Source organism: Medicago truncatula, chromosome 1 (assembly GCF_003473485.1).
Source record: "Medicago truncatula cultivar Jemalong A17 chromosome 1, MtrunA17r5.0-ANR, whole genome shotgun sequence".
Lineage (NCBI taxonomy): Eukaryota > Viridiplantae > Streptophyta > Magnoliopsida > Fabales > Fabaceae > Medicago > Medicago truncatula.
Genome location: NC_053042.1, coordinates 27978458 through 28050546, shown reverse-complemented (window position 1 = coordinate 28050546; position 72089 = coordinate 27978458). Strand labels below are relative to the sequence as shown.

The 72089-nt window shown below is 32.3% G+C and overlaps 4 protein-coding genes and 1 non-coding gene across 10 annotated transcripts; 2 read left to right on the top strand and 3 right to left on the bottom strand.

Annotated features, from left to right (window-relative positions):
* Positions 1–6541: 6541 nt before the first annotated feature.
* On the bottom strand, positions 6542–7105 carry LOC25483626 (uncharacterized). The gene has a single exon (XM_013612324.2). The coding sequence runs from the start codon at positions 7103–7105 to the stop codon at positions 6542–6544; it is 564 nt and encodes a 187-aa protein (XP_013467778.1).
* A 6032-nt stretch (positions 7106–13137) lies between these two features.
* Positions 13138–13209, top strand: TRNAC-GCA (transfer RNA cysteine (anticodon GCA)). The gene has a single exon. It is a non-coding gene; the product is annotated as a tRNA-Cys (tRNA).
* A 1426-nt stretch (positions 13210–14635) lies between these two features.
* LOC25483624 (sucrose-phosphatase 1) lies at positions 14636–19085 on the bottom strand. 2 transcript variants are annotated; one of them, XM_039826970.1, is made up of 9 exons: positions 19018–19085; positions 18379–18456; positions 17871–18170; positions 17601–17702; positions 17264–17458; positions 16847–17140; positions 15834–16020; positions 15709–15752; positions 14636–14909 (listed from the first exon to the last, which is right to left on the bottom strand). In XM_039826970.1, the coding sequence occupies exons 2-9, from the start codon at positions 18436–18438 to the stop codon at positions 14832–14834; spliced, it is 1260 nt and encodes a 419-aa protein (XP_039682904.1). In that variant the 5' UTR covers positions 18439–18456; positions 19018–19085; the 3' UTR covers positions 14636–14831. The 2 variants fall into 2 exon arrangements, with proteins under 2 accessions (XP_039682904.1, XP_013467777.1); XM_013612323.3 differs by having other exon boundaries at positions 18920–19076.
* An 8892-nt stretch (positions 19086–27977) lies between these two features.
* Positions 27978–33889, top strand: LOC25483622 (prolycopene isomerase, chloroplastic). 3 transcript variants are annotated; one of them, XM_013612321.3, is made up of 13 exons: positions 27978–28508; positions 29425–29631; positions 29734–29833; positions 30566–30648; positions 30847–30903; positions 31423–31575; positions 31662–31740; positions 31861–32009; positions 32100–32234; positions 32407–32520; positions 32740–32850; positions 32936–33044; positions 33426–33889. In XM_013612321.3, the coding sequence occupies exons 1-13, from the start codon at positions 28089–28091 to the stop codon at positions 33497–33499; spliced, it is 1791 nt and encodes a 596-aa protein (XP_013467775.1). In that variant the 5' UTR covers positions 27978–28088; the 3' UTR covers positions 33500–33889. The 3 variants fall into 3 exon arrangements, with proteins under 3 accessions (XP_013467775.1, XP_039682901.1, XP_024633039.1); XM_039826967.1 differs by lacking the exon at positions 27978–28508 and adding an exon at positions 29116–29259; XM_024777271.2 differs by lacking the exon at positions 27978–28508 and having other exon boundaries at positions 29467–29647.
* A 221-nt stretch (positions 33890–34110) lies between these two features.
* LOC25483618 (ABC transporter G family member 22) lies at positions 34111–63740 on the bottom strand. Of its 3 annotated transcripts, none has more exons than XM_039826957.1 (11): positions 63592–63740; positions 62891–63268; positions 56750–56823; positions 56011–56246; positions 55662–55817; positions 55366–55549; positions 54737–55045; positions 53771–54058; positions 53244–53528; positions 52869–52976; positions 34111–34818 (listed from the first exon to the last, which is right to left on the bottom strand). In XM_039826957.1, the coding sequence occupies exons 2-11, from the start codon at positions 63264–63266 to the stop codon at positions 34606–34608; spliced, it is 2229 nt and encodes a 742-aa protein (XP_039682891.1). In that variant the 5' UTR covers positions 63267–63268; positions 63592–63740; the 3' UTR covers positions 34111–34605. The 3 variants fall into 3 exon arrangements, with proteins under 3 accessions (XP_039682891.1, XP_013467768.1, XP_013467767.1); XM_013612314.3 differs by lacking the exon at positions 34111–34818 and adding an exon at positions 52147–52790 and having other exon boundaries at positions 63592–63739; XM_013612313.3 differs by lacking the exons at positions 34111–34818; positions 62891–63268; positions 63592–63740 and adding exons at positions 52147–52790; positions 56474–56605.
* Between the last annotated feature and the right edge of the window lie 8349 nt (positions 63741–72089).

Here is a 72089-nt window from a genome sequence, read left to right as displayed (position 1 = left end):
CTATAGTTTGAAACAATCTCCCCGAGCTTGATTTGGAAGGTTTAGTAATGTGCTCTAAGAGTATGACATGACTAGGTGTGAACCTGATTACTCTATCTTCTCCTTGAATTCTTCACCGACCACTTGCATCTATTTGCTCGTCTATGTCGACAACATCATCACTGGTAATGATAAGACTGGCATCCAACAGTTAAAACAACGTCTATCATTTCACTTTTAAACTAAAGATTTAGGACCACTAAAATATTTCTTGGGGATTGAAGTTGCTCAGTCCAAAGATATGTGTGGCTATTGCTCAGCGAAGATATGCTCTTAATATACTTGAGGAAATTTGCTTGCTTGATTGTCGACCTAGTGTCACTCCTATGGATCCCAATGTCAAGTTACTATCAGATCAGGGGAGCCATTGGAAGACCTTAGCAAATATCGGAGTCTAGTCGGCAAACTTAATTACCTCATACTAACCAGACATTAAGTTTGATGTTAGCGTGGTTAGCCAATTTCAAAATGCTTCATGTGATGACCATTGGAACATTGTGATCCGCATTCTTAAGTATATAAAGAATGCGTCTGATAAAGGATTACTATATAAAAACAAGGGTAACACTGAAGATGTGGGCTATTCTGATGCTGATTGGGCAGGTTCACTTGCAAATAGAAGATCCACCTCAGGGCGTTGTGTCCTCATTGGGGGAAATTTGATCTCATGGCGGAGCAAGAAACAGAACATAGTTGCAAGGCCTATGCAGAAGTCAAATATTGTGCTATGGCAATAGCAAATTGTGAACTCACATGGCTAAGACATTACTCCAACAACTCAAATTAGGAGATGTCAAGGCAATGAAACTAATATGTGACAACCAAATAGCACTACATATCGCTTCCAACCCAATTTTCCATGAAAGAACTAAGCACGTCAAGTGACCAATTGGCTGAAATATTTACTAAATACCTTAGAAGATCACAAGTTGAATCTGTTTGTAAACAGTTTGGTGCATATGACATGTATGCATGCTCCAGCTTGAGGAGGAGTGTTGGAATTGAGAATCTGTAAGTTAATATTCATAGGATTATAGAACTTCCTAAATTGATTTTGTGAGATCCATGTGAATTTTAACCGATGAGAATATGTTAAAAAATGTGTATTAAAATGTGTGTTGTTAGCATTTCTTTCAATATAATTATTGTAACACCGTCATAAATACAATAATATGATTTCATTATAGACGCACATAATTCACACAAGTAACATACAAATTCAATCCAATCAGTTGTTACTGTAAACTTTAGTATTGGCAAAGCATGAAAAATGGCATATAACTCGACTAACAATGAATAAGTGAGAAATCCCCTCAAAAAAAAAAAAAATGAATAAGTGAGAAATAACATGATCATCCTTTGATAGTATGATAGGCTTCCATTGATTAGACTGGACATTTTCATGAATTATCATAAAAAAATACAAAGAGGTAGAGAGATATTAGATCTCCTTTATGAAATCAAAATCTTGTAAAGTAGTAGTTTGGAGGACTGGTGAATTATACTTTACACAGCCTGTTGCATATTAGTGTCTTTTTCTTTAACTGGTGCTAGTTATACCCAAAAAAAAAACAAGTTACACCCAAATTTATTTAAAATTTTATAATAATACCAAAATTGCCCTTTTCATGTAAATTTTTAAAAACCCCATCTTTTATGATCATTCTGAACCCTTACACCATTTCATCCACAAATCACCATAGATGTGCAACCAATATCTGAATCAACATTTTTGTTATTGATTTGTACTATATTCATAAAGGTTAGTGAATTTCATGAATTTCATTTTCGATGAGTTTCTATTTGTTTATTGTTTATTTTGGTATGAGATATGTTCAATTTAGGTTAGTGTAAATTAAGTTTACTTATGTTCAATTTAGGTTAATGTAAATTAAGTTTACTTACGTTCAATCTAGGTTAATGTAAATTAAGTTTACTTATGTTCAATCTAGGTTAATGTAATTTTAGTTTACATGTATATAAGAGGTTAGTGTGAATTCAGTTTACTTACGTTCAATCTAGGTTAATGTAAATTAAGTTTACGTATGTTCAATCTAGGTTAATGTAAATTCAGTTTACTTACGTTCAATCTAGTTAGTGTAAATTCAGTTTACATGTATATATGAGGTTAGTGTAAATTCAGTTTACTTACGTTCAATCTAGGTTAATGTAAATTAAGTTTACTTATGTTCAATCTAGGTTAATGTAAATTCAGTTTACTTACGTTCAATCTAATTAATGTAAATTAAGTTTACTTATGTTCAATTTAGATTAATGTAAATTAAGTTTACTTATGTTCAATTTAGGGGTATATTAGTCATTCTAGGGTGTAACTTGTTTTTTTTTGGTGTGACTAGCACCGGTCTTTTTCTTTTAACAAAATAAAAATAACAAAGTTAAGTGTCACCTGATATTATTAATACAATATTATTCATTTTAAATCTATATCTAAATTAATATTATATACACCACCGTCAAGTAAATTATATTGTACCATGTATTCAGACCCGGACTTTGGCATGTGCAAGGTGAGCTACGGTGCCGGGCCTCACAATCTTATGAGCCTCAATTTTTTCTTTTTTAATATAGCACTCAAAAGTGTTAGATATATATAATAAAATATAAAAAATCAATAAATAGAATGCATTTGAGTCCTTAGTCTTGAGGTTCAATCTCGAACATTTGTGTAAATTTGAACCAAAAATGCATTTTCAGTGTTATCTATGAATGTAGAAAACTACTATATATCTTAAATTTTTTGTCATCTATTTCCATTAACAACACAAATTAAATCCGTTAAATAATTAGTGTTTTTTCTATTGTTTCAAGTTTAATCATGCATGTACTAATTTGCTACTTTGTCAAAACAGAGTACTAATTTGCTACTATTTTTTTTTCGATATTAGTATTAGTTTGTCACTATTTAGATAGCAAATATACTTTATTTAAGCAACAACAACCAATATACTTCAGACCTATTTTGCACTAAACAAAGTGATGATTCTTTTTAAGTTTTTGGCGTTTCTTTTTATTATGAAATATGAACCCAATTTTTAATATTAAAACAATCAGTGGTTAGTGAAGTTCAACATAAGTTAGTTAATCTTTCTCATACAAACCTACTTTTACTTAATAAGAACGGCTATTTTTTATATGTATTATTTACAACTTAAATAGATTATTACTATTGCTTTTTTTTTTTTTTTACGGAAGATGATTACTATTGCTTAAAAAATCTTGTTTTTTCATGGAGGCCTATTTTTAATATTGGAACATGGCCTTCAATTTGACCGGGACGGCCCTGCATGTATTTATAATTAATGGTTAAAGTCACTCGTTAATTCAAATAATTTGTAAAATCAATACATTCTTTTAGTTAATTAATTACTTACAACTTTCTTAATATGCCTAAAAGAGAAATAGTAGATATTTTATCCCTAAAAAAAATGGGAAATGCTAACCGATGCCCCCGGGGCACTGGTTAAGGATATGAAAAAGGAAATTATATAATAGTTAATGCATTGAAATTGTGTAATTAATCTATAATAAAGTCAAAAGCAGTTTCCTTTTATGGTAATAATTTCATTTTATGGTATGCTTAACCAGTGCCCCGGGGGCACCGGTTAGCCGGACCCAAAAAAAATAGTTGATATTTTAATTAAATGGGTCCCACCATCATTAATTACTTTATTCTTTTAGTTAATTAATTACTTACAACTTTCTTAATATGCCTAAAAGAGAAATAGTAGATATTTTATCCCTAAAAAAAATAGTTGATATTTTAATTAAATGGGTCCCACCATCATTAATTGCTTTATACTTTTTTTAAAGATTTTGTTGTCTTGACTCACCTGCAACAATTTAAAACAACATTCAATATAAGACTGAAAAGTAATACTAATACCAAATGCAGGGTTATGAAGTAAAATGACTGAAAAAATCTGCAGCAGACATTCACCATCTTGTAAAATTAATTATTACTTTGACAATGAATTAGTAGTTTCTGTTAACTGCCAAGAAAACAACCTTACGTCTGTTCTGATCTTCCCTTTTCACTTCTCTGGTGCTGAATTCAGAATTCCAAAATTCACTGTAATCTTGTTAGTGGTCCATCATTATTAATGTTCATGATTCACAAATCTTGTGGACCACTGTACTAGAATATTACTGCCATTATGAAACTGGATCCATCACAACATTAACTCCTTGTTTGGAATTTCATTTTAAATTGTGTTACAATTATAAAACTATATATATGGATCATAGTAATGATCAGTGAAAAAATGATAACACTTTGCCACAATAGATGTGATTTTAAAGACAATATCTCACGATAAACCATTATTTACACTTGAATAGAAGACAAGCGGGCAACAAGCTGCACCGCTAGACCTTTTTGGTTGGCAAAACCAATCCTCGTGAACACAACATTCATGGACCTAGGAGATATGACATTGCTATGCATGACTTTTTGAACTCTATGTAGAAGGTAAACAGCCTCTGATGCTAGGAAACCGAAACTGTCAAAAACAAATGGTATAAAAATATGTTGATTGTCGGTACACACTTTCTACATGCACCTATGTCTATGATTTCATTTTGCAGTAGTTTACATATATTTCCTTCTCATAAAAATTGAGCTAGTCAAAAAGGTAGATACCATGTAAATAGAAAAGAATCATACACAAAGAGCAACCACAATTATATTAGAGCCACATGAATTTAATTAATGTGGACTGAAAAAATTGAATTGTTTGAGAGGAAGAGAAAGGAATGAAGAATAAAAGCAGGACCACTAGAAATAAATAAATAAAAAATAAATAGAGGACCACTAGAGAAAGACAAATTATTGGTACTAAGGCATAACAGGTATGCATCCATGTCTAGGACAAGTTGAAAGGTCCAATTCTCACCCAAACTGTTGAGATCTCTGACTCAACTGAACCATTCTGCTATGTTTTAATACTAATAACTAACTAACTAAAAAGTAGCTTGGATTAGTAAGAGACTTGTCACTATACTTCTGTACAATGTCTCAGTTCAACCATAAAAAAATCATTCAAAGTATGTGTAGAGGAATTAGAAAGTCATTGTCAGAAAATGAGTCTTAAAGTGTAAATGAATCACTAAATTGTGATCTTTCAACCCAATTGGTGTCCATCTCTGTTGCACAGACTCTTTTGATTGAAGGCATATCCAACACGTATTGTGTCCAACACCAACACGACACTTGTGATTACATTAAATCATGTCATTTTTCTCAAAATTTTATCGGTGTTGACGTGTCAATGTCGTATTCGATATTCGTAGGTGTCCATAACCACATGCATGTTTGACTACAATGCAAGTTACACACTTAAAATATACATCTAAAGTTTCTGATAGCTCATATGCACCACATGCATATTCCGAAAATATTGCATTAGAAAGATTACACAGTGAAAAGATTATTATTTTTGTCTTGTGTGAAACTCAAAATTTTCAATTCTTTATCCTTCAGGCAATAATATTTAAATTGAAATTTGTTAGAGAACTGCTTTAGAAAATTGAAGCCATAGAGCTTAAGACTAAATATGAGAAGAATACTTTTATCAATAACAAAAGGAAGACAGTGACAGAAGAAACAGTATGCATCCTATGAAATACTGACACAAAAATGGACACGATCACTAACACCGATAATAATTTGAGAAAATAACATCATTCAGTGTAATTATAGGTGTCGAGATCATGTCGGTGTCGGACACCGACGAATGTCCAACACCGGGACACATCCAATTTATCTCTAATTCATTTTCAACCTCTTCACTTCATTCTCTACTTCAAGTGTGGTGAAGGAGGTGAAAAGCATTAACCCCTATATTGGTTTAGAGTCATTTAATCCATTTATCCAAAGGTAGTAAAATGGAAATGTTACTGATTCACATCTCTTTCCTTTCGTACACCCTTTATCATAAATAGTTAATTTTTTACAAAGTAAAATCAAATCTACAACATATAAAAATTTCATTTCACATTTGCAGTTCCCGTGTTTTCTTCTATCTCATTTGGGAAAAATGATACAAACATGGAAACCTAAGAATAAACAAAAAACTAAAGGCACTTGACATTGGACTAAAAGTAAATTGTAATTGCAATCGCGCGATTGCAATTACATAATAAATCTTCATATTGCAGGAAAATACGTGTAAATGTGACTGATGCGGCTTCAATTACAATCATATTGTAGTAAACAAGACCTCTAAATGTTTAAATTTCGATAGCAATTGCAATTACAATTACAGATTGTAATTTAACTTGCGTGGTATTACATAGAATATGCAAAAACTACACCATGATTCTGGCATATCTGCCGTGATAACAAAATGCATTTCAAATTGTAAGAAATAAGAATAAATCAATCTCTTAAAATGGAAAATTGCATTAATCATATAAAATAAACGATATACAAGTTCCAAATTAACTCATCTTTCACTACAACCATTGATTTCATTTGATTTGATTACAAGGTTGGTACAATAATAACCTGAAAATTTGGAGTAGCAGTTTGAGAAGAAGATAAAGACAAAGAATCTTTATTCCTCTGAGAAGAGCTTCTCCAAAACCCAGTTTCATAAAACGTATTCCACATCTCCTTCTCCAATTCCACAACATCTTTATCTTCTTCTTCTTCTTGCACCCCCAAACTATCACTTTTCACACCCCTATATGTTTCATCATCATCACTACACGTTGGATGAACACGGGCCCCAACAATATCATCACAGCAACCACAGGTACAACGACGCTTCGCCGGAAACATAGTTTCCGCTGACGCTTGAATCCTTCTCCGATGATGCTGCTTCCTCTTCCTCAACGCTCGGATACAAAGAGTAGCCGGAACTTTATAAATCGCTAGATAAACGATATTCGCCACCGCACATGGAGCACAACAACAAACCGCCGCTGTTCCACCAACCGCTTCACCGAGGCGCGTACCGGCTTTTAAAGAACTCTTGTTCTGTTGTAGTAGCGGTTGTCGTCGGTTTGACGATTGGACTTGTCTAAGAACAACCTTACTCGACATATTGGATACTAATCTCTCGAGTCAGACAGAGACTAATTTCTCGAGTCAGATAAATTGTTTGTTGTGCTAAGAAAAAGAAGAAAGAAACGGAAGATAAAGTCTGCTCTTTATGTTACGTTATGTTAAAGAGTAGCCTTATCTTCCGGTGGTGCCATAAAGCACCTTTGTAACGGAAAATGAATAGGAAATGGAAATGGAAAGTTTGTTATAACGGAAAGAGAGAAATAATAATAAGGAAATAAATGAGTTTATATTATTTTTATGATGCTAATATTTAGCAGGTGATCCGAAAATAGAGGCAGAAGTGATGTTTTTGGATTAAGGGAATTCTTGGTGTTGTGTGAAATGAAATCAATGTTGTTTCCTATAAATGTGGGAAATGAAGGAGAGAAAATGTTTTTTAAAGTAAGTTGAGATGAGACATTTTTTATTTTTGGGTTTATTTGATGTATCTAGAATTAGATGAAGAAAAATAGGATGATGACAAAATGGATTACGCAATGGCAGCTAATAAAAAGCATATGATTTTGGGTTTCTAGAGAGAACACGGGTGTAATAGTCAAATTGAGGGAGACACACACAGAAAATGTAGAGAAAGGGGAATTGGCAGGGAACGTACAATTGGACTCGTGTGCTATGTATTTGCCACATTTTTTGACTCACCTTGTGATATTGTTGTTTATTATTTGTTTGTTTAATTAAAGCCAAGTGCTTGTGTGGATGTGATTAGGATTTTTTTTTTTTTTTGTTAGGAGTTGATTAATTTGATTAGGACTCAATTAATAATAGTGAAGTTTTTGCTTATAAAAATATAAAAGTGAAGTTCTTTTTAGGAAAAATAATAATTAGGATGTATAAATTACAGGTGAAGTCGAATCGTATGTATCGAAAATATAAGTTAGTCTTCTGATTACTAATTAGTTAGTGTCGATAAATAGTATTGAGGTAGTAAGATTGTAACTAACTTTCAAACAAGCTTTTATTATTGCTTAGTAAAATTGGGCAGCCATAAATAACTTGATCAAACAAGTTTTTATAACTTGATCAAGCATTCTCATAAACCAACTTTCAAACAAAGTTGAACTACTCAAGTATAAAACCAAAAACAAACTCTAATAAACACCAACATTGTTGACAACATAATATGCAACTTGATAAAAAAAAAAAAAAAACATTTCACCAACGAGCCGGGACAAAACCAGAGGACAAAGAATCATAAAAGATATGTTCCTCCATGTGGTTGGACTCACATTTCGTTACCAAGATGTGAGTCTTTCCACTTATCCAAGATGTTCCATTTTGTAATCATTGGCTCTTATATCATTGTTGGATTATGGGAAGAACTTGAGAAATCATCCCATTAGGTCAAGATCAACCACACAAAGAGAATTTGACATCACGTCTTAATTTAAAATTTTAAAACTTTGGGTGTATGAATCATCTCATTTATATGATCTTCAACCTTCACTTTTGAAAAACGTGAGACTTTTAGTTCATATTTGACATAGAACAATTTTGATATAATATGTTGTGATTTCTAATTCCTTGACCATATTCACCAAAAATTTAGTATAGAGTGACGAATTGAAAGTTGATAGAAGAACAACCAATATAGAAGATTAAAGAAACGATAGCAAAAGACAATGAACACAATTAATCTTTTTTCACTTAGTTCGGTCAATGTTGCCTACTTATGCACCTATAGAATAACTACATTTCCATTTTATTTCTATGATGAATTAGGGTCTCAATGTAACAAGAAATGTACATGGTGTGTTTGATCTGCTAAAAGGTAAGTACTAGACAAAACAATATAAGACATGACTAATACAATACAAAATAGAACAACACATGACAAACTTTTAAGGTATTTGACAACTTTTTGTCTTGTTCAATGTTTTTTCGACAAAATGTTATTTTAGTATTTTTGATAATTTGTATTTGAGACATAATAATGATGTGGTTTAGTGAGGTACAAAAATTTATATTTTTATTGGCATATGACTCAATCAGAATATTCAATCACTAATATTTACACATATATGCAAGCACCGCCAAGACATTCATTCATGTAAACAATGGACAATTAATCTCCTAAATGATGAGGCACTTCATTCAAATAGTATATATTTTCACATAAACAGATTTTAATATTCTAATCATTATTTTACAACAATCATTAGGATTTTTCAGAATTATCCGCAGAATTGCGCAACTTATGGCCAAACCGAAACAGTATATGAAGTCAACAAAATTAGTTTTCTCAATAATATTAATTAAATCAATCAATCAGTATAAAATAAATAACTTTTGAAATATCTAAAATATACAACAATCCTCCACATATTTCAAAAGTTTTAAATTAAAAAATATATATATAGCTTGAGTCACCTTTGAGTGTAATGCATCGGAATGGTGTAGCAAGCTATGGAACCCGTCCTAGACTGATGAGACTTAACACACAGTGAATTGGTTTAGCAAGCTATGGAACCCAATACACTTGATGTATGCTAGAGGTTTAACAATCACATTACACCCCCACAATTCTCGTGTAATCGCTGTGTTGCGCATTTAGGCCGTGTGCGTGTCTCGTTTTCATGAGTGCTCTAGAGACCCGCCACGGTCTCATGCAAGCGGCCCCACTTGACACTCATATAGGTGATTTCATCTAATGTATGCTACAACCATACACCACCCATAAAGGCTAATGGCAATCATTAAAAGCCTTTAAAGCTTACCCCTCAATTTTATATTATTTAGCACTTCTCATATTCATTATGATACACCATAGAAATGGGACAAAATCATTTAAGTGCTAACATAACTAACAGTAATTTGTTTTTACCCGTTAAACCTTCTTCATGGGATCTCCAATCACAAAGGTTGGGTTTCCATTACTTGTCGTTTTCTAGTGGCGTAGTCTCATTTCCCTAAATTTTCTCCCAAGAGGATTTTATATACGGATCCGCTAAATTCATAAATATTGACTAAGACGTCTCTAAGTCAATTAACCTCATATTTCATCAAGTCTATAAAAATAAACTTGGATTACATGATAAATTTATATAAGTCTGCTTAGTTGTTTACTAAGCGACAACTTAGTCATCAATAAGATAAATCTACTTGTAAATTTATTCTCATTGAATTCATATCTAATTAAAATCATTGTATTATTTGAATACAATGGTTTATCCACTTTTAAACAATATACATGTATTGTCATATCAACTTCCCCAATATAATTTATGAAGTTTACTTAGATAAATTCCAAACGACAACATCTCCACTGGGAAAAATTAAATCCAAATTTAGAGTTATTATATGAGTCTGCTTAAAATCTTTCAAGCAACAAACCTCCACATTGAATTAATATAATACGATGTGAAGATTTATTGTACATATTAAATTGAATGATTTTTAAGTGACAACACTGTCACAATGGAGAAAGCAAATTACTTGTAACTATGTATTTTCTTATAACCAAATTTTAATAGGCATCATTTTATTATTCCAATAAAATGGATAATTTATAATATACCTTATAATATTTGATAGTATCTCTCTGATATCTCTTATTCTACTATACAATTTATTTTTCTTTCATGAATTTCTAAACAACATCTCCTCAAACAATTTTGAAGAGCATAAGCATAATACACAATAGAAAAGAGACAACATTATTAACATGGATAAGCATAAATCTATTGATAATTTGATTATCCAAGTGACAATGTCCCACAATTTATGAGCTGGAATTTTGAGATTTTAGTAGCAAATATAGGAGAAAAGTCGTTTCCGTGTATGAGCATATGAACCGAGGCTGGTAAATGAGATGCGAATTTTTATTTCATATTATATAGTTTTAGAAAATTATGTTTGGTCATCGTCACATAGACTAATTCTACTTGTAATAGTTATATTGGAGGAAGTGAATTATAATCCTTTCCTTCGTAGTCTTCTCTATCTTGGACACCCCAAATTTTGTTTATTACCAAAAAAATTAACTAATGAAAAAAATAAGTAAGCAATGTAATAGAGCATTAATAATTAAGCAATACTTGAAATTAAACATCAATCGACAGTTCCACACTTCTAAAATGATTAACTTTTGCACATTGAATTACAAAAGGAAAGTGTACATATAAATACCAAAACATGAGGCCATGACTATTGTGAAGATGAGGTAAAGAAACGTTGTTCAAGATGTGAAGAATAAGAGAGGAGAAAGCATAAGATCAAGGAAGATGATGCATGTACAGAACATAGATAGGAACAACAACCCGTACACAACTCGAATACCCATTCAATTATATGGATGATTTTCGATTTCTTTGTTATAGTAGACAAAAGAAAATATGGAGACGAAATTGAGGACTTAGGCATTTAAATATGATGTGTTTGGATAAGATAGATTTCATAAGAGTGGGTGTCCCATGAAATATTCTAATGCATGTGTCAACTTGGTGCAATGTACACGCATCATGTGAGAAAATGTGTATGATATATAGTATTTATCCATTCTTTAAATTATGACAAATCATATTATTATTATTTTGAAAGAATGACAAATCATATTATGTTTTAGTGTTTTTAAAAAAAAAAAAAAGTATGTTTTTGTATGTTTAGTTCGATGGAAAGAAAATAGTTTAGAAGATTGTTTTTAAGAAGGTAAAATGGAAGTAATAAACCAAAGAATTAAGACTTTTAAATATAAGGTGTGTTAGAAAGAAAGTGTTAAATCAAAAGTTTACGTGAATAAGTCAAAAGATAAAAAGGAACGAAAACAATGGAAAAACTGAACAGTCATATTATAGTTCTCAAATGTCCTTGTGAGCTTAACTTAGTTGGTTGGACAATACATAATATATGTAAGATCTGGGGTTCAAACCTCGTCCACTACCAAAAAAATAGCTCTCAAGTACATAATTGAGTTAAGTCATTAAGAATCAAGAATAATAATTAAAAGAGAAAGTATGATATTTCACTTTTAGTCATTAAAACGTTGTTAACCCATTTAGGTTGGTCTAATGGTATTAGTTTGGGATCTCTGTTGAGTTGTTGTTGCAAACGTTTATAAGAAAGTAAGAATTAATACATGAGAAAATAATAATTTTCGGTAGACATTCAAAATTTAATTGTTAATTTTTTTTTTTTATAAAAGATCAATATTTAATTGTTGCAAACGTTTATAAGAAAGTAAGAATTAATACATGAGAAAATAATAATTTTCAGTAGACATTCAAAATTTAATTGTTAATTTTTTTTTTTATAATAGATCAATAGTTCAAAATAAATAAAAAATGATTAATAAGATTCCTGATCGATCACCTAGAATATTAATTCATTTTAAACTTTCAATTTAACTTAAAAATAACTTAACCGACAAAAGTAAGTTAAAAATTTAAGTGTAATAATAATTAGTTATAAGATCAAAATGAAAATTACATAATCAAATATCTAATTTAGTCTTTTTTTTTTTTTTTTTTGTTAATAGCTGCAAACTATTTCACTTTATCATATATGTTTTTGTTTATGTAATTTTTTTTTTTAAGGAAGTTTTTGTTTATGTAATTGTTAATTGATTACTGTTAATGTCTCCACTCATAAATTATCACAGTTGAGATTGTTTTTTATTTTGGGTTAATAGTGTTTTCACCCCTGTAATATATGTCATTTCCGGTTTTCGCCTCTATAAAATTTTCGGTTTGATTTGCACCCTCGTAAAATTTTTATTTTCCGAAAAACACCCTTAATAGGCCATTCAAAAACCAGAATTTCTTGAAAAAAAATTCTGAAAATGGCCTATTAGGGGTGTTTTCCGGAAATTTTAATTTTTACGAGGGTGCAAATCAAACCGAAAATTTTATAGAGGCGAAAACCAAAAATGACATATATTACAGGGGTGAAAAACACTATTAATCCTTTTATTTTTGACAAAATCACAGTTGAGGTTTAATAAAAGTGTAGGTTTTGTGCGTTTAATTTCATATATACGTTAATATATATTAATCAATTGGGATTAACATCAACATGGGTCCATAGCTCAGTGGTAGAGCATTTGACTGCAGATCAAGAGGTCACCGGTTCGAACCCGGTTGGGCCCTCATTATATTTTTTTTATTTTTCGTTATTCTTAGTCATTACTTCCTTTTTGTTAAGTGACATCGTATTTCTTCCTTTTATTACTTTTTATTATTTAGATAAAACCTCACAACACGAGTCTCCATTGAAAGATGAATGCCATTTGTAAAAAAAGACTACAAATAGTCCCTTAAAATTACCAACTTAGGATACAGTATGTTTATTTTACCAAGGGAGCATTATTTTTAATATTCACTAGAGGGGATAGTCTCCGTGAGCATAGCTCAGTTTGTAGGAACATGCATTATTATATGTAGGGACCGGGGTTCGAACCCCAGACACCCCACTTATTCACCTTAAAAAAAAGGTAAATTCTAGCCACTAAGTTACTTGACAAAAAAAAAAAAAAACAGCATTGCTATATAAAGCGAAAAACTCATCACGAGAGCATCGCGACTTAAAAATCAACCAATGAAAACTTGAAATTTTCAACAATTCAAGGTAAGTCAATTGAAAAAGGAGGAAGTCAACAAAAGGGGCTGGGTGGAATACACATTCGCGATGTATTCGTGAGATATCTTTTCGCTTGAAATAGCAATTTTCATATTAAAATGGTAAATAGGAACCTTTTTTTTTTTTTTTTAGAGAAAATAGGAACGTTATGAACACTCTTTTTAATACTCACTAACTTATATTTGAGAGTTGTTATTAGAAGGAGTGTTGCAAATAAAATGTTTCTAACTTTCTTCTTAGTAAATGAATGAACTTAAAATATGACATTTTATGCGATCAATCGTAAACTTATATTAACTTAGAAATATAAGCCAAATATGAAAATAACTTATGATTACTCTCCAAGTCATTTTTCACTTACTTCTTTTTCTGTTTCTATTTTTTTATCTGTTAACGAAGTAGTTAGTAAAGACTGAAAATCAATTTTAAACTTACCTTTCTTAAAAAAAAAAATTAACTTAATTCTTAATGTATGATTGTATGCGAATTTCGCAGTTATGCTTTTTAAAATAAAAATAATCATTTTCATAATTTATGCAAAAAATTAACCTCTTTTCTTTTTAAGAGTAGAAATATAACTTATTTCATAAACGTTTATTGAATCAATACTTTATGAACTGTTCCTCCCAACAGCTTAATCTAATGTACTAAGCTCTGGTATACATACATAATTTCATAATCTAGAGTACTAAGTGAAGACACAAAAGAAAGTAGAAGTAGATTACATTAGATAAACATTCTACTACGATCCACTTAAGCTCTGATATTGACAAAATTATGAAAAACACAACATTTTCAACATTTATGTTTTTTTTCTTCATTCTATTACTTATGCAGATGATGATTGCTTCACAACATAAATGTGAAGAAAAGGGGATTAAGACCAATCATGACAAACAATATCGCAAGAGAACCATCTATCATCAAGCAGAGATGTTAAAAATTGATTATCAAGAAAGCTATGCAACCAGAAATTTAACAGTAAATTTCAGATACATGTATCATGGGACACCTTGACATTATGGAAGATCTTCAAAATATTTAAAATGTAGAGATTGGTTTGTCATGAATTACATAACATTTATTGCAAAAGGGATCACAAGATAAAACTTGGATAAGCCCTAGGAACTGTCTATATTATCCACTCATTTTGGCCAGATTGTTCCAACCACGATTGGTGCACATGCATCCAGGTGAACCAATCGGAATCCTGAAACCCAAATTTCATTCTTATTAGAAAAAATTAAAGACCGCGTAAGAATATAGTGAAAATGCAAATTAGTAACGGTCAAAATAGTCCCTCATTTTTACCAAACGGAAAATACATTCACGAAATTGTAAAATGTCATAAAAAATAGTCCCTTTTGTCGTTAAAGGTAATGATGTAACACATTAACTGCATATGTATGTCACATTGTACATTGATCTGACGCCAATGCTAGCTTACTAGAGACTAATATATCTATGAAATGTAGGCCATTTTAGGGATAAATTTGTCAGTAATTGCAATTGTGCAAGAACTAATTATTGGCAAATTAAAAGACTTAAATTTCATAGGCAAACAAGTCTCTAGTATGGTGGCAATGATGTGGGACTAACATGGGGGTGTCAAATATTCAATTAATGTGCCACATCATAGTCTCTAGTGATAAACATATATTGAATGACTATTTTGATGTATATATCTTAATTAAGAGCTTCTTTTCCCACCCCCGGTGGTTCTGAAAAACAATTCTCGTCCGAGTCTACCAGTCCAGACGGAAAAGCACCAGTTCTTTTTTCAGATATACCCATCCAATGTTAGAAAAGCCGTGTTTTTTCTCGTTTGGATTGGTAAATCCAGAGGGGTGTGGTTTTTAAGAAAACAATGGAGGATAAGCGCAACTCTTTTTTAATTTTAGTGATGTTTTTGCCAATTCGCAAAAATCAGACTATTTTGACCTACACTAACAATTTTGAGAACCAATTTGCTTATTCACTCCATAAAAATACTTATGCATTACACATACCTTTCTTAGTATGGTAGTGACAACACAACCATGCCGCTCTTCATCTGCAAGTTGGCAAGTTCGAGAGATATAAAAGAGGGGGAATGAAATGAACATAAATAATAAAAACTAGAGCAAACTCATACCGTGTAACTCCCATTTATCAAACTTCACCAGCCATATATCTGAACTTATCTGTGTAGCCAACACATTGTCCAACCATATCCTAAACTGTTTCCCCTGTTTCTTACCATACTCCTTTCTCAAAATATTTATATACTCGTTAAGATTATGGTCAGCACCAGAAGGGTGGATATACACACCAGATGGATCCTGCATATTAAAACAAAATAGTTTAGACAATTCTCAACAAGTAAACTCTTGCATAAAGACTCGTGGAAAAATGATCATGTGATCAAGAAAAGAGATTATGGCAGGAAGGTCATAAAATTTAGCTTTTAAGCAAATTTTATTTAATAAAATTTAGTGCAGTTCACCATGGAAATGTCTATTCCGAATTGTTATAATGGTTGAACAGTTCAGCAAGAATGTCAAATATATAACAAAATGTAGAATATCTAATTAGACATGTATACCAATGATAAAACTTCCTCATAAAAAATAACTAATGATAAAACTTAATATCAGTTGATGAAAGATATTCTGGAAAATAGAAGTGAATGCCAATTGCCAAAACAAGATAATATTCATCAACAACTTGTACAAACCAAACCAGAAAATATTACCAAAGCAAAGTGAGCTATGTATCTAAAGTTAAATCAAGGCATGTAAAAACTGCACAAATGCGGTGCTTTGAGAGATATAGATGAAAAAAATGTTATTAATATCAGATCTTGCTTTTCGATTTCCTGTTTGTAAACTCAGAACTTGCTAAAGCTTAATCAAGGCATGTAAAAACTGCACAAATGCGGTCCTTCGGGAGAAAAAAAAGTTACTAATATCAGATTTTTCTTTTCAATTTCCTGTTTGTATACTCAGAATTTGTTAGTCCATGAAACTCGAAAATGAAAAAAAATGCACCAAAAAGGAATGCTTTAGTAAAAAGAATTTTGGACTACATTTCAAATACGCAGGAGTTTGTTAATGCATAAAGAACATACAATAGGCAATCTGTAAAAGTAAGGGATATCAATCATACAGTGGATGCCTTTATAGCAGCAATAAACAGCTCCGAGTTCTCAACTTCTGCACGTCTCCACTTTTCTATTAACAGACTAAAGTTCACTATTTCTTGAACTGCAGACACATTTTCAACACTCTGTTCTTGTCCAATGTCTGAAACATCTCTTGGGGACAGGTTTGGGCCCAAGTTAAAATGACCTATGGCTTGTATAATCCCAGATGCACAACGCTCTGAGGCATGCAGAATCTTAGGGTTATCTTTTGCATTTTCGGCATGCCACTGCAGTAATTCCTCTTGTGCATTGCTTACCTACCCAATGAACAGAAACAGATGCAGCATGCAAAGACATCCTAATTTTAGACTAATAATCTAATGAAAATATGTTAAAAAAAATATTGAAAATATGGTTGGTAAATATGATAAACTACCAACCATGACACCATAAACTCCTGGGATGCTGAATAGCTCGGCATCATTTCCGGAGTCACCACAAACTAGAGTATTACCAGGTAGCTTTCCCTCGGTCTCAAACTTTTTAAGCAAATAGGCAAGAGCTTGACCTTTGCCAGCACCTTGTGGTAATATATCCAAATCAACTCCTCCACTGTATATTATTTTCACATCCAACTGGCCAAAAATTACGCAATGTTATGGAACAAAATACAATATTTCACATGCATAGTAAGACATCGGAAAATCCAACATATATACACATGATTTGCACGAAATCGTTTCTGAGTAAAATGGATATTAATGCATTATAGCTTACCCCACGCTGTTCCAAAATCTTAGAAAGAGCCTCTGTCACTTGCTTAGCATTGTCTTTCTCTACATAAAAGCTAACTTTGTGTGCCCGTTGTTCTGTTTCTGCCTGCAGTACCGATCATTCAAAATATGAATCAAACCACTTGATTGAAGCCATTGCTGCTCAAAATAATAATGTAACAATCAAATAAGTAGATGTGCTAGCGAGTTCCTGAACCATGGTTCACAGAAAACAATAACCAATCAAATCACGGTGAATACCTACTCAAAATACCTGAGGCTTAAGTTCAGGAAACTTGCTTGCTTCCTCAATGACAATGTCCTTGTCCCATTTCTGGTTCAAAACTTGAACCCACCCATCATCGGGAACCATCGATTTTCCATAAGTAATCTCAGTTCCCACAGACATGATGGTTATATCTGGAGTTATCATAGGCTTCTCTTTCCTCAGTTGTTTGTAGAGTAAAGGCGACCTGCCAGTTGAGAACACCAGCAAAGAATCGTGGCGATATGAGGCTTCCCAAAGGGCATTGAACCTCAAAAGCGAACTATTCTCTGCATCATGATGATCAACCTGCAATCAGAAACTTATCAATCACTCAAATCACAGGTTCACTAACAACCGCTGCAACAGTGAACTTCATATTGAATGTGTGTGTGATATCCGACACATGTCAGTGTGTGTCTGGTGTTCGTGTCTGTGTCAGTGCTTCATGGCTAACAACAAGAAGAAAAACATCATATTAATGGATCATTAAAAGATGATAAACCACAAAACTTACCATTGTGTGATCGAGATCGGAAACAATCATGAGCCGCGCAGAAGATTTCAATCTATCCATGATGTACAATCCTTAATCCTGTGATTAGAAATTCAAAAAATATTAAAAAAAATGAAATGTTAATCTACCATTATAAATAATAGTATACCCCTCTCTTCCTAAACAGAAATTAAACAACAAATAAATCATCATTATGATCTTTAAAATATTACTCTCTCTCCAATTTAGTACCAATTATACTTTAAATACTACTTATATTACATTTATGTATTTTAGTGACTAAATTGGCGAGATTAAATTGAGGATTTATTCATAAACAAATTCATAAAAAATAAAAAAAACTGTATTGTTGAAATTGTATTGTATGCATGAGTTGAATTTAATACAGATTGTAATGAAGATGGTTAAAATTAGTTATGAAATGATAATCATAGATTCACCTAAACAATTCGACACAGTAGTAGGAATGATTCAATAATTAAGAAAGCATAAAAATCACATTAAAATAGTTAATCGAGAAGAAAGGGAAATGAAAAATTACCAGTAGTGAAGTGGAATGGGAGAAGAAGAAGGGTGGTGAGTGGTGAGGATGATATAATAATAACGAAAAAGATGCCAATCGAATCGGAATAACAATACCTTAATTCGATCCTATTGCCGCTTCTTCTACTAATGTGTGTCTCTCCTGATTCAACCTTGGTTAGTACTCTATCTATAGGGACTAAAAGTTGAATAAAAATTTTGGAGGGACTAAAACGAAAAGTTTGTATATTTATAGGGACCAAAAACATATTTAACCCAATTTATTTTAAAACTTATATTTTAAAATTTAATCAAAATAATTTATGATTTTAATCGATATCAAAATAATCTTAATCAAAATAATGTCATGTCATTTATACTATATATAAAGAAAATTACCTCTGTCCTCGTGAGCTTAGCTCTGTTGGTATGGACAATGCATAAAAATTTGCAAGGTTCGGAGTTCAAACCCTGGCCACCACCAAAAAAAAAAAAACCTCTTTCAGAACTTTTGGGTTGGACTTTTCTTTCCAAGAATACCCTTAATTTTAAATACAAATAACACATGTAACAAATATATAAGAATAAATTTAATTTAAATATTAAAACAAATGTAACAAACGTGAGCAAAAAATATTGTTAAAGATTGGACTTTAAATCATCTAAAAAAAAGGTTAGTAACAAACGTGAACAAATAATATTGTTAAAGATTGAACTTTAAATCGTCTAAAAAAATATTAGTAACAAACGTAAGGAAACAATAATGTTAAATATTTGATTTTAAATCTTCTAACGTTATGAATGTCATTGATCGTAAATAGAGTCAAGTATTTTTTGTTGATGGTCCAGGCGGAACAGGTAAAACATTCCTTTATCGAGCATTAACGGCAACTTTGAGAAATAGAGGAAAAACTATCTTAGCAACCGCGTCATTTGGTATAGCTGCAACATTATTATTGGGTGATAGAATTGCACGCACATTCCTGATTTAATTTACCTTTTGATGTACAATCAAATTCCATCTGTAATATATAAAAGTAAAAAGATCTTGCAAAGCTTATTAGAGTAACAACTGCCATAATTTGGGATGAAGCCCCAATGACAAACATATATTATTTAGAAGCATTAGATTGAACACTAAAAGATATTTTAGACTATGATGCTCCATTTGGTGGAAAAGTTATGATCATGGGTGGAGATTTTCGTCAAGTACTTCTAGTTATTCAAAAAGGTAGGCACAAATGATATTTGCATGTATTATTAGGTCTTATTTGTGGGCTAATACCAAGGTCCTACATATGGTATAAAATATGCGATCAATGAATGATCATGAATTTGCACAATTTATTATGCGAATTGGTGACAGTGTTGAACCTACTAAACCCAATGATATGGTAAGGATGCCTCCTCAAATTGCATTACCATGGGAAGCCGAAAAGTCAATACAAACTCTTATTGATCATATTTTTCCACAATTATATTTGCATGGATGGGATGCACCGTATACGATCGAAAGAGCCATAATTACATCTACAAATGATGATGTTCAAAATTTGAATGACATAATTATCAATATTCCAGGAGACGAACATATTTTGTTGTCATTTGACGAGGTTGAAGAGGATACTCATAACTTATATCAACATGAATTCTTAAACTTAGTTGCTCAAGGAAGTATCCCGCCACATGTTTTAAAGGTAAAAAAAGGTGTATCTTTGATTCTGTTGCGAAACATAGACCCCATATATGTCTTGTGAAATGGGACACGATTGTTATGTCGTGTTTTATTTAAGAATATGTTGGATGTGAAAATCCTAACATGAAGCAATGAAGCAATGCTGAAAAAAGAGCATTATATTGCCTAGAATTAAATTAGAAACAAATGTGAGTCCAGGACTTCCCTTTGTGCTCAATGGAAAACAGTTTTCCGTTAGACTAAATTTTGCAATTGCCATAAATAAGTCACAAGGGCAGACCATTCCAATGTCGGAATCTGTCTTCCATGACATGTTTTCAGCCATGGTCAATTATATGTAGCTTTATCAATAGGAGTTTCTAAAAATTCAACAAAAGTTCTCATTAAAAAAGGAAAAATAGAAGGAGAAGATGAGATTTTACCAAAAATATAGTTTTTAAAGATATTCTTTTATCGCAATCATAGCAATTTTTCTTTCTATTAGAATAAACAATAAATGATCATTATTTTATATGCAGACAAACTAAAATATGTTGAGTTCATAGATAATTTTGTTATATGCCTTGACAATATTTTGTTTATAAATCAATATATCAATAATTTTCATTAATATTTTAAAATTTAAAATTTTTAATCAAAATTATACAAACAAACATTATAAAATAATCATATGTGTCTGCGTAGTAGAAAAAGCGGAGAGACCGTACTTGTCTTTCTGCTAGTATTTATAAGAAAATATACTTCGAAACAAAATTTTGACACAAACACAAACTTGTGTCGGCTAATTATAAGCAAACATACAGATTCTGCGTATTTTATACTAAGTACTTAATTTTATCCCTGATTCAAAAGTTATAAATTTATCATAAAACTTATGCACTTTATATTGAATACATAATTTTGTAATAAATAATTCTTGATTTTAATAAAAAAAATCACCATTTTTAGTTTAACATAGTATTACCCAACTCGTATTTTTATTATGTTAGCACAAACACTAAAAGGTATCAGTTCTAATCAAATCAACGTTTAAAAAGGCTATGAGTTGACATATATTTGATGAAACGGATAATAAATTGGTGTAGATAAATTGAGCAAATTTAAACTCATTTTATAAGGTGCATAGGTGTGATGCTTAATTTTTGCGCTTAAATATCAAGTGTTATGTATCTATTCCCTTCTAATACAAGACATGACAATGGGTGAGATAGGGACAAATTTTACCTTCCTCATCTCCATCATCTACTCATATCCAACTGAAATGAGAATTTGAATTTTATCCTTGTACCCGATGGATTCGGGTATCCTAACTTCATCCTTGTCGCTGTTGTGAATCATTTTTTTAATAAAAAAAAATTTCCCAACTCTGAGAAAAATGTTGTAATGTATTATATAACAATATGCCACTTTAACATTCCCTTAATCGAACGATTTGATTGCTCATTTGTATGTCAATGGCAATTTATGTAACAAAAAAAAAATATCAATGACAATTTTTATAATATGACAATTATCAAATCAAATAACATGACATATCAACATATAGCTAAAATTTCAATGTTCTATATTAACTTATAATCTATTGGAATAATAGTCAAAATTAGTTAAAAATATTTTCTATCACCGAAGAGATTACTAGGCTGAGTCGCGGACTAGGTCGCTCTCTTTAAGACGTTTCGTAATACTGCCCAAAATTGTGCAAGCAGACTATCAACGACGACGTCCCCAGGATAAAACAGCTCAGCTACAACTGTATCATAGTTCTATTGCACTATATGATCTGTTCTAGAAATACACCTTCCGATATGGTTCTAAAACCACTCTATTATGGTACTAAGACCACTCTTATATGGTACTAGGATCAGTCTTATATGGTGTCTCAACCACTCTAACCTTAACTCCTCCAAGGGCATAAAACATAAAAAGCATGAATTATATTCTTAAGATTATTCTTATTTTCCGAAGGGACAATTTATCTCGAAAGGGACTAATATCTTAAGAATACTCTTATTTCTGAAGGGACGAATTTTACCGAAGGGACTATGTTCTTAAGACCGTTCTTAATTCCGAAGGGACATTTTAAACCGAAGGGACTATGGCCTTAAGAACACCCTTTAAATCTGAAGGGACAGAAAAAGAGGGAGAGAAAAAGAGAAAGAATAACACGTCAACACAAGCTAAAAGAGGAAAAAGAGAGAAAAGTCATTTGACAACTCAAGAGAACTTTTGGGGTGAGTAGAAATGTGGGAGAAGAGCTTTATTTATAGGTGAAGAGTCAAAGATGAGTTATAAATCCAATGGCTAGGATTAGTTGACCTCTACAAAATCAATGACATAATTTCTCCTTATAAATGAGCACTCAATGGGACAGTTGACATGAAGATTTTTTAATTCACAAATTAACACTCATAGTGTTCCAACATAATCTAAATTATCAAAACATTATAATCAAGTACAAAGTACCATTACAAACTAAATCAACCAATAATCCAAATTATCAAACCAAATTTCATATGATTTCATAATAGAATGGATAGAAAAATAATAAAGGCAATAAAGAATTAAATAATGTGTTCAGTCACACTTGGACTATCGGTAAAAGTTATTGAAAACACTCCATTTTGCAAAATTTAAAAACTATGATTAAAAAAATAATAAAGAATTAACAACTCCTACTTAACAACATATAGATGCTTAAAATAAGAGTAGTGATATTTTGACAACCATTTAGGAACAACCTTTGAGACAACTTTGTTGTTCTGTCTTCTTATTGGTAAAAAACAATAAAGAGAGAAAAAGGTAGAGAGAGAATAAGAACATAATGTGAGTATGAAAGATAAAGTTGTATAAAAGTTGTACCGAAATGGTTGTACAAATATCATTTCTCTTGAAATAAAGATGAATGAGTGTTAGCCAAAAAGAATCTCCTTCACACACACATGGGTAGGCATGAGATAATGAAATGAGGGGCCAACGATGTTCCATGTTGGATTGGGGTGGAGATTTGTCTTTTCAAGCACAAAAACTGAAGAGCACCAATAAACTTTACTTACATGCATGCACGTAGACATATATACGAAGTAATATTCTCTTGCATCTTTTTCTTTTCGAATTTCAGTTATTTCAGTTAAAGAGAGAATAAGGGAAACTTTGATTAAATTAACCAAATAAGAAATTAAACTTTGATGAACATTAGTTAACATATTTTTTTTTGGTACAAAAAAGAGGGCAGGGCCATGAAAAAGAAAACTAAGCGATTAATCGAACATTCCGAGACATGCAAGCGTCAGAAATGTCATAAAAAAGGAAACGTTGAAGCTCTCTAAGAGGAGTCTCAATCATTTGTAAATCAAAGGTGTCCGAAGATAGACTAAAATTAGCTTGCCAATCTGCTGATCTGTTTCCTTTCACGCCATGTATGGTTGATATGAATATGCCAACTCATGTTTTTTAGGTCACGAATGCGCTGAATCAAGGTAGGAACTTTTCCATTGATGTTATATTTCCATGTTACCATGTCAACTAAAAGTGATGAGTCGCTTTCCACTTGCAATTGTGTGATCCCCTGTCTCCGAGCCATATCCATACCAATATATATGGACCACATCTTTGCATGTAACGTGTCGCATGAACCTATCTTACGAGCATAGCTATTCAAACAATTTTCACTGCTATCATAGGGAAGGTCACCACATCCCGAGAGATTAACTGAGTTTTATGTGCCCCGTCACAGCTGAGTTTAACTCAACCCTCTTGGGGTGTTTTCCATTGACGTGATCCTAAAATTCTCTCTCTTGAAAAGAATAATAAAGTCATTATGGAATAAAAGAACCTAATTAATTTTGGGTTCAAAGTTTTATTTTCGTAGGTCATGATATGTCTGTCTTGTTTTTGCTATATCTGGCGCTCTGGATGTCCGTTTGAGGTGATCTTTAACTCGTTGGAAAGCTTACGAAATTCTCTACATTTCATCTGTTTAACTCAAGAGAAAATTCGGAATATTTAATGGTTTAAAATGAGTTGTAAGTTGAAAACGTGGTTAAAGTGTGTAAGCGGAAGAATTAAAGGTGGTGTTTGTGGAATTGTAACGTCTAGAAATAATAAGCCTTCACAAATCAATTGCAAATGAATATGTAACCTCCTCATGCATTGATTAGCCACCAACTTAGAGAGTCATTTTGTAACCTTTTATTTGCATTAATCAGCCACCAAAACATTATTGTAATTAGTGGCTGCATTTGCTTTCATTTTCTAAGAGTTTTAGAGTCAAAATCATCATGTAATAAGCTCATATAAATAGAGCACGAAAATGATATGTAAAAAGTAGAATTTTATAGAATTTTACACATATGTGTATTGAGAGCTTTGTCTCTTGTGGTTATGGATCGAACCATCCTTGATCTTATCAAGAAATCATTTTCTTGTGGTGATCCTCGCATCCATTGACTTATCACTTTCTTGAATTAGAAAGTGCGGCGTCCCTGTCTATCCATTCCATTTCTTCATTTTAATTTTGAGTCATTTCACCTTTTCCACCATAATTATTCATAGTTGCTTCCGACGGCTCCGCGACACTCATCATCCATCCAATGAAAATAGTGTCAGTAAGTTGAGGTCATCCAGTTACGTGTGTTTGTTCGCCGTTATCAATCCCCATAGCCCTCTTAAGAATCACATCAATTGGATTAAAAGGTCGATGGAACTCCTCTTCAAAAATGCTCTTATTCCTCCAGGTCCACAAGTGCCAACATGTTACCATAAAGATAGTTTGCCACTCAATTTTTGTGAGTTAACATATTCTATTGTGTTCAGATGATAAATATCTTGTTTGCATAAATTTAGTATATCATTTCACCACATTGTTTTAAAAAATATCTAGCAAAATTTGATGAAGATATGTATATAAAATTTTAACAAAATATCCCACTTTTGAAATTAAACGCCAAAATACCATTTGATCTAGAGTATACAGAACGGTAAATAACTGGTGAAAGTGCTCGTGCAAGACATTTTTAGATGGGGTAGAAGTTGTTCTCTAATGCAGTGAAAGAGGTTCTCCGACAAGGGAAAATATCCCATTATAAGGCCATTTGAATCACTTCAAACCAGTGAAATTTTAACAAATTTAATTTTTGGTAAAAACAGGTTGAGAAAAGATTCAGGATTCAATATCAGATGTGTATGCAACATTTATTTTGATACATGCAAGAACTGGTAAAGTGCATATGATTGTGTAACTAATTAAATACATGACATGAAGTGATACAAGGTGCCAAAAATAAATCACAAGTACACATTCACAATTGAACATGCAAGATAAAGCACAATAAAAAATGATAGCATGCAAGGAGAGACACAATATCAATTAAGAAAATAAACACTCATGAACAAAATCACAATTTAGACATGAGATAAAAATAGAGCGACTAATACATGAAAACAAATTTAACAAGGTGATTAGATGATAAACATTGTATTTCACATAGAGGGTCAAGATATATTTTGACACACTATGAAAATTTGATTACATATAACCACAAACATACTCCCTTGTTCAAGTGCTTCTGAGAACAATGATCAAGGAGTGGTCTCTCATGACGATCCAGTGTGATAAGACAGTGGTGAGTACTTAGCATCCTCGTGTACGTCTTTATCACTCTTTAACTCATGATGTCCTCATAATTTCAAGGAGTTTATTGTGGAGTGTCATCATTGACTCGACTCATGATTAATATTCGTACGGCACAAGACAAACAAACAAACCTTTCCCAAACTTTGGAAGTAAGTAAAACAAAGGATCTCCAATTTGACACGTGGCTTTTGGGATGTACCCCTATTTCGTTCATAAAATATAAAAGGATAGTGGGTACACATCCATAGAATGCCTTTAACAACCCAAAACATAAATTCCTTTTTTGCCCCCCAACCATAGTTAGGTCCTTGAGATCCTTAATCCAATTAAAACTTATGGGTACTAACATCATTACCTCCTTAGGAACTTCAACCTTTCTAATGTGGCAATGAGGCGTGGTATGACCAAACCTTCCATAATAGTGACACCTAATATTGTGTCCATGAGATTTGCTATCATCATTTTTGTTAACATAAGAGTAATTTTTATAAGGTTTCCTAAAGGAGAAACTACAAAGAAGATTTGCCTTGACTGCCTTAACTTGTTGAATTCCCTCATTGGTTGCACATAGAGAATCAAAGATACTCTTACCAGTAGATTTATCAATAATTTTGGTGTAATCTAGAAAAGGAAGAGTTTCCACCAAAATACCATGAGCTATGTGATGCTTTTTATATATCTTATTTTGTGCAGATGAGTTCACTGAAATATCAATACCATCTTCAATGATATTCCGAAGTTCTTAATCAATATCAATGATGTGACTATACATCTTGCTTTTCCACCAAGAAAATTGTTCAGCATCTCCATTGAAAGATGGAGGTCCAGATAAATAAGAATTTTTGGCATTTGAATCAAAGGTGGATTTATAATAATTGCATGAGGAGGAACAACATGATTGGAAGTGGAAGTCGAAGTGAAATCAAACATGTTTTTCTCAGGATCTTATATTTACTACACGATTAAGTGTCAAAACAATAGACTAGGTGCCCTGGTAACAACTGAAGGTGAGAAAAACACAAGAAGGGAGAATGAGGGGGGTTGAATTGTATTGACGTTTTCTGAAAATCTTTTCCAAGTTTTAGCAAAATAGAGAAAGCAAGATAATCAGAGATAGATAGAGAAGACACAACAAAGCAATTATCTCGATTTGTCCCACAATCCGAGGTTAGTCTAGTCCCCTTGCAATCCAAGGGATTTTTCACTATAATCACACAAGATTACAAATACTTAGACACCTACAATCCTAAGTCTAAGATTTCCTTGCCTTACATAAATGGACATCTACAATCATAACTTACAAATAAAGTTTGATTGTTTACACTTTGCACTCGGAAAGTGGTAAAATAATTATAAGCTCATATGACTTTCGGAGTGGAGTGGTCTAAAGACATCCAGAAGTAAATCTAAAATGGATAAATATGATATATTAGTGATGTGATAAGAAGGGAGGAGAAGAGTTTAGCTAAACATATATGCTGTTAAGAATGTAGATTACATATGAATTGAAGAAACTCCACATTTATTCTATAATCTTGACATTTGATTTAATACCAGAAGAGAGGAAGAGTTTCCGCTTCATTTTCATGGTTTATTTTAGTATTTTGGTGGGTGGGGGAAGTAAAACATAATTCCATTTTCATCTCAATTTGTTTTTAAGTCTTCCACGCAGTACATCACTTTCCATTAAAAAAATAAAATAAAATGTAAACGGTTATTTGTCGTCGTTCCACTAGGAATCAATTTTATGAGTAAGTGGAATCTTCACTTCAACATTATCATTTTCATGGCATTAACTAACTATTTCTCATTCTCACAACAACACACTTCCCATTTTACACTTTCCATTTTCTCACAACCATGCTCAATTCCCCTATACTCTCCCTTTCTAACCACACCCCCATCATCTACCATCACACCCCACCTACAAAGTTTCAATCTTTACCTTCATGTAGCTATGGAAGACCTGAATTTTCATCTGGGTCATGCTCAAATGCTTTTAGAAGAAAAGGGGTGGTGGTGAAAGTGAAAGGGATGATGAAGTTGGAGGAAGAAGTGGTGGAAAGTGGGAAGAGAGGTGATTTTGGTGAAGGGTTTGATGCAATTGTTATTGGGTCTGGGATTGGTGGGTTGGTTGCTGGGACTCAATTGGCTGTGAAAGGTGCAAAAGTTTTGGTTTTGGAGAAGTATGTTATACCTGGTGGGAGTTCTGGGTTTTATCATAGGGAGGGGTATACTTTTGATGTTGGTTCTTCTGTTATGTTTGGTTTCAGTGATAAGGTTGGTTCTTCTTTTTTTTTTAAAAGTGAATTTTGAATTTTGTTTGGAGTTCAAGTTAGCTTAAAACTTATATGCAAATGTTGACTAATTTCCTTTTGTTATAGACATAGTTTATACATAACCACATACATGATAAATACTTCTGCTATAAGTGGTCAATTAAGCTGTTTATCCAAATAGGGCCTTAGGGCTTGTTTAGAATGACTTATTTGAGATTATCAATTGGCCTTAAGAGTTGTAAGATTGTTTGTGAGAGCTTATAGAAACAACTTATGACATATCCATGAGTTGTTTTTAACTTATTTGATTTCCATTAGCTCATCGAGATAGACTATGAAAACAGCCTATAGCTTATATGAAAACATTTTATTTTTAATTTAGTTTATGTTATAAAAGTAGTTCATACATAACACTCATATGATAAACATATATGTTATAAGTGTTTAATTAAGTTGTTTATCTAAACAAACTGTGTTTATTGTTTTTTCCTGGTTGCTATGCATTAGAAATAATACCTATTTATGTAAGATTTTTTAATTTTTTTTTGTCTAGGCCTAATAATATATACGCGTAATATTCTTCTAGCAATATAGTATCAGTGCCTTTGGTATTCAATTAGCCAGTGATACTGCACAAACTGCATCTAGTTCTCCGCTTTCATTAGTGTATAACGAAAGGAAGTCCTGTGAAAATTAAATTATGAAATCAAGGACACAGGGGTGGAAAATCTCATGACCATGAGTTGCCTTAGGTAAAGCATTGTTTCTAATCAATTGATCTCTGAATGACTGTTGTTTTAAATTCAAAACCGTTGTCAATAGTTGCTTGAGGCAGTGATTTTTAGTTATTGTTTATGTTGAATGGTCTGATTCTAATTTCCAATGATCGTAACACTATGTACCTTAAATTTGTGCAGGGTAATCTCAACTTGATAACACAAGCATTGGAAGCAGTTGGTTGTCGGATGCAGGTAATACCTGATCCGACAACTGTTCATTTTCATCTACCAAACCACCTCTCTGTTCGAGTGCACAGAGAATATGATAAGTTCATTGAAGAACTGACGAGTTACTTTCCCCACGAAAAGGACGGCATCTTAAAATTCTATGGTGAATGCTGGAAGGTTTGTCTTAATTGAGGTGACTGCAGCCCCCTTATAAGGCGTTTTGCCTCCGCTTTTGTAATTCATATTTTTTTCTTAAAAGTTTATATTTGTGATGGTTAGATTTTCAATGCTCTGAATTCGTTGGAGCTGAAATCGCTTGAGGAGCCACTCTACCTTTTTGGACAGTTTTTTCAGAAGCCACTTGAATGCTTGACATTAGGTACTTTCGTTTCTTATTTGTTTGTTTTGAATATGAGGCTACAAAGCTAAACTCCTAAACTCCAACTTTAAAGGTAGTTTTAGTTTCTATTGCCACCTAGCATATCTTCTTTGTATTTTCATTGCTAGGGACTAGGGAGGAGTTATCTTTTAGCAGTGAGGTTGACTTATAATTCAAATGATTGAGGGGAAACTAAATATGAAAAACAGAATTAATAAATAAACTGAACTACATGTTGTTTACCATTAGCTGCTGAAGTGAAGCAGTATATTAGTAGACAACCTGAACATCATTACTCTTGGTTAATTTTGTGTACCCGAATTCATATGGTAGACAACCTGTGTCGACTTATAAGGATACCACCTCTATCCCTAAATATAGGACCACATTGACCGGATCACGGGACTTTCAGAATGTTGCTAATGGTGTTAAATTTGTTGACAATTTGCATTGTTTTATAAGTTTACCCTTCAAGAGAGAGAATGAGTTTATATTTTCATCATAGTATATATTGCATATTGCAAAAAAAGATGTAACATTATTACGGGTTTGTTGGTAAAGAAATAAGTAATGCAATTGAAAATTTGAAAGGGGTCTTATAAAAAGGAGGTAGTATATGGTTGTGCTTGACGACCCTCTACACACCCACACACCCTTAACTGAGCACTGCATCAATATTTTCATATGGTTTGGCCATTTGCTTTTCTGATGATGTACGCTATTATATGGCAGCCTATTATTTGCCTCAAAATGCTGGAGCCATAGCCAGGAAGTATATTCAGGATCCACAGTTGTTGTCTTTCATAGATGCTGAGGTAGATGCAACTAGTTATTTGATTCCGTCAGAAGGTTTACCTATTTTTCATAGAAAGAGTCGAAAACAAACAGCGGCACATTATTTTCATAATAAATGTTTTTTTTTTTTTTTGCAAATAGCCCTACTCATTCATTAATTATTCAGATTATTGACCTGTGATTAGTAATTTTCATTCATAAAATCTCTGGTATTGCAGTGTTTTATAGTGAGCACCGTCAACGCTTTGCAGACTCCAATGATTAATGCTAGCATGGTAACCTGCTCACCTAGCTTTTTGCTTTCTTTCATTTCATGCAATGTTCTTATTGTACTATTCAAAGTGTCTATAGAGAAGCTATGCTTCCATTTCATTGCTCTTAGTTGCATTGGATAGAAGAATCATTAATTAACCAAATAGCTAGAATGACAGTGACTTGCATTCGATCCAAGTCCAACATTGTATGCTTTTTTGTCTTAGTAGCTATACTGGTTTAGGATATAATTTATATGTTCTTAAGCATGTAAAAATTAAAATGCAAATACCATTCTTCCATTGTTGTGTACAATGTTTTGGACTTGTTATTTTCTTATCTCATAAATAACCGATTCTAAAATGATGAAAAGATGATGCAGAAGCACCTTTGGAAATGCAGGGATGACAATTGATGCTGTTTGAAATAGAAACTTGTTTGCAAGTCAAAACTATGAAAACACTATTGTCTAGTTGCGTAGTTGACCTCTGCCTCTCTTGCTCTCTCTTTCCTGCTTCTTATTTGATTAATTTTGTCTCCAGGTTCTGTGTGACAGACACTTTGGTGGGATTAACTACCCTCTCGGGGGTGTTGGTGGCATTGCAAAGTCCTTGGCAAAAGGTCTAGTTGATCAGGGTAGTCAGATACTTTACAAGGCAAATGTCACGAGTATTATCACCGAGCAGGGCAAAGCCGTAAGCGACATATCAGATTACAAAATAGAATGACATGTTTAGAAAAATGCATTTTTTTTCTCAAGATTTGTACTATACTTTTGCAGGTAGGAGTGAGGCTTTCAGACGGCAGAGAGTTTTTTGCCAAAACCATAATATCAAATGCTACCAGATGGGACACATTTGGTTAGTTTCAAATAATATTGTTTATAAGTTTTTTCTTGTCAAGCTCAAATGATTTTCATCCTGTTTTTTGTCTTCCTTCATTAGTTAGTTAATCCCGAATTGCATAATGTTACATTATAGGAAAGTTAGTAAAAGGAGAATCACTACCAAAAGAGGAAGAGAACTTCCAAAAAGTTTATGTTAAAGCTCCATCTTTTCTTTCAATACACATGGGGGTTAAAGCAGAGGTTTTACCACCAGATACAGATTGTCACCATTTTGTGCTTGAGGTAGTTGGAAGTTTCCTCAACTTATAATTCTATATAGCCTTGATAACTTTGAATGAATGATAACTGTGTATTTCATTTGTACTTATCTAGAACAATTGGACCAGTTTGGAGGAACCATATGGAAGTATCTTTTTGAGTATACCAACCATACTTGATTCATCATTAGCTCCTGAAGGTCGTCATATCCTTCATATATTCACAACTTCTTCAATGGACGATTGGCAGGTAAGCAATACCAAGTAGTGGTTACCGATAAAATAAAGTTGAAATCTTTCACCTTTTGTGTGTTTCTATGACTTCAAAAACTACCTTTTTTTATGCAGTGCCTCCTGTTTTATTCATTTGCTGATACATGTAAATCTCAAAATATAAAACATGTTCTTGTTTTCTGTTCTAGGGTCTCTCAAGAATCGATTATGAGGCAAAGAAGCAGGTGGTAGCAGATGAAATCATAAGCAGATTAGAGAAGAAATTGTTTCCAGGTCTTAGATCATCCATCGATTTTATAGAGGTAGAACTAAAACCTCTGACCTCATTAATTTTGCTGTATATTTGCAACTCCATACATTGTTAAAACTTTTTTCGTTTTATCGTTTATATAACCCTAGAAGACATGATTTGTAGGATCTTTTATCTTCTCATTAATGGTTTGAGGCATCGAGTAAGCCAAATCCTTATTTTACGTGTATGTTTTTTCCCTAAACCTGTTAACCCCCAATTCTAACTCTAGGTAGGGACACCAAAGACACATCGACGATACCTTGCCCGTGACGAGGGTACTTATGGACCAATGCCACGCAGCATTCCAAAGGGGTTGTTAGGAATGCCGTTTAATACAACAGTAAGTTTTCTTTAAATAATGATTCAATGACAGGTTTGATGCTTTGAGAATACACTGATTAAAACTCGATAAAACTTGCTTTCAGAGCATAGATGGTCTTTACTGTGTTGGAGACAGTTGCTTCCCTGGACAAGGTGTTATTGCCGTAGCTTTCTCAGGAGTTATGTGTGCACATCGAGTAGCTGCAGATATTGGTAAGCCAGAACTCTGACATTCCATAGCTGTAAACTGTTTTCAAATTGAAAGTATATAATGATCAAAAGAAAAAAATATTTATTATGCTGAAAGTGTAGAAATCATTTAATATTTGTGTTTTTTACGTAATTGAACATATTTATAGTGGGTTTGGAATTATCCTAAAACCACATCAAAATGAGTTTCAACGTGGGAAGCTACAACCTGTACTTTCACTATTGTTGTGCTTTTGTTAATTTTCAACGCGGATCCAAACACTCATTTAATATATTATGTTACAATTCTTAACTATCAATTGAAATCTGTCAAAAAAATTCAATTAAATATATTGTTAAATTTTAATATTCTTGATTTTGATATTTTTTATTATTAAAAAACAGGGTTGGAGAAAAAGTCACCTGTTTTGGATGGCATGCTGCTTGGGTTGCTTGGTTGGTTAAGAACACTGGCATGATTGTTATAATTTGTCTGATACGTGAGTCTATATGTATTATCCTGTATAACATTAGTTTTATTAATTTTATTTTAATTTTGTTGGGGATGGAGGGGAATGGACTCCTCACATTTACACAGTTATAGAACTAGGGCATTCGATCAGACAACATATAATCTTGAGATGTATTTAAAAGAAATTTTTGTAAAGCCGGAATTGTGAGCTGCTACATCGCAATTTGATGGACAAGATGGCTTAGCTGCATGGAAATGCGGGATTTAGTAACTGCAGAGAATCCTATTTTGGGAGTCAGGGGCTGTGACTGTGAAATGTAAATGATCTCTGTATCATTTGTTTTCTTTTATCCAAACGAAGAGTTATACTTATACAAGAAATTCCTTTCTGTAACTATGCATTTTATTCAATTTAATATATGCTTGAAATCCAATTTTTATTTCTTTGATATTTTTTTATGGATTTCTCTGTTTTACACCCTGTCATATTGGGTTTAACTATTGATATCCCTTTACAATCACATAATTCTATAATTATCTGATTATCTACAAATTAACAAGAAAAAACAACTTTTTTAAATAGGAAAATTTAGTGGTTAATCGGTAGGGGAAGGGGAATTTGTTAGCTGTAGAGATCAACATCAAACTCTAGATCTCATTCTCAATACTTCTAGCATTACATTATTGTTGTCAAATTCGGTTTACTTAAAATTGACTAATATGTGCTAAGAAGATTAACCTAGTCCACTGTAGAAGTTACATAGCTTCAGTCCTTAACCTATTCCACTATAGCAGTTACAAAGCTTCATTCCCTGAAACATTTTCAAAAGAGTGAAGCAGTTTCCACCAAAAAAAAAAAACCTCTCCTGGCACCGATGTGTCGACTATAACGTCTAGCATGCATGCATTGTTGCATTTAAACATGCTAAATGAAATACAATATACATATGATTGAACAAAAAAACGCCTGAGTTTTCAGCCTCACCAATGCTAACAAGCATGTCAATTGGTACACCATACTGATTGGTACTCTATACTGCCTGCATGTGAGCCTTCATTTAAAACCACTCTTCATGCAGATATAAAGCACTTTTCCTTGGATATTTTTAACCTCTATTGAAGTTTCATTCGCCGCAACGAAAGATATGCCAAGAAACGGTAACCAAAAACCATGGCAATCAGAGCAGCTACTTCTGTTAAACCACTGTCAATTTTGATTCCATTTACGATAGGTGTGAGATGTTCATATTGCACCTTGAGCAACAGTTTGTAAGTGTGGTAGTTGAAAGACATGTAGCGGATCCAAGAAATGAATATTGGGACTTTCTGCAAAATTAAGTACCACATGTTAAATTCTTCTGTTAGTAGACTGGAAAAGTTATCCATGTCAACTATTTGATCATTAATTTAGGTATGTGTTTTCACCTGGACAAAAAATCCTCCAGCCAGCATGAAGATCATCACGGTTACGGAACCCAAAGTTGTTGCACTTTTCGAGTCCATAAGCACAGCACCGATAGCAAGTCCAAGACCCTGCTTCACAACCAGCCATTGTTAGCTCTGTAAGCTAAGATATTTTAGTCAATGTTTCAAAAACTGAACAGGCGAGACCTCTAGGTCATGATTCAACCACCTTAAACTGCTAGAACTAGGTTGAATCTGGGATACAACCACCATAATAACCGAACGGTAATAAAGTCCAGTTCAAGGTTCCACCGATTGAACTGTTTAGTTCGATTTTTTAAAACACCGACTTTAGTTTTTATCGTATTGTTAGTATTTTATGAAATGCATACCTGAGCTGCAATGATGCAGAGGAAAACAGTAAGAATGGTGAGAAAAAAGGAGGCAGCACTTAGTCTCAGACCAGCCATGAAGTAAACAACAAGTAGAAAAAGCACTGATAATATCAGGTCTAATGGAAGGTCGCTCGTTGTTCTAGCAAGGAAGTATGCGCTTAATCTGTACATATCTGCTGCACGTTCCTTATTCAACATTGCTCTCTCTTGAGGAAATGTAAATATTGCTGTAAAAACTGGAATGAGTCCCCAGAACACAGTAATAAAGAAAAGTAGTCCTGCCTGCAAACCACAAATGTTTATATGTTAAGTTCAGAGGCTCGTGTCTTATTATGTGTTGAAAGAGTTCATTTATAGTTTAGTTTAGCTTATCATAAGTCCTTGAATAGGCTCTGTTTGGATAAACAACTTAATTTAAGTGCTTATAAATTAGCACATATCATGCAAGTGCTTATGTATAAGTTATTTCTATAACAAAAGTCAAATGAAATCAAACTATTTTCATATACGCTATCCTTGAGAGTTTATGGAAATAAGCTAAAAACTACTTATGACCATGTTAAACTTAGCTTTATTAGTTCTCCCAAATAGTCTCCTTAAGTGTTTGACAAAATTTATAGAAATAGCTTAAGACATGTCTTCAACTTATTTTCACAAGCTTTTTAGTAACTTTAATAAATATAGTATAACCACATTTCCTCTTTGATTATAGAAACAATTTACCTGATCTTGCAGATCTTTTGGGTTTTCAGCATCTGATTGCCACCAGAGTGATCCTAAGATGATTGCAGTGGATAAAACTTGTGTGATTCTTAACCAGCTAAAGTAGTCATGCTTCCTTTCCTTGATTCCTCTGCAAAAAAGTATGGAAAATTGTTCATCCCAACTTGCTCCCCATTGTCTTTTTGGTGATGAACATACTTTGATCTTTAAAGCTTCATCTTGTGGCACGGAAACAATTATTTTTTTCTTCTCTGTTTCTGCAAGTCGAGATTCAAATGCCTCCACCAGATACTGTTAAAATTCATCTTTTGTCAGATTGGAAAATTCTTCTCTCAATATCCTCTCTATTCAAAATTTCGAATGATATTAAAATTCAATCCGAAGTGTCGGTGCTGCATAGCTGTAGTAAACGCAAAAGGGAAATGTTACCTCATGGACTACTGCTGATGCTTCATTTCCAGTTTGAACTTTATCCTTCAACTCTGATGGTACGGAAACATCATTAATGTTTCCATTGGCAAGGTCTAGCAAAAACTCCGCTGGATTCATAGAAATAAGCGGTGAACATCCTATAGATTGGAAGTAATTCATTGATTCTGATGCTTTTCCAAAGTAAAGCGAACTCCCTTTCCCAAGAAGGATCAACTTGTCAAATTTGTGAAAGAGTCTACTTGATGGTTGGTGAATTGTTGTCACTACTGTTTTTCCAGCCTACCATATAATTAGTAGGTTAGTCATGAGAAGAGACCATGCTGGCTCATTTGCAAAGCATAGAATTAAACATGTGTGTGAATAGGTAAAATCAAATTGGATCATGGTTGAACTGATTAAACCAATTGAACCATGATCCAGAGATTTCGTCAGGGTCAATCTCCGGTCTGATTTTTAAAATATTGGGATAAGTATAGTAATAATTTGAATTGAATTGTGAAGGATGGCATTGTCATCACTCATGATGGTCACTTTGCAATGTTATTTACCTAAAATTTTAGAATACACTATGAAGGTTTAATTTGAGTTGTTCTATAAATTGATATTCAATAGTAGTTCAAGTTTTTCATTTTTTGTTGAATTGGATGGTAGGGTTCAATCTTTATCAATCATGAAGAGAGGAATGAAACAAATTAATAATACCTTTGCCATGTCTTGCAACATCTGAACAATCTTCAAAGCGGTTGTTGAATCCAAACCAGATGTTGGTTCATCAAGAAACAGAATGGAAGGATTGATTATGATCTCATTGCCAATACAAACTCTCTTCCTCTCTCCACCAGATAATCCGGGAACAAACGAATCACCAATCATAGTATTTTGGCACCTGTTTTCATGCATACAATACAAAACTATTGGCTTCTATAACTCAGAAATAATATCTCTATATTTGTTGTAATGCTTATATTAGTGTCTGGGTCAATAGTCATGCGGTCTGACCAGTGACCCATTGAGCCATTGGTCCGACCAATGACCTAGTGACCCAATGCCTTGACCGGGTCGATCACTGGTCCGGGTTTTAAAACACTAGTTATTATGGAACCATTTACCTCTCCAAGCCAAGCTCATAGATGACATCTAATGCTCTTTTTTCCTTTTGTTCCTTAGTTAATGTCTTCGGTAGTCTTAACCGTGCTGTGTATGTCAATGTCTCTTTCACAGTTAGGTGAGTAAACAAAACATCATCTTGTGTCACAAACCCTATCCTGCAATCATATGCTTGTTGTAAGTCACATTGAGCTCTGACTAATTCATGTGAGGTAGACCGGAACAAAATCAAGGTAAAGATTTTTTAGCGTCTATTTTTTTATTCACAAGACTCAAACTTGTGACATTATATGAGGGAAACCAAACGATTCATCACTTGTATTAGACGACGTTGTTTAGCGTGTTTAATTGAAGTACCATATTTCAGTTTCACTTTTGATTGTGTTATTTCAGAATAACATGGTATGTGAAAAATGTATTCAAGGAAGTAACCCTAGCTAGCCATTGGATTTTCACCTGCTCTTAAGGAACTTGGAATATATTTTGTCATTGTAAGTGATAGAACCACCATTTGTGGGATGATGATTTAGCCTTCCTCCAAGGAGTTTTAAAAGAGTTGTCTTTCCACTTCCTGATGGACCCATCATTGCCAAAACTTCACCTGGATTTACAGAACCACTTATGCCATTCAAGATATCTTTCTTCCCACTTGATGTCATGCCTTTGAGTACTACCTTGTAGGTCACATCAGTGAACTGCATATTCCACAGCAAGTATATAACTCATTAAGTCAGATCCATCACCACAACCACAATATAGACTACAAGCAGTATATTTGAAGTGATAATTGAAATTGTAGAATTGTATCAATCTAGTATATCACATTTTCAATATTATAAATTGATCTTTGAAATTGCAAAATTGTGATCAAATTTGTCACTCTTTTAGTATTTGTAGGGGTTAGAAAAAGCCGGCCCTGAGGGTGTGCAATGAGGCCTATAACACAGGGCCTTAAAATTTTGAATGACAAATTTTGTTCCTATAATTTTATTATGGCTATTACTTTTTTTCACCATATGCGTTACTTACACACCATATTATTTTTTTTCTTCCAAAATTACCTTTTGTTCGGCAAATATAATCTAAACCATAGTTCGGCTTCTAAAGTATGAACGTGTCCTTTATATAACTCAAAATCAGAAACTCCCATCACTTCAACAATTTCTATTTCAACTTTACAACAAAACTTCTCTCTCACACCCCAAAATCCGAACACCTAACATTGTGTGATTCTTGATGGTTTTTCGCTCAAGAACATCATATTTCAAGCATTCCCAAACAGCAAACACAAGGTAAGATCTCATTCCCTCGATTTCTCGATGCTTGAGTTGCATTTTTTTCCTATCACTGAACCTGTTCGAACTATATTTTTCGAACTGGATTGTGCATGGTTCGGTAAATAAAATCTGAACTGCAAAAATATCTGTTGTTTTTGTTTTTTGTTGTTGTTGATTTTTGTTAATAGTATGTATATCTTATGTTGTATGTTTTTGAATCGCCTTAGGAACAACATACCTTTCATGATTGTTTCTGCCAAGCGAGAGCAGTTTGAGAGGAATGTAGCGGAAGGGAGAGTGCATAGGGGCATGGGCAGGGGCCGCCTTGCTGACCCTGCGCCTAAGGTGCACGAGCCTGAGACGCAGCCCGAGAAGCACCATATGGAGGAGGAGGAGGTGGAGAACACAGATGATGTTGATGAGCAGCCGCAGGTCGAGGTGGAGGTGGAGCCTCAACAGCTTCATGACTATCATGGTGGCCTAAATGACGTGTTTGTGCTCACCCAATACCATCTTCATGTGGTAAGATTCTACATTTTTAACTTTTTTGTACTATTTTTTTTTTTTATGTAAGCTGAAGGCTATGTTTATTTTTATTTGTGTAAACTAACGTGAATCGTATCATGATATTAATTTTTTGTTTTTTCATTTCTGCAGTGGCGTGTCAACTTAATGTGAATAACGGAAAAAAGCTACTGCTATACAAGAACTAAATTTGGATAGGATGCAAGAGTGATGGTTCAAAAATGCCATGTGAGCCGGTGGACTTCAGTGGCTACAGTCAGTTATCCTATCCTTTACCACGATTTTTTATCTACTTTTGTTGGGAGATGGAACGAGGAGGTGTCTAACTTCAATCTTCCAATTAGGGAGATGACAATAACACTTGATGATGTGTCTTGTCTACTGCATCCCCCATTAATGGTCTCATATTGGACCATAAACTTCCTATTTCTAGGTCTGAGGGTATGATGTGGACGAGGCTAATAGCAGGTCAAAAAAACAAAGGGTGCTCATGCACGTTTCAGCTGGTTTAGGACATATTTTAAGAAACATCTACAGGAAGCAGCTGAGAAAGAGGGTGATGTCGATGGGATACAAGTGACACAGGATTACGCTCTTCGCATCTATCTACTTTATTTGGTGGGCGTCAAGCTCAAGAGCGAAAACTATGTGGACGTTACATACCTGAAGTACTTCCGGTGCCTAAAGCTGGTTTTCGATTACGCATGGGGAGTGGCTGCCCTTGCTCACCTGTACATGGAGCTTAACAATGGAGCCCATTATAAGACTTCACAGCTGGCTGAATACTTGACATTGTTACATGTATAAATAATAATGAATTGCTTATTTATTTACATGCATGTTCATGTTTTTACCCTGATACTTAAATGATGTTTACTTTGCAGGCTTGGATTTTCAACACTTTAATGAAACGGAAGCCAACGATTATTGGGTTGGATATAGGGAGGATCGACACCCATATGCCATGATGTTTGTTTCTTTGAATGGTCAGTTAGTGACAGATCAGACAAGATCGCTTCTGAATAATTTGGATCTTGAGTTTTTTCTCATGAACCTGTATCAGCCCCACCGCCAGACATGTCCGTTCGAGCGAATCAGTCTTTATTTTGGATGCCTCAGATATGGACCTCGCAGGGTCCGATATCTGCTGGAGCGGGTGTTGTGCCAGTTTGGTTACGTCCAAACCATCTTCAAGCATCTACGAGAGAGTGCAAATCCGTAGACGATCGAGCATGTGAGTAGCTAGCGCTACATGCATGATCTTGATTATTTGTTGACTCTACAATTTGGGCCTGCTTGCTCCGACCAGTCTAGAGACCGAAGCTATATACATGAGATGGAATTGTGCCATTTCACATCCATACATCATAAGTCAACATGAGCATTCTCATATCCCGAGGCCACCTGAGCCAGAGGCTATTGATGAGGTTGTTGTTGAGGAGCATGACGTCCAATAGTGGCTATACTTAATGTCACGCTTAGCACGGGTCAAATACTGTGCCCTTGCTATCATTTTAAGTGGTCGGGCAAGGGAGCATGGATTAGTCTTCATGCGATTATGCAGGAGGCTCAGAGAGGGGTTGTCTATCGCCAGTGGCGGAGCCACATATAACCTTATGTAGGCACATGCCTGCACAAACTTTTGAATTTTTTCTTCTTCTTATCATATGTTACACTTTGATTAAGCTCACATTGATCATTAACCATTAAAAATTGTTACCAGTATAAAAGCTTCACTCCACACACTCACGCATTAACATATGGCAATAAGCAATGGAAAGTGCAATGTAATACACCCTTTTACCTTTTAAGTGTCGCATTTTGATTATTTGAACTATTCATATAACCTAACTCAACAATATTTTTTATTAATGGAGAATGCTAACCATTGCCTTTGGGGCATTGATAAGGGGATAAAAATAGAAATATACTATTGGAAAATGGTGAAACGTGATAAACTTAACTTTTTTAAAGTCAAAATGTTGTTGAAACCAATGCAAACATGCTATTTTTGGCTTCCTTAACCATTGCCCTAGCAAAAACCCTTTATTAATATATAAAAGTAAATGTTACTTCTCTGTTTCTTTTTAAGTATCGTTTTGGAATAGTAACACCTAATTAACGAAGTGTATTTTTGCACTTTTTCTTCCTATTGTACACATATTTTTTTAATAGCTGTAAAGAAAAAATAACTTTCCTCCAACTCATTTAACCAAAATTGGTTTCATTCAATACTAGATTCATACTATGTGCATAGATTTGAATGTTGAAGATAACAAAAGACAAACTTTGTTTTATAAAAAAAACTTTGTTTAAGAAAACAAACTTTAGTTTTTCAAATGGAAATTGCTAAATGTAAGAGTAATTGAGAAATGTTAAAAGTGACAAATTATACCCTTAAAATATCAAAAGGACAGTTAAATAGAAACTCTAAATCCATAGTTAAACGACACTTAAAAAGGAACGAAGGAGTAACATATAAGATTTTGTTTAAATTGTTTCGATGGATACTTTCAAAATATAATCTTTTATAATAGATAATTAAATATATTAATGGTCAAAGTTATACATTCACATGAGTGAAGTGGTAAACTACGACACTTAATACTAATGGAGGAAACGTAACGTATTTTTGTTCAAGTGTGCCGATCCTTTTTTGATGGAGTATAATCATGACCGTGTATTTTGATCCAATGGATGATATTAGCTCCTCTCATCTCTCATTTAAGTTACTCCTCCCACTTTATATGCCCTATATATATATATATATATATATATATATATATATATATATATAACTCCCCCACTGTTCAATATTTCTTGCTATGCCATTGTCTATCGCCCAAGTCATGGTAGGGGTGCTAGGGCTACCGGTAGTTTTATTACTATGTTATAATTTATGTTTTATTAATTTGTGTTTGAATGCGCATTTGGTTTGGTTGTAACCTTTGAATATTTGAGACATTTTTTTTTTAATTTTATGTTACATGTGTGTGTAGTTTCATACGGTCTCATAAATTTATTTGCTTATAATTTGTTTTGATACATGTTTAATTCAATCTTGATTCGTTAATTTGTCAAAACAATGGTGTTAAACAATGAACACAAATTCTGCATGTGTGTGCTGTCAGATCAGTTCGACAAATATAACCTGATCTACTTATGTTAAACGTTTGATTTATATAATCTGAACAATGTCAATTTATACACTCCAATCTTCTTCTAAACATTGTCTTTCGAGGGCTTGACACATTTCAGATTCTATTTGCCAAACAATTTTGTAAGGTTTCGGCAAATATGATCTAAATTGCATAATTAAAAACTTTGAATAGACATGAGAAGTTTTTGAAGTATTCTGTTTATATTTGCCGAACTATGGTTCAGATTATATTTGCCAAATAAAGAGTATTTTTAAAAAGAAAAAAAAAGTAGGGTGCGTCAAAAACACACAGGATAGAAAAAATAATAGCCCTACTTTTATTGTAAAAACATTTCCAAGCTATAAGTTTGAAATGTTTAATACAAATGGCTAAGGTTTTCTTATTTCGATCGTTGTTCAAATAAAAAGGATTAAAAATCAAAAGAAGTATTCCATGGTGCTTGAACAAGACTTTTTGAGTTATTTTATGCTTCAATTTAGTAACGGCCTGATTATTAAGATTAGAGCAGGATTTCCAAATTGTTTAAGACGATCCCGATAATATTAAGTTGTTAATATCGAAAATGAATTGATGACAGATCCATATAAAATGACAAACTTGATTAACATTTTGAAATTCTAATGATAGTTTTGGAATTTTAGTAATCTGGCGGTTAGGTCAATACAACCTTACAATTTCAAAGACTAACTTAAGTATTTACTCAAAATAGAAGAATGTGCAAGTTAGCTATAAAATGACTTGGATTCGCGCCCTAAAAATAAAACACTTGGATTTGACAGTACATAAATAACTTGAAAATCCATTTAACTGGTCTAATGATGTTGACCTGAGACCTTCCTTGGAATGTGCTCTTCTTAAGATCTCATGTTCGATTTCATTTCAGTGCCAATGTACTAAGTCCATATAAACCTATGTTCTAGCTTTAAATGGACCTTTCGCAAGTGGACGGCGGGAGCAGAACCCTCAAATTCACAGGGCCAATATCAATCTCATGAAGGTTTGAACCCTCGCAGAGCTAGGTGCAAGAATATTGTAAATGAAAAAACGTATACTTCATAACATGTAAAATGTGTGTGCATATTATTAATTACCTTTAGATATATAGGAAGAGTAGGGTCTGTTTGAAACTTTGTCCTAGATCCAGCTTCAATATCCTCAGCTGCAATATACATAGTTAATCCTTAATTTCACGTAGTGGCCTATACAAGACAATTATAATTAGTTTCACTTAGTGATAATGTGCAAAAATATGTAAGTTCTTAAGCAATCAAACAAATATATGTTGTGTTAGTGAAGATAACTATATAATATGTAGAGAATGGTTTATAAGATAGTAATATGCATGGATGCAATGAAGACACAAGTGGAGGAGGACGAACAAGGACCATGATGTTTATATGACGAGAAGATTGACCAAGACAAATGGTACTGTGAAGTCAATTTCACTACATAAAAGTCAATCATATATTAATTGAGGGACCATTAATTAATGAATGAAACAATGTTAATTACTCTCCGAGAAGGTAGGAAGATGAAAGGTGGAAACAAGAAGAGATGGGGACACTTGAGAATTGGATTCCATGTGCTCATGCGTAGTTTATAGTCTCAATCATTGATTTTTATTCTTATGAGGAAACATATATTTTGTTGAACTTATAATATGGACGATATGATCTTAACCTAACATCCAATGTATTGACTAGGTGATTAAAAAATTTCATTTTATAAGAAGTCAAACCAATCCACCGAAATTTACATCGGGGGGAGAATTGAATTTGAGACTTGAGAGAATACACTCCAAAATCCCAAGTCAAGAGACTATTTGATTATAAAGTTCTTAGAGTGTATGGATTTTATTTTCAATCCATTCACACTTTGTTGGGGATAATTCATAAGTACAACCTAGTTTGACAAGTTCTCTAGTAAATCAATAATAATTGAAAACCGTTCAAAACTCTAATGATTACTAACACTAGTACTCTAAACTAGAAGTTAATGATTGTTCTTTTGTAATGTTTGACACAATGACCTAATCAACGCTAGTTTGATGAAAACAATAAAAAAAAAAAACATATTTTACCTCAAAATTCAACTCATTTAATTATAATTGTTACCTAGTTTTTTTTAAGCAATACAACTAAGCCATTATCTTTGTCGTAAGGATAAAGAGAACTGTGTCAACTTTTCTTTTTAGAGAACGATATCGATTTTCGCTGGTGTTTGAACCATTTTTAAGTATTAGTTCATAGTGTGGTGCATTGTTGATCACTTCCCACCTAAATAATATGTAATTTGGTCCTACAAGACCAATAGACCATAGTCCACATGATGGGTCATGTCTTCATTGCAAAAATAGTACTACCAAAAAAGTGCAACTTGCTCCTTGTATAGAAAGAAAATGGAAAGGAGAGAGATAAGGACAAAGTTTGATGAGAATAAGTCACCCCTATCAAATAAAAGTCACATAAATCACATCAAGAGTGGGAATGGAGCAAACATATGAAACAACAATTGTACATTAATTGGTGTGAACAATGGTACCATGTGTTTAACAGTATGCAGACTCATGAAAAATTTGCATGTGTATCTCTTAACGAAAATGACTAAAACATAAGAAAAATGATATTTGTATAACCATTTTTAATAATTTATTGACAATTTTCTCTCTCATACTTACATTATCTTCTTATTCTTTCTCTTCCCTTTTCTTTTTCTCTCTATTATTTTTTACCAATCAAATAAGAGAAAAACAAATTTGTCATAAAAATTGTACTAAAAAGTTGTATAAATATCACTACTCAAAACATAACTGTCTTGGTCCTGTTCATACTGGTGTCCATGCATTTTAGATCGTTAATCAAGAAATAGTGGTTAGAGGTGGTTGAATGGACCCCAAAGATACATACATGTATGAAAATTTCTCCTCCAATGTTCTAAAAGGATTATTCTTGCATGTCATAGGACCAACTACAAATTTTTTAGGCATACTCACAAAAATAAATTCCACATCTTTTCTTTTAATTATTTCAAAAGTAATAATAAAGTTAATTTTATATTTTACCTTTATATGTAAGTGTGTCTAAACTTGTGTTCATAGTCTTGTAACTATGGCTCAATGTGGATGGAAGTTGTGACCAAAGTCGTGTCATCGGTTCAGGAGGATTTGATTCGAGATGCTACAGGAAATTGGATGGTTGGATTCTCATCTAATGATGGTTGCGGCGATGCGCTTATTGTTGAGTTGTTTGGAATTTATAACGGTTTGGTCCTTTTGATAAACAATTCGGTGTTGCATGTTGAGTGTGAGACATACTCCACTGAGATTATAAACCTATTTATGGACATATAATCTCACTTCTTCCATGCTTATGCTTCTTTACTAGCTAAAATCACAAGTTTGTTGGATCACCTCCTAAGTTTGGTGTTCAAACATGTGCTCCGTGAAGGCAATGTATGTGCAGATTTTTTGGCTAGGTTGGGAAGGAACTCTACTCTTGGAGTAACAGCTTGGGTGACACCTCCTGATGGGTTGCTCTTCGTTACTCAACTTTGATGCTTTCGATTTTTAATTAGTTTTTTTTTTCTTATGACCTTCACCAAAAAAAAAAAAAAAGTCTTGTAACTATGGAAGACAAGCTCATTCTAAAAAGTTCCAAATTTTAGTCAAAATAAAAAAAAAAACCTATAATATTTTTTTCTTTTCAAATTTACCCTTTTTTAATTGCATGATTTATTTGTTCACTTCCTATTTTTCAGCCACACCTCCTTGAATTGTGGCAAATTGCATTGTGATTGGCTGCTCTTTATTCTTGAAGAATTCTTGATGTTATTTTTCTTGAGATATGTCATTGCTCTTGAATGACACAATTCAAACGAGTTGTTTTTCTGCCTAGGTTTATACTTTTTGTTGGTTAATAATTTGTAAATATGTAACATATATCAGAATGTAAACCTAAGTGCAACTTGCAATATCGACTTACATGCATTTTGTTGGTATATGTTAGGATGAACTTCTAAATCAGTACACTTTAGTTTGCTACGGTCAATTACAAATTTACAATTACCAATGCAATTTTCAACTTGAAACGTAGAAGCTCCAAATTGGAGCATCTAGTTTCGTGCGTCTAGGAGTTATAAAGCATAACCAAACATAGCAATAATTCAGTAATTCAAATACCATAACAACTATTGGTAAAAAAACTAAAGTACCACAACAACATAACATATATACTACCAATAGTGTCTAATGACAAAGATCAAAGACTAAAATTAAAGACATAAACTAAAAATATAAATTAAACACATAAAAGGTTAAGAACACTGACATGAGTGTTATAATTTGTGAAGCTTATATTCTGAGATGTATTTAAAAGAAAATTTTGTGAAGCTGGAATTGTGAGTTGTTCCATTATAATTTCATGATCTATTAAAGGTTTGAACCTTGGCAGAACTATATTCAAGAATATTGTAAATGAAAAAATAAAAAGGTAAACTTTTTCACATGTAAAATGTGCTATACCTTTAGATACATATAGTTAACCCTTAATTTCACGTCATGGCTACAAGGTAATTATAACTAGTTTCATTTAGTGATATTGTGCAAAATCTACGTTCTTAAGCGATCAAACAAACATACGTGGAGTTGGCAGCTGCGAAGCTAGCAAAAATTCTATTCGGGGTTAAATATAAACAAAAATAAAATATTTTTAAAATCAGCATATCAAATTTAAGGATAAAATATATCTTTAGTCCCATAAATTATCATTTTTTAAGTTTAGTCCTTACAAAAATTTATTAATTTTTGTCTCATTTTTTTAAAATTTTACAAAAAAAAAAAGAAAAGAAGTGTTTTTAGTCTTGTATTAATCTCTATAACAAGACTATCCCCATGAGCTTAGCTCATTTGGTAAGGGATAATGCACAATATGTGCAGGGGCCGGGGTTCGAACCCCGGACACCCCACTTATTCATCTTTAAGGTGAATTTCTCTAGCCACTAGGCTGCTTGACCAAAAAAAAAAATCTCTATAACAAGACTAAAATTAAACAAAATGTTAGGAATTTAACTTAAAAATTGTGAGAGTTGTATATACTAAAAAAAAAAAAAAAGTGACGTTTTTTTTTTACCAAAAGGCAAAATATATTTTAAGAAGTCAATTTTATCCATAATTGACTATTTGATAAAAAGATTATTAATGTTTTTTAAATGTAAACAAATATGTTATTTGCAAGAACTTATTATCCATTTCATTTGTTTCTCACCATTGTTGTTGAGTTTTTTGTCTGTAGTTGTTATTGAGGCTAAAAACGTCAAACCAATACAAATAAATCTATTAATGATGTAGTAAATTTGTCCCTTTCTTATTTATGCTAATTTTTAGCAATAAAATTTATTTAGGTTAGCTCAATATTTATTATTTGAGGTAGCTAAATATAAATAAATACCAACAAATTTAAGATTTTTTTTTTTTTTTGGGTAGCAAGGGCTACCCCATCTTCTTTAGGGATCAGCCTATGGGTGTTGGTGTTATTTAAAGAGAACTATATATAATATGTAGGAAAGGTTTAGAAGAAAGTAATATGCTCCCTAAAAAAAAAAAAAAGGTAATATGCATGGATATTATTGATAATATGAGAAGGGTGCAATATATATGTAATTGACACTCTTGAGGACACAAGTGGAGAAGGGCCAACAAGGACCATGATGTTTATATGACGAGAAGATATATTGACCAAGACAAATGGTACTGTGAAGTCTCTCAAAAAAGAAATGGTACTGTGAAGTTAATTTCATTACATAAAAGTCAATAATAAATTAATTGAGGGACCATTAATGAATGAAACAATGTTAATTACTCTCCGAGAAGGTAGGAAGATGAAAGGTGGAAACAAGAAGAAAGAGATGGGGACACTTGAGAATTGGATTCCATGTGGTCATGCATTTATATAGTTTAGTCTCAATCATTGATTTTTCTTCATATGAGGAAACATATATTTTGAAGTTATAATATAGACGATATGATCTTTAAGAAGCCAAACTAACTCATCATAATTGGTATCGAGGATAATCGAACATGAGATTTGAGATGACTGCACTCAAAGATTTTAAACTTACACATTAGATTAATATAAAGTTCTTAAAGATTGGTTTACTTGAGAATTGGATTCCATGTGGTCATGCATTTATGTAGTTTATAGTCTCAATCATTGATTTTTTTTTAGAGACTCAATCATTGATTTTTATTCATATGAGGAAATATATATTTTGTTGAACTTTTAATATGGACGATATGATTTTAACCTAACATCCAATGTCCCGATTAGGTGATTATAATTTTTTTTTTTTTTTGTAAGAAGTCAAACTAGTCCACCGAAATTTACATCAGGGAGAATCAGATCTTAGACATGAGAGGAAACATTTCAAAGTCCCAAGCCAACACACTAGAGTGTATGGATTTCATTTTCAATCCCACACTTTGTTAGGGATGATTCATAACTACAACCTAGTTTGACAAGTTCAATGGTAAATCAATAATAATTGAAAAAATTTCAAAACTCTAACGATGACTAACATCAGTACCCTAAACTTGAAGTTAATGATTGTCCTTTTGTAATGTTTGAGACAATGACCTAATCAGCGCTAGTTTGAGGAAAACAAAAAAAAAACACATTTTACCTCAAAATTCAGCTCATTTAATTATGTATGATTTGTTACTTAGTTTTTTTTAAACACATACAATTAAGCCATTATATTTGTCGTAAGAATGAAGTGAAATGCATAATCTTCTACTTTTAGAGAACGGTATCGATTTTCGACAGTATTTGAACAATTTTTAAGCATCGGTCTACAGTGTGGTCTATTGTTGATCACTTCCCACCTAAATAATATGTTATTGGTCCTTAAGACCAAGTCAAAACATACTGAGTCATGTCTTAATTGCAAAAATAGTACTACCAAAAAAAGTGCAACTTGCTTCTTCTAATAGAAAGAAAATGGGGGGAAGATAGAAAAAGACAAAAAGTTTGATGAGAAGAAGTCACCCCCAGCAAAGAAAAGTCCCATAAATCACGTCAAGACTGGGAATGGAGCAAACATATGAAACAACAACTGTACATTAATTAGTGTGAACAATGGTACCATGTGTTTAAGAGTATGCAGAAATATGAATTTGCATGTGTATCTCTTAACGAAAATGACCTAAACATAACTGTCTTGGTCCTGTGCTTGCTGGATTTTGGATCGTTAATCAAGAAATGGTGGTTAGAGGTAGTTGGATGGACCCAATGAAACGTGTATCAAGATTTCTCCAATGTTCTAAGATGCCCTAAATTTTAGTCAAAACAAAAAAGCCTATAAAATATATTTTTGCTTTTCAAATTTACCCTATCTGACAATTCGAACGAGTTGTTTTTTTTGTCAGGTTTAACCATGTACTCCATTATTTCCTCGACGTTCTATGTTGTATGCAACTGTGAGTTATATGTCCCTCATCGGATAGAAAAGTAAAGGTTGAACACCTTATAAATAAGGGGATCCATAAACTCATTGCCTTAAGGTTTGGGTAAGTGTGGTGTCTCTCTCACTAGTGTGGTTGTTCTAGCCTCGATGTAGACGATCTCCTGAGCCCCCCTCATGACCCAACATAGTATAAGACTCTTGAGAAGAGTTTATAAAGAGGAGGCAATCCTCAACTTACAAGCCAGTTTTATAAGAATGAGTTAGACCCCAAATTTCTACATTCTAAGATTAAGTAAACTAGATTAACATGTTCTTGTTTTCTGTGACAGGTGGACGTAAAACTTCTGACCTGCTTCCCTGGGCAAGGTGTTATTGCCATAGTGTTCCCAGTAGTTATGATGTGCTCATCAAGTAGCTGCGGATATTGGTTAAGCAAAAGCTCTCACAATCCATGGCTGAAAACTGCTTGCAAATTGGCAAGTAAATAATGATGAAAAGAAAAATATTTATTATTCTGAAATTGTAGAAATCTTTTAATACTCCCTCGTCCCATAATAACTGAGTCATTTGTAAAAAAAATATGTCCCAGAAAAATTGACTTATTTCACTTTTCAATGCAATATTAATTACTTTTTTCCAATTATAACACTAATTAATACTACTTTCACCACTCCCAATTCAATATATTATACTTTGCATTTATGATAAAGAAGAATGCACCTATAGTTGATAAGGGCATTCAAAACCATTTTTCTCTCTTTCACTTATACGCTTTTTCTTAATAAGTGTGAAATGAGTCAAATGACTCAGTTAAAATGGGACGGAGGGAGTATTTGCTTTTTATGTAGCTCAGCATATTTTATATTTTATTATATCAAATGATTCTTAACTAGCATTCTTACAACACTCTCGTTTATAAGTTTTTTTAAAGAGTTTGGTGACGAACGAACTCACACACTAACGGTTGAGAAGTGGACCTCTAAAAAAAGCGTTGAGAAGTGGGGAAGCCCGGATCCCAACTCATGCCCCTGCATATTTCTGGGTTATAAGTGTGATCGTCTATGAATGTGTAAAATGTTGAATATATAGAAGAGCTGACCTATTAACCTTATACCTTAAAATTTTGGGTAGAGATGTGACTTCTCCCTCTCTTATTGTTCTGGAGGATTGTTTGTGTTGTTTGTCGCTTGACCCATGAACTCCCCAACATGTATCTAATGTCCATGCACTTAGTATTTCAGTTGTACTTACGGGACCTTGTTTATAAGATTCTATTAATTGATATCAGTCATATAAATTCAATTAAATTTAGTGAAAATTGCACTCACTTCCCTTAAGTTTTAAAATGAAAACTAATCTCCCTTAAGTTAAAAACACTGGCATGTATTGTCCTGTATAACATTACTTTATTTTCTTTATACATTTCTTTATTTCTCGTTAGGGAGGGAAACCGATTCTTCACATTTACACAGATATAGAAGAACTAGGGTGTCGATCGGGCAACTTATATTCTGAGATGTATGTAAAAGAAAATTTTATGAGGTTGGTGTTGTGAGCTGTTCCATTGTGATTTGAATTTGATGGCCAAGATTGCTTCTGCATGCAATTGCATGCATGCTTCTATAACAGCAAAGAATCCGAATTCGGGAGTGAGTGAGGGCTGTGAAATGTAAATGATCTCTGTATGATCAGTTTTCTTTTAACCAAAAAAAGAGTTATACATAGATATTCCTCGTTGTAACTATGCATTATATCAGGCGATTTATATCCACACGCGAAAAACCAATGTAGATGAGGTGCACCTTTGGTCTTTGGTTGATTTTCTTGGATTTTTAAGTTTAATGGAATGCATTGTGACTGTATATCGTTTTTACATTGACGTCCGACAATAACATCTATTTTCTAAGTTACAAAAGTAAGGCGATGCCGTAAAACGACACACTTTCATTGGATTTAAGTGTAAAGTTGATTTACAATGACAGTATTTGTCCTTGAAATCTAATTTTTATTTCTTTGATATATTTTTTGATGGATCGTTTTACACCCTGTCATATTCATTTTAACTATTGATATCGCTTTACAATCACATAGTTTACAACTATCTTGTCATCTACAACATAACAAGAAAGACCAACAATTTTTTGTCCAGGGAGGGGAAATGTGTTCGCCGCAGAGATCAAAATCAAGACTGATAGTATTACCATTATTGCTGTCAAATTCGGCTTACACTTAAAATTGACTAATATGTGGCAACCAGATTAACCTAATCCACTATAGCAGTTACAGATCTTTAGTCCTTAACCTATTCCAACTATAGCAGTTACAAAGCTTCACTCCTTGAAACATTTTCAAAAGAGTCAAGCAGTTTCCACCAAAAAAAGAAAAACTCTCCCGGTACTATGTATTGATCGACTAGTACATCTAACATGCACACATTGTTGCATGTAAATATGCTAAACGAAATACAATATACATATGATTGAACAAAAAAAGGCCAGAAGTTTCGGCCTTACCAATGCTAACAAGCATTTCAATTGGTACTCCATAATGCCTGCATTTGAACTTCGCAGATATGAAGCAATTTTCTTGGATATTTTTATCCTCTATTGAAGTTTCATTCTTCGCAACGAAAGATATGCCAAGAAACGGTAACCGAAGACCATGGCAATCAGAGCAACTACTTCTGTCAAACCACCGTCAATTTTGACTCCATTTACGATAGGTGTGAGATGTTCATATTGCACCTTGAGCAACAGTTTGTAAGTGTGGTAGTTGAAAGACATGTAGCGGATCCAAGAAATGAATATTGGGACTTTCTGCAAAATTAAGGACCATACGTTAAATTCTTCTGTTAGAATGGAATATTTGATCGTAAATTTTGGTATGTGTTTTACCTGGACGAAAAATCCTCCAGCCAGCATGAAGGTCATCACCGTTACCGAAGCCAAAGTTGTTGCTCTTTTCAAGTCCATAAGCGTAGCACCGATAGCAAGTCCAAGACCCTGCTTCGCAATCAGCCATTGTTAGCACCGTAAGCTAGCTATTTTAGCCAATATTATAAAAACCGAACATGCGAGACCTTTAGGTCGTGGTTCAACTGCCTTAAACTGCTCAAACCTAGGTAAAATTGTGATAGAATCGCCAATATTACCAAACAGTAATAAAGGCTCGGTTCAAGGTTCAACCAGCTGAACTGTTTTGTTCGGTTTTTAAAACTCTGAGTTTAATTTATATTGTATTGTCTTGATAGTATTTTCAGAAATGCATACCTGAGCTGCAATGATGCAGAGGAAAACAGTAAGAATGGTGAGGAAAAAGGGAGCAGCACTTAGTCTTAGACCAGCCATGAAGTAAACAACAAGGAGAAAAAGCACTGGTAATATCAGGTCTAATGGAAGGTCGCTCGTTGTTCTAGCAAGGAAGTATGCGCTTAATCTGTACATATCTGCTGCACGTTCTTTATTTAACATGGCTCTTTCTTGAGGAAATGTAAATATTGCTGTAAAAACTGGAAAGAATCCCCAGAACACCGCAATAAAGAATAGTAATCCTGCCTGAAACCAAAACATTAACATTTTATCATAAGATGCTCATGTCTTAGGCTGTGTTTGAAAGAGCTCATTTATAGTTGATTTTGTCTTATCATATGTACTTGAATAGGCTTTGTTTGGATAAACATTTTAATTAAGCGATTATATGTAAACTTTTATTCAATAAACACTTAAGGTCTTTTCACGAACGACGCAAAAGCGCTTATAACCACTATGGTTTTTTCGGTCTAACAGAAATAGTTTACCTGATCTTGCAGATCTTTTGGGTTCTTAGCATCGGATTGCCACCAGAGTAATCCTAAGATGATTGCAGTGGATAAAACTTGTGTGATTCTTAACCAGCTAAAATAGTCATGCCTCCTTTCCTTGATTCCTCTCCAAAAAAGTATGGAAAATTGTTCATCCCATCTTGCTCCCCATTGTCTTTTAGCAGAAACAACTTTGGCCTTTAAATCTTCATCTAGAGGTACAGAAACCATTATCTTTTTCTTCTCTGTTTCCGCAACTCGAGATTCATATGCCTCCACTAGATACTGTTAAAATTCACATTGAAATTTTTTGTCAATGCCTGATTGATGTATAAAGTGATTCATTTACTCATGGATGCTTTGTACTTAAATATGATTCGTTATCTTCTTCAGCATTATTAAATGGAAAGAAAGAACATCGTTATTCGATGTAACTGAACATTCATGTCAAACAATTGGAGATGAAATGAAACTCCAATCAATTGCACCAAATGCATAAGTTTTAATATTTCGCAACATATAAGGCTCGACAATGATATCAATTTCATTTAACCATAAGATGCTGATGAAGTAACTTCCTAGCCAAGTAATCTGTTAGCAGTAAAGCCCTTATTAAGGAGTTTTTTATGTAGATCCAATAGAATAGTGGAATGAATAGCTATAACTGACACAATCACTGGTCACGGCACTAAAACTGACACGCAAACACCGGTATTAATTTGAGAAAAAGGAAGTGATTGAATGTAACTTCATAGATATGTTGGTTTCGTGTCAGTGACACCGATCGCGACACTAAAACTGAGACGCAGAAATCGGTATTAATTTAAGAAAATGGAAATGATTGAATGTGAGTTCATAGATGTGTTGGTTTCCTGTCGGTGACCGACTCAGACACATGTCGATTGATGTCGTGTCGCTGCTACATTGCTGTAGTAACTCTTAATGAAAAAAAAGAAAGGTTACCTCATGGACATCTGCTGGTGATGGTTTTCCATGATATGTTTCAACTGCTGCATTTCCAATTTGCACTTTATCCTCCAACTCCGATGGTACAGAAACATCATTTATATTTCCATTAGCAAGGTCTAGCAAAAACTCTGCTGGATTCATGGAAATAAGCGGTGAACATCCTATAGATTGAAAGTAATTCATCACTTCTGATGCTTTTCCAAAGTAAAGCAAACTCCCTTTTCCAAGAAGGATCAACTTGTCAAATTTGTGAAAGAGTCTACTTGATGGTTGGTGAATTGTTGTCACTACTGTTTTTCCAGCCTACCATGCATATAATCAACAGGTTAATCATGAGAAGATACCGTGCTGGTTCATCCATAAAGCAAAGAATTAAAAATTCTTACATGCATATGAATGGATAAAATCGAGGGTTTACAACTAAATGTTTGATTTTAGAAGTAGTTATGTTTAAAGTCAAATTTTTTAATGATCTGATGATTAAGATTGATTGATAGTGTAAAAGATATTTACACAAACAATGTATATGAATTAAATCCTAAAATCAAATTTGATAAGCTATGGACACTAGGCTGAGTCTTTATCAATGATGAAGAGAGGCAATGCGAACAAATTAATAATACCTCTGCTATGTCTTGCAGCATCTGAACGATCTTCAAGGCGGTTGTCGAATCCAAACCAGATGTTGGTTCATCAAGAAACAGAATGGAAGGATTGATTATAATCTCATTACCAATACAAACTCTCTTCCTCTCTCCACCGGATACTCCACGAACAAATGAACCACCGATCATAGTATCTTGGCACCTGTTTTCATGCATACAATACAAAACTATTGGCTTCTATTACTAAAAAAAGTATATATTGGTTATAATGCTTACATGATTTTTATGCTTATAATTATTGTGCAACCATTTACCTTTCTAATCCAAGCTCATAGATGACATCTAAAGCTCTTTGTTCCTTTTGTTCCTTAGTTAATGTCTTTGGAAGCCTTAACCGAGCCGCGTACGTTAATGTCTCTTTCACAGTTAGGTGAGGAAACAAAACATCATCTTGTGTCACAAATCCTATCCTGCAAGTCATCATATGCTTCTTGTAAGTACAATACTTATCCTATTGATAAAAGAACAATTCAATAAAATCACGGTGTCATCGTGATTTTACCAAATTCACCGTCAATTCAAACATGCGCAGGATCACAAGGTAAATTGGTAAGTAATAAATGTATATGTGCTAGTAACCATATTCTGGCATTGGATTTTAACCTGCTTTTGAGAAACTTGGAATATGATTGGTCATTGTAAGTGATAGAACCACCAATTGTGGGCTGGCTTATTCTTCCTCCAAGGAGATTTAAAAGACTTGTCTTTCCACTTCCTGAGGGACCCATCAATGCCAAAACTTCACCTGGATTTACAGAACCACTGATCCCATACAAGATATCCTTCTCCTCACTTGATGTCATGCCTTTTAGTACTACCTTGTAGGTCACATCAGTGAACTGCATATATTCCAAAATTAGTATATTACACATATTGTGAGACGGAGAGAGTAATATCAGGATGCATTTGATGACAGATCCAGATGGAGGGACGAACTTGATTAACATTTTTCAATATTAATGATCATTTTTGAATTTTTATAATGCGACGATCAAATCGAGAAAACCCTATAGTTTCAAGGAACAACTTGTGCATGCAAATGAGTTATGATAACTTAAAAAGTTACATTTTTTTACTAAACACTTGTTATTTTAATCTTGAAACTTTGTTCGAGGCTGAAATGGACCATGCTATTGTTAGCCATGTTCTACTTTCGCCGTGTTCTTGATAGCTAATGAAAGCTTCATTTCATCCTTGCCTGCTCAAACACACATGGCCACATCAATCTCATGTTCTATTGAAGGTTTGAGCCATGGCAGAACTAGGTACAAAAATATTTTTTTTAAAAAAATAAAAAAGCAACTTTTTGACATGTAAAATGTGTATATAGTATTATTTTTACCTTTAGATATATAGGAAGAGTAGGTTCAGTTTGAAACTTTATCCTTGCCCTAGGTCCAGCTTCAATATCCTCAGCTGCAACAGACATAGTTAGCCCTTAAAATGTGGGAACAAGAAGCCCTATACAATGCAATTATAATGAGTTTCACTTAGTATAAGATTGTGTAAAAATGCACTTTCTTATAGTACTTGGTTACTCAAACAAACATAAGTGGTGTTATTTATGTGGAGGGATTCTGATATCTAGAAAATGATTTAGAAGAAAATGATTTGCATGGATGCTTCTGATATCATTGAAGATACTAGTACTACATGATCCGTTAAAAGGGTGCAATATATATATCCAATATTTGCTAGGGGGGACAACTTGTCAGCTAGGATATGCACCCTTCACCTTCATAAATTTATATCTATTATTCGTCTTAAATTATAAGTCGTTTTGCCAATTTCATGCAAATTAATAAATGAAGGTAATTTTGTCTCCGTGAGTTTAGCTCAGTTGTTAAGGACAATGCATAATATATGCAAGGTTCGAGGTTTGAATCCCGGCCATCACAAAAAAAAAAAAATGAAGGTAATTTTATATAGGAAAGAGAAATTATAAGTTTGTTTACAAAGTTATATTTAATTAATAGTATTCGAAAACAAAGTTAAAAGAGTTGCAAGAAGAAATTTTATGATTTGCAATAGAATATTATTGATATTATAAAACGACTTATAATTTGAGATATTTATTTTAAAGCAGCCCACAGTGGCCACTACTCTATTCTCTTTGAAAGTGTAATTAATGCCATGCAATGCATACGGTCCAATATTGACATAATCACACCCAAACTATTTTCACAAAATAGAGATGGAACTTATGCTTTGAAGTAAAATTTGAGCATTTTGGCACTAAACTAAAGGACCACAAGTGAAATTTAATAGGATACTTGCAAGTTATAATAAATAAAAAAATTATGATAGAGAAAAATGGTAAGTAATACATATCAAAATCATATGATTTTAATATTTATATCTTTGTCATATAACAAAATTGTATCTTTATCTCCAAATAACAATAATAATACGTAATAATATTATTGGAAATAATTATGTGCACCCTTGGAGCTAGAGTTCTAGACTGATTCTCATGAAAACACAAGTGGGAAGACAAACATGGACCGTGATGTTTATGAGACGATGAGATTGACCAAGACAAGTGGTAATTGTGAAGTCAAGTTCACTACATAAAAGTCAATCTCAAATTAATTGAGGGACCATTAATGATTGAAACAATGTTCACTTTTTTTCTCCCAAAAGAAAGGAAGATGAAAGGGTAAAACAAAAAAAGAGACAAGTCCAAAAGGGAAATGGATTCCTTGTGGTGTGGTCATATTTTGGCCTAGTTTGTAATTTTAACTGTTAAATCTTATTAAACAGCTCATCGTTAATTCATATAGAGAGATGTGTGCATGTTTGGTTGAACTGTGATATATTTAAAAATCACGATGAACCACATGATTTTGCGAAACTATAAAGTGTGTCTCTTTCAAAATATCTGATAAAATTGGAACAATATATAGAAGATTAACATGACCCTTATGCAAAGATAAAATGCACAAATCGAATAAAGCTATAAAGCACTTATAATATGAACAATATGATCTTAACCATAGATCCAACATGACCACTAGGTGACTGCGGAGGACCCATAAGTACGACCTAATTAATATATAATTGGTCCTTTATGACCACACATAGTCAACAAAATGGGTCATGTCTACCTTGCAAAAATAGTAGCTTGAAAAGAAATGCAACTTGATTCTTGTTATAGAAATAAAATTGGAATTGGAAGGAAAAGAAAAGACAAAAAGATTGATGAGAAAAGTCATACCTAAATCACATCAAGAGTGGAAATTGGAGCATACATATGAAACAATAATTGTACATTAATTGGTCAGAACGTATGTGTTTAAAATCTATGTATGCAATTATCAATTTGCATGTGTATAATTATTACTCTAACGAAAATGACTCATGTGCTGGCTAGTACTTTACTCTATATGATCATCTCAAGTATAAATAACAAAAAATATGTTTGTTGATCTTGAATTAATATAAGTAAAATTAACTATTTCTATCATGTAATTCATTTTATTATTTTCTAATTAATTACCCTTTAATTAGTTTTGATTTTATTTTTCAACAATTCTTTTATATATTCAGAAGGAGTATCAATGATACACATGAAGAGATTCTGATTAGTGGTTGTTGGATGTAGGATCCGACAATGATATAGACATATACCCTAAGTGCATGATTCAATTATTGTTTGCCCCTTTAAACCTCTTTCTTTTCTTCAAAAAATAAATGTTTTGTTTTTCTTCAGAAAAGGAATATTTTTGTTCTTTCAAAAAAAAAAAAAATTAAACTCAAATTTATGGTTCGACAAAACTTACTTACCTTCTTTTTGTTGATACAAGGTGATTGTTCAATAAACTCTTCAACTTGTTCACAATTTCAACAAAATGTATATAAAAAGTTACGATTCGATTGTAATTTGTAGATAAAAAGTTACGATTCGATTGGAATTTACTCACGAGAAATGTCTATCATGAGTTACGATCCGATCAATGTAACCATTTGAGGAGCTTGTTGAGCAATTATGCAAATAGAAATGGGAGCTTGGCTAAGCATGTTACTAACAATTCTGAAGGGGCTGTGGATAGGACAAATCCCCCCCTTCTTGTACTCTTTATATTTTGTTGATTTGGGCCCTATTGGGCCTTGGTCTTTTTCTCAATATATTGTGAAAATTGATGTTTACACTTTTCATAAGGTTAAGAAACACCATAAAATAACAAATTTAATCTCAATTTTCATTGATATTTAACTATCATCGGTTAACATTCATCAGTAGTTAACTGTCGATGAGGTTATTTTGGTATTTTCGTGGTGTTTCTTAGAATCCTTTGATGTGGAAACAACAACAATCATATATTGTCTCCATTCAAACAAAAAAATAAGATGTGATTTAGGTGTTATTTTTTACTAAAAACAATAATATGAAATTTGAGGTTTCATGATTATAGATATTTTCAGTAAAAAATACCACCAAGCTGCTATAAAGTTTGTCTGGAAAAAGTGAAAATTATTATTATTATTATTATTTTAAAACTCGGTATCCGATCCAAGAATCGACTAATCCGAGGGGACCAATCCCACCGCCCACTTGCGGGAGCCCCGTTTAAAGCCAGAGCAAGCTCTGTATGGACTTAGCCCACCGAAATTGGCACCAGAGGGAATCGAACCTGAGACCTCTGGAGGAGCAAACCCCAAGATCCCAAGCCAACCACTAAGCCAACCCCAAATGAGTTAGTGAAAATTATTATTAACTAAAGTGATACTTTTTTTTTAACAATAACTAAAAGTGATATTATTGATCATTTTATAATTGTTCTCAATTGAATGTTAACTTTGTTCGATGAAGTTATATGTTCAAACTTTTACCATTGAATTGGAATATTTTAACCCAAATCAATATTGATGTCAACTTTCAATACAAATATTAATAATTAATTTGTGTCATGTTTACTTCTTTTTTTTTTCTTCAAATATTGTAGTATTCTTATAAGACATATCAAACAGAATTAAAATAGTAAAAACTTTGCTGCATTAAATTTTCTCTTCTATCCCTTGAACCCAATTAAATTGTTCTCCATTCATCTTATCTCTTTCAAAAGAGAATATCTTTATTTCTTTTACATTTTCAACATACATTAAGAAAGTATGTTGAAAATATGTGTTCTACTCCACCCTCTCTCATCTTGTTCTCCAATCACCTTGTATATATATATATATATATATATTTTTAAATATCATTTATGAAGTAAGGTTAGCAACACTCACTCTTGCTAAAATGAAAAAGCAACACTCATAATAACAATATTTTTAATACTCATTATTTTATTAAATAAAATGTATGTGAATCTCATTAATTTATGTGCTATTTGATTTTTAAATAGTACTTTGTTCATGCCAAATTATAAGGTGTTTTAGAAAATAATTTGTCTCAAATTATAAATCGTTTTACAGTATTAATAAAACATTCTTATTATTTTTTTATAATACCCTTATTATTTATTACTTTCAAGAATATTAAAATATGTCCCTAACTTTCTCTTGTCTCCCCTATCCCTTCTATAGTTTTCAAACAAACAAACTTTATAATAGTATTAAATTAAAAAAGAAAAACACTCAATTCCAAGTCGAGAGTGAGTGATGAGTGAGGGACCAAATTTAGTGGCTTCACATGACTTCACTTCTAATACAACCCAACTAACTTTTTGAGCTACAGACGTACCAATAGCATAGGGGTACTGTACTTTTACGTGTCTTAATTACACCAAAGTCACCAAATCATATAAATATATCATTCCTATTTTGAGCAATTAATACGACTGGAAAAGTTATATCATAAAAACTAACTTTTTTAGAGTAATATGAATTCATCTCATTAACAATAACATATAGAAAATGAATTATCTTTTAAGGTGATAAAAAAAATCAATTAATAGTTGCAAAACAATATTATGCCGAGTCAGACTACTTGACAAAAAAAAATAAAAAAATAACTTTAAAACACTATCGTTATTTTTTAATTTATTAATATTTGTTGTAAGTTTTAGAATGGTTGTGCATTTTTGTTGAAATTTTTTTGATTATCCCTTCACCAAATTTGATTGTATACAAACTCATATTAAACTTATAAAAATGTTAAAATTGTTACGCAAATAATATTGTTATTTCATCCATCTATCAATTAATTTTTTTTTATTGCACTACAATTTCCAAATATGGAGTGTCTTTGAAACCATAATTATCGTTATACTTTCTCATTTGACTTTTGAGTTTCACCCGTACTAGATTTTGTTTCGCCCTTAGACCATCCACAATGATGGTGCTATTTAGCACCACATTAAATAGGAACCCCCATTGTGGAGAATAATGTATGGGCGGCTATGGAGAAAGATGGCTATGAAAGCACCATCTCTCTCTTCATTTTTCTTGGGTCCCAGTTAATAAATCTTAATAAAATAAATAAATGTTGTTAAAATGTAATGATATAAAATTATCTGTAGGATCTATTTAAAAATTTATTTTGAGATGTTGAGTTGGAGAAAAGTGATACTTATTAAGTATTACCGTAAAATGAATGATGTGGACATATGAAATAAATATAAGCAACCTAAATTAGGGCGCTCTGTTGGGATGATCTTAGTCTCTTACCCAATTCAATTGTCACTCTCATGATAAATTAATTGAATACATATTTTGTCTTTTTTTATTTTACAATAAATACATAAATTGTCATTGTTAACCAAAAAAGAGAAATCCACCCATATCTGCAAAAGTAAATTATAGACCACCAACCAACCCCACAACCCTACCACACATATATTTTGTGGTCACCATAGGGGCACGAAGCATAAGGCATGGGCAACTTTTTTTCTTTTCTCAATTTATATATATATATATATATATATATATATATATATATATATATATATATATATATATATATATATATATATATATATATATATATTTTTTTTATAAATAGACGAAATGGCAAAGCTATTATAAACTCACACACATAAGTGGAGATACCAGGGTTCGAACCCCGGTCATGACATCCGGCCTAACAATTTCGGCATTTTGCCAGTTGAGCTAGGACTTCTGAATTTATATTTAATAACAATTCTACTATATATGTAGCAAAATATTTGCTAAAAATAAAACAACAGAGAGAATGATGTACTTTTTTAACAAAACCAATTAAATCAATACCAAATGCTTAATGCATCATTTGTCACATTTTGTCATATTAATTACTTAGACACTTACATGACAAAATCATATTAACATGCATGTTCAACAATTTGCATAGAGTTTAATTAGTGCTCTACACTTTCATATATTGTTGTATGACATTTGCTAGGTTAACAATGCATGTAACAATGCATGTCCCTGTCAATTGAGCTATGCTCCTGCATATAACAATGCATGTCCTTGTCAACTGAACTATGTTCACGGGGACGTTTGATATAGTGATTTAATTAATGAATGAAGGTATAGTAAAAATGGAGAAGGTACTTACGAATCATATCATCATCACTAAATGGTTTGGTATCAGCAATTTGATCAGGAGGCATAGTGAAACCAGTGAAGCCAAATGAGAGACCCAAGCTGGCACTTGAAGCACGACTAAGAGCAGCACCACTACCCAACTCATCAAAATCAATCTTCAATTGAGCACTTCTTGTTTTCCTTATGTGTGAGTTCTTACTTCCTCCACGGCCCGGCGACGCAGCCGTTATCCTCCGGCTTGATTTTCTCGAAAGTCCTCCGCTCCCTTCCAATGCTCCGTTTGTCGAGTGATCACTCGACTGTGGCGACTTTAGAGCCGCCACCATCGACTCCGCCAGCTGATCTGATTGTGTCCTAGATATCCCCATCGTATTTCCTCTCTCCATAACTGCCCAAAAAAATTTAATTAGCCCACAAATTAAACAAAATGTAACAATAGATAAGCTTATCTTAGTGGAGAAAAATTATGATGGAAGCAAATTGATCGTTGCTTAGAGTAGTGATATTATTATTGCTTAAGAGTAAGTAAGAGATATCCATCATACATTGTAATATACTTTAAGGCTTGAAGTAGTGGTTAATTAACTATTAATAGAGGGTTTAACATTAGTAGGTAGTATATTTTAGACTATAATATCATATATTGGAAGATAGTTGAAATAATTATCCTTTGCATTTTATGCTGAAAATGGAATAGAGGAAGAGATATACCTTAAGAAGTAAAAGCTGCTTCTAGCTTTCAGGGAAGATGATATGAAAATGGAATGTGAGACCAATTAATTAAGCATAATCAAGCAAAGACAATCGAAATACATGCATATCTCATCATGTGGACTCACCTCTTATAAAGAGCTTAAAGAGCTATGTAAAGTTACAAAACTACCCCTGTATTTCCATGTAATTAACATCTATGTATCCTTGTGTGTATTTTTTTAAATGTTTCTAATATAGATTCTTTAAAAAATTGTTAAATATGTCTTATGTTCCTATAATTTTCAAAATTTCGTTTTTAATTCTGATAAAAAAATTCTTCAACTTTTATTCCACTGAATATTTTTGAAAATCGCTTTTAATTAGTCCCTATACAATTTCAAAATATTCAGCTCAATGATGCATATTTTTCACCGAATACAATTAAGCTGTTTTGAATATATATGCATATTTTCCCCTTTACTTAAAAAATGCTCAATGATGTTCCCTCAGTGATATTTAGATAGTGGATGGTTGTGAGAAAATTTATGTGGTAGGGTGCGTGTTCGAATTCGCAATTCCTTCTTACACACAATTAGTGTTAGAATTTTACGGCTAAACTTTTTGAAAAGAACTTTTTTTTTATGAATTTTGAAAGGATGACTCGTTGGAAGATTGAATGTGGTTCATTTCTTAACATATGATATCATCAAGGTTGTTAAAATTGAGATTTTACATCAAGTGGAAAGAGAATAACAAAATCAAAATTGAAGGATTTTACTCAACTTGTAGAGTTGATATAGGATTACAAAATCGAAAATCATAAAATCGCAATCAAAAATACATATACATAAATTGCATATAGCCAAAACAAAAATAATGCTAAATATGTTTTAAATTGCATATAGTCATAAATGACTCAAAATTTAAAGTTCACAAAATACATATACATAAATGACTCAGAACCTAGATGTGAAATATTCTTTAGTTGTCATAATAATGATAAACAACCTAGATAAAATATTTAAAATGCAAATCCTAGATGCCTAACATAATACTTGATCATAAGTGAGGAAGTGACTATTAAGTTTCAAGGCAAAGACTAGATCCCTAACAAAATACTTAAAGCAAATCCTAGATGCGAACATAATTCACGAAGAAATTGTCAATTACAGGGTGATGGATTGAAGGGAAGAGACAGTCTAGTCAGGTATAGTTTATTTTGAACTTAATGTATGGTGAAGAGGCTGTATAGTGTAAAAGAATAAAAAAAATTGGTCTTTTATGTATTTATAGAACCGGGTCACTAGCACAAATCAGGTCAATTGATGAACCAGGTCAACATTGACCCCTATCAAAAAAATTAACCTAATCCTTCAAAATCATTTAAAATCCTGCGATTTTGCACGGGTTTCACCATTTTTCGCGACTTTGATGTGATTTTACAAGGATTTTGTTTGTTTTGGGATTCTAATATAAATTTGAATCGTTGAAGGTGAATAAAGTTGTAAAATCTTAAATTTTAGAATTTAAATTGGAATTTTGACAACAATGGATGTCATCCTTGATTAACTTGTGGGAGTAACCTTCGGGTTCTAACATCCACACCAACTACTTTCCATTGTCCTATATGAAACTAATTGTTTGATAAGAATACAAGTGCATGGAGTGTCCATCTTATTCAAACTCTTTTCATAAATTGGATTCTTTTAAGTGCACACATTTCAACAACAATATTCAGGTATTGGAAGTGTGTAAGAGATGATCAAGGTTGTTTTGTAATGTAAAGAGTGGATTGCTGTCATATGAACCTTTATGCGGCTGAATGTGAAATCTGAGGTTTGCTTCAAAGCTCTTCCATGGAAGAATAGCTTCTAGGGTGTGTTTGTTTTAAGTTTAACAAATTTATTCTTAAGAATAACATTCCTTAGAATATAAAGATGAGAATTTTATTTCAAGGTATATAGAAAAAAGATGTTTGCTTAACATTAAAATATTTTTGGAAACCATAAAAATAGGAATTATAATAGGTAATTACACATAAATATATTCTCATCTTCATGGGAGCTTTATTCCCTCCCTTTTCTTTGGGAATTCTTTTTTATTTACAGGAACGTTTTATACCCGGGAATAAAATTTAGTAAACTTGTGACAAACATAAACATATATTTCTATCGTTTTATTCTCAGGAATCTACAAATATAACCTGAAACAAACACACCTCTAGTCTAAGAAATGTCAATTTTGAACTAGATTGCAGAAAATGTCAATCTGGAATCGATTTTGAGTGAGGAACTATTATGGAGTTATTGTGAGAAAGAAAACGGTGAAAAAATTATAAGAGGGTGAAAAATTGAGAGCGCGAATTGTTTTTGGTTATACCAACGGACGACTTTGAATTTCGGTTGATATATGTAATATATACCAACATTTTTTTACCGTCACTAAAGATGCCCGTTGGTATATTGGCAAAACAAGTTTCTACCATTGATGATTGTAGAGTCATATTCTAACTAGACACAACAAGTTTCTGGTTGTTATTACTTGGTGACAAGCTAATATAATAGTGTTCATCCAACATCTATATCTCTTATCTCTTATACTTCGTGCATTGACTTCTTGTATTCAAAGTTGATTGGTAATAGTGTTTTTTTAGTATGATGATTCACCTCCGATCACTAATATAAACAAAAAATTATATCTTAGGTTCATTTATTTAATGATGTATATGGTCTATAATAAAGATCATGTGCATCATTAAATGAATAAACCTAAAATGTAGTTTTTTGCTTATATTAGTGACCAGAGGGTGTATAATTTAACTTGGTTTGAGTAAAAAAAATCCGTTAACTTAAAAAAATAGACATTTTAAACTTGTTGTAGTATTTTTTTTGTAACCGATTTAAAAAAGAGGATTTTTTTAAAATTTTGTATTCTAAATTTGATTGGTAATAATATTTGTATAGTCCAGTGGTAATATAATTTAACTTGGTTTGAGTTGAGTAGCTGTTTATCGGTGTTTTTGGTAAACAATAAAACTAGTTTTAAAATGTTGCTTGTAGGATAATACTAGAAATTTTAGAACATGTTGTACAATAATTTTCTGGAAAATGTTTGAATGTTCATCATATTTATGGTTTAATTTATGAACAAGTTGAAGAAAATTATTTTAAGAATGGAGATAACTGTCTTTCGACAAAAATCAGTAACATGAAATAAGTAAAGGGCAAAGAAAATTTAAAGAAAAAGTAATTGTATTGCATTGAAATAAAGATGGTTCAACAAATATTTATATACATTTTGTGACTCTTTTCTCTCTACGTTGGGTATTTTGTGTATTAGAACTTTTGATAATGATTTGTGATCTGTTTTTCTTATGAAAAACTACTATATATACATAAGAGAAAATAACTAACCAGACTAACGACAATAAACTACTCCATTTCGACAGCTTCAACACATGTCTTCTACGTGTCTGAACCTTTGAACTTGCCTCTTCAAAAAGATTTTGAACTTGATTGAAAATCAAGTATTCTATTGAATCAAACCTCTCTATCGAAAGCCTTCTTATATCTGCCGAAATCAACAACTCTAGTTGAGGACTTAGAGAATTTTTTAGCTTTAGCCAACTTTTTCTTGTCGAAATGCAAAAGAGAAAATACAGGCTAACAATACCCTAGCTTCCTTTAAAAAAAAAATACCCTAGCCGTCGTCTCTTTTCTTCTTCTTGATTTATTGAAGAGCGGTGATTTATGGTCAATTTCGACCCAAAATCACCTCCAAATTGTTTTTCTTTCTTTTTTAGTTAAATAAGTGATTTTAACATATTTTCAATATTATTTTATTTGTTTTTGTGATTTCGTTGTCTTTACACGACTTTGTTTGTTTTGATTTCTCGTCTTTGTGCGGTGTGTTTTTAATTTAATATCTTAATGCGATGTTTATTTGATTCAAGTTGAAAGATTAGTGTTTAGCAAGTGCAGATTCAATCAATGACTTCGGCGTATTCAACGTTGCAGTTCCAAAGACATGATTATTGTAGAGACTTTAATATAATCATATTTGTAGGTATAGATACTCTTTCATTCTATGCTATTAACATGGATGTTGTTTGTTCACAAATTCATCCTTTTTGTTTTTTGTATGTTTATAAATTCATCCTTTTTGTTTTTAACGACTTTGACATTGTATGAATGAATATCGTTTATTTTTGTCAAAAAAAAAAATCGCTTATAAAACAAGTGAATTAAAAAATAGACATTTTAAACCGGTTTTAATATCGTTATTTTTGTAACCGATATAACAAATATGACATTTTTATCTGATTCCGAACGTGTGGCTCATATTTTTGGTCAAGTAGTCTAGTGATTAAAGCTCGCACATTATAAATGTGAAGAAGTGGAGTATGAAGTTTGAATTCCGACTCTTACATATATCACCAACTGAGCTAAGCTCCCAGGATCCGTGTCCCATATTTTAAAATTACATTTTATGATGGGAACTTTAAGACGGCACGATATATATGTAGGTCGGGTATGATCAAATACCATGCACGTTAAGTCAAGCCATATTTGACTAATGTTGTGAATTATTCTAATTTTCCATGCAAAGACATACATATAGTGCTTGCAAATACCAACTAGTTCAAATCGAGTTTGACGTATCAGATAGAGAGAGAGCATTAATTGTTTGTAATTTGACATTTATGAATTAAATGAATTTAACATTATGTGCACACATTGAAGAAAATGTGGATGGACTCATGGCTCATATGCCGGCTAATAATGTACTTGCAATACGACACAAAGCTAGCAAACGAAGTTCTATTTGCTGGGTTAGAGAGAGACCTTTGTATACGTTACACATTTGAGTTCTTGCAATTTCTAGATTACCTAGACAAGAGGTAAACTTGTTTTGGAGTTTTGTATACCAAAATGGTGTGTGTGAAGAGTACTTTTTGTTCTTAATAAAATATATAGTATGTCAATGGGGTACGGTGAATTTATGTAATTAGGTGTGTTAAGAATCATTTATTTTTGGATGTATCATAGCTTTTGAGGATGTCAAGTGTTAATCAATGTTGTCCTTCCCATGTATTTTTTTTCAGCAATGTAAGATCAATTCATGCTTTGCTGTTTTTATGAAGTTTCGAAGAAACTTCCTAGCGATGATTTAGGTCTAATTGGAAGTTCGTGAAAAGTGAAGGGCTAAAAAAAAAAAAAAAAAGGAGAAAGAGGAACAAATAGATGACATTGAGAGGAGAGAATTTTGAAGGTTTTATTATTTTTTTTTTCATAATATAAAATCCTCTTAATTCTAGGGAACTCGAAATGTATTGAAGGGAGGTTTAGATAAATTCTTCAAAGTATGTAATTATAAGACTCTTAAAATTAAAATTATGTTAATTATAAGTTTTTATTTATCGATCTCTACAAACCCACCCCTCTCTTAAAAAGAAGGTGAAAAATTTCCCTCTTTTTCCGTCTAATCTCCTCCCTCAAAACCATCTCCTACAATCTCCCAAACAAACCTTAAAAGTGTGTTTGAATAATGAAATTTATTGAGATAATTTAATTTTAATGGGTAATTCAAATTTGTCATGTAAATTCCATTTTCTAGATGATAAATTTTGAGAAATTTTATAAACTATCCGGTTAAACTTAAATTTGGAGAGAATTTCAAATACAGCCGAAGATGTAAGAACTTGTAATTTTGCGTGTAGATCCCTATTTTAAAAAAATTAAACTTGGTTCTTATATGCTTAAAAAATTTAAACATTAATCGCTATTTCATTTTTGAATTTTGCAAATAGATCCTTGTGTTTTTAAAATTTCGTAAATTGGTCTCTAACTTTCTAATATTAGCAAATTGATCCCTATATTTTAATATGAATAATTTAATTACTCTTAAAAAAATTCAATTGAACATTTAAATTATAGAATTCTAATGCATATTGAATTTCTAGTTACCCCATCCAAACACATTAAAATTAAATATAAATCAAAATTTATGGTCGAGTAGTTTATACATATGATGTGGAGGAATCTAATTTGGATCTCCATTATATAAGAAGATGCAATGATAAAATTAATCGTTATATGAAGATATAAGGTTGGTTTTAGGGATGGTAAAAAGATGGCATCTGAGGATATTTGCACGTAAAATAAATAGATATTTTAACAATTTTTTATTTAATTGATATAAATGCAGATTTGATGGTATCCGCATCTATGGATATTTGTATCTATTAAACTAATTAAAATAACTTTAGTTATGTTTTAACAACTTGTTAAATAACCTTACTACGATTTTCAATTTCAGTAAATAAAAGTCTAATACTATACCAATATTATTCTATGATGCTTCAATTATTCTCTAAAAAAAAAACTTTAGTTATGTTTTTGTTGAATCAAATAACCTTTTTTTTTTAAAGATCGGATCAAATAACTTTGTTTTTATTAATTGTGATGAACTTTATTTACGTTTGTGTTAAAGAATTTTATTTTTGTTAAATGTGATTAACTTTTTTTTTTGTTAGTAATTAAATGTATGTATATTATTATATTTTGGTAAAAAGAAGAAAATGAATGTGTTTAAACACATTCATGAATACCTAAAATTGAACAATAAATACTGCAATTCTCAGTTCACAAACCGATTTTGAAAGATTGTGTGTTCAACCATAAATTTTAAGACGAATTGCAGTATTTTAGAATTGAGCACAAACCAAAGCAAGTTTAACCAAAAAATGGCTTCCGTTTAATGATGTTGATTGGAAGTATATGCCGATATTGACACACGGGATACCAAAATTAACTTTTGTTATCCAAACAAGAATTGGCTTATGCCAAACAGGTCCTTCTCGTAATACTTAATATTTCTTTTGTAAAAGGAAAAAAATATCATTTTATTAATTTTTCAAAAAATAATTAATTTCGCAGCCAATATATATGAACAAGTTTTAACTTTTGGAATAAAAAGCTGAATTTTGTATCTTACATTAAAGTTGGAAGTAATAATGACACAAAATTAAATCATATACATGCAGTGAACAGCACACAAATTTTTTCTACGACTATTGGAAAATTTTCAAAGTCGACATTGATAAGAGATAAGATTTAGACAGTTTCTAACAAGAGACACTCTCATCAAATCAGCATCTAAGATGTCAAAGCCTATTAATATTATTCACAACCAAGTTCAATAATATTATTCTTAAAGAAAAGTTCAATAATATTATTGGATGCAAGAGAATAAGATTAATAGTATAAGATTTGAAGAGAATTTATAAGAAGAAATATTACCCATTATAAGAAGAGAAGTTGTCACTTTACAAATTAGTTTTGTATAGATAAATTAATTAGACCAAATTCGTACTTAGATAATAAGGATAGTCATAATTTGAAACAAGATTAATGTTACGAACTCACAATCAATTAGAATTAGTTGTATGAATTAAGCTAACTTTTCTTATAAACATATAGGGTTTAAATTGTGAATGAGAAGTTTGAGGGAGTGGTCATAACTCATAAATGACAAAAAATCACTTATGATGTTCTTTAAGTTATATGTTTGTATAAAATAATCGATTCGTTGAGTTTTTTTGTTCTACATAGTTCATCAAAAAATTTGCACCATTGAACGCTTTCAACATTTGTGTTAAAAAAGTTTTATGTAGTTTATGAGGTATGCTAACATGTATGCATCTTCTTCAACCTTAAAAACCTAAACATCCATACAAATTTTCTCTATAATCAATTTTTTTTATTGCTTTTTATTTTAACTTGAGGCCATTGGACACCATTTCTAATACTTAAAAGACATATCTAATTTAATCTAATACAAACAAAGCTTAAAAGATTGCATTTATGTAAGTTTGTCATAAATGATCCAATTAATTGATAAAGTTTGGCAAATTTCATAGGTACAATGATGCAATTTTGTAGTAAATGATAGAATTGATGATGTTTGGCAAATGTCATACGTACAAACAAAGAAACAAATCATTCAAGTGGAGAGAAGAGGATAAAAGAGACTTTGAACAAAGGAAGGGTTTGTGGCAACAAGAATGAGTGGTGAGTAAAAAATAGCCGTTCAAAGAAGGGAGTGGACAAAAAAAATGCTGGCCTAAAAAGGGCTTGTTTGGTTTGGTGGTTCATGTACGATTAAGATTTTGTTTGTGTATGACATTTGGTGTTAAATGGTTTCATCTCTCTCTATCCAAATGTCCATTTCATCCAAAGAGGATTATAGCGTAATCCTATTATTATGGACATTCATACACTTGTTCCAATCGCACTATTTCTAATTTCGAATTTATTTTCTATATGAGTTGTACTTATCCACTTTTTTTGTCAATTGATTTTTAAAGAATAAAATTAAACGAGGGTTTATATTTTTGTGTTGATTTGATTGTTTAATATATTGACGTTGTTGTATTATTTTGATATATGGTTGAAATTTTTTGGGTGTCTACTCTCCATTTTTAAGAAAATGATATCTCGGTAATCTGGAATTTG

Excerpts from the sequence above, each read along its gene's own strand:
- LOC25483626 (XM_013612324.2), bottom strand. The coding sequence starts at position 7,105 with ATGTCGAGTAAGGTTGTTCTTAGACAAGTCCAATCGTCAAACCGACGA.
- LOC25483624 (XM_039826970.1), bottom strand. The coding sequence starts at position 18,438 with ATGGATAGATTGAAATCTTCTGCGCGGCTCATGATTGTTTCCGATCTC. Across the intron at positions 17,459-17,600 it reads AGATTTTGGAACAGCGTGGG|TTGGATGTGAAAATAATATA; the intron begins GTAAGCTATAAT and ends ATTTTTGGCCAG. Across the intron at positions 16,021-16,846 it reads CTGCTATAAAGGCATCCACT|GATCCATCTGGTGTGTATAT; the intron begins GTATGATTGATA and ends TTTAATATGCAG.
- LOC25483622 (XM_013612321.3), top strand. The coding sequence starts at position 28,089 with ATGCTCAATTCCCCTATACTCTCCCTTTCTAACCACACCCCCATCATC. Across the intron at positions 31,741-31,860 it reads TACCAGATGGGACACATTTG|GAAAGTTAGTAAAAGGAGAA; the intron begins GTTAGTTTCAAA and ends GTTACATTATAG. Across the intron at positions 33,045-33,425 it reads TCGAGTAGCTGCAGATATTG|GGTTGGAGAAAAAGTCACCT; the intron begins GTAAGCCAGAAC and ends ATTAAAAAACAG.
- LOC25483618 (XM_039826957.1), bottom strand. The coding sequence starts at position 63,266 with ATGGAGAGAGGAAATACGATGGGGATATCTAGGACACAATCAGATCAG. Across the intron at positions 56,824-62,890 it reads TAGTGATGATGATATGATTC|CTGAGGATATTGAAGCTGGA; the intron begins GTAAGTACCTTC and ends TGTCTGTTGCAG. Across the intron at positions 34,819-52,868 it reads CTGGAGGATTTTTCGTCCAG|AAAGTCCCAATATTCATTTC; the intron begins GTAAAACACATA and ends TTAATTTTGCAG.